This window comes from Puma concolor, chromosome B1 (assembly GCF_028749965.1).
Source record: "Puma concolor isolate L17-30 chromosome B1, mPumCon1.1.hap2, whole genome shotgun sequence".
Taxonomy (NCBI): domain Eukaryota; kingdom Metazoa; phylum Chordata; class Mammalia; order Carnivora; family Felidae; genus Puma; species Puma concolor.
In genome coordinates, this window is record NC_141670.1 from 106853068 (window position 1) to 106925156 (window position 72089).

General features: G+C 33.7%; 1 long non-coding RNA gene across 1 annotated transcript; it reads left to right on the forward strand.

Moving 5' to 3' along the window:
• Nucleotides 1-22578: 22578 nt before the first annotated feature.
• LOC147581797 (uncharacterized) lies at nucleotides 22579-56786 on the forward strand. The gene is made up of 3 exons (XR_015249761.1): nucleotides 22579-22717; nucleotides 27298-27349; nucleotides 56674-56786. It is a non-coding gene; the product is annotated as an uncharacterized LOC147581797 (long non-coding RNA).
• The last annotated feature ends 15303 nt before the right edge of the window (nucleotides 56787-72089 follow it).

A 72089-nucleotide genomic window follows, 5' to 3' on the forward strand; every position in this document is an offset into this window, starting at 1 on the left:
TACTTTTACTTGAGCATCTACACAGTGGCTTATGTCTCCTTGCTACAAGTAGCTCTCTTTCCTGGCTAAAGTACCTGTTCTTTACAGCACATGGAGGCAAAGATAACTTTGTCCCTTTTCACTTGTCCCTTTTGTGGGGGTAAAAATTATTTATTTGGTATAATAAATGCTAAAAACAGATCCCCCTTTTTGTTTGCCATGACTCACCCTGATTAATGCAAATTAGTAGTGCAGGGATGATTTATTAACAATTTGAGGGCCTCCACACTGTAATCTACTTGGTCACTCAAGGCAGACAAGAGAATGGATAGGACTGAGTATTGTACAGTTAGAGGGAAGTTAGGGTCCTTGACATCAGTCTTATTAAGTCATTTATGGGATTATTTTAGAAAGTCAAATTCACTGATGTTTCCTCATCTGTAAAATAGAGGATATAATTAATTCTCTTCAAGATACATTAGGATTTGGGGCGCCTGGTCAGTTGAGCGTCTGACTCTTAGTTTCCGCTGGGGTCATAATCTCCCGGTTCATGGGATCAAGCCCAGCATGGTGTCTGCTTGGGTTTCTCTCTCTCTATCCCTCCTCTCTGCCCCTCCTCCCCATCCCCCCCCCTCAGAATAAATGAATAAACTTAAAAATAATAAAAAAAGATACATTAGTTCTGAGAGCTGGAAAGAAAGATAGACTGCAATGAAATAACATGTGCATTTAATACAAGCAATTTCATGAAATTCGGTTATAATTGGGGTGATCATAGATTAAAATTTCAGACACAAATGTAAATCATATGGAAGCAAAACTTTATGGCTATTTCTCTCTATAATGCTCTGTATTTATGACATATGCTTTATTGGTGGAACTGAATGTTACAAAGAATGTTTTTAAATTATAATTAACCAAAAGTAAATACTAATGAAAGGCCAGAATAGATTCTTATGGAGTTCCACTCAAGATTGTGCACAGTGATGCTTTTCCAGTATGTGCAAATGACTTAAATAAAAATATGCATAGACCTTTCTTTATTCCTGATTAGAAGCAATCGTTTAAATTTCTTCTATAGGTTATATCTCTTTGAAGGATATTCTGTTCCAGTTTATTAATATCTTCATTTAACATTGAGCCTTGTACCTAGAAGGTGCTCATAAATATCTTTTGGACAAATTAATTAAATTCAGAAATTAGCACATTTCTAATGGAGATTTTGTGGGTACAAATTTCTCTTCAAAGTGTTTCTATCTAGTTATTGTGTAACAAAATGAAAAGTGCTTCTTGAAGAAGATGGTTTCTCTCACAGATTTCCTCAAAGGTGGAGGCACATGAGGGCCATCTTTCATCAAGCATCCAATACTCAGTGAAGTGTTAACTTATTTATACTCTCTCTCACGTCATAAGCACCAAAGGCTTCTTATATCACTTTCTGAGGAATGTAATATTGTTTGGATATCTTATATTACATTTGGACTCACCCTGGAAAAGGAAAGATGCTTCTCTAATTATAGGCCCTAAGTGAATTCTATTATTTAATAGCCTCTTTGAATCAAATAAAAATTAAAGAATCAGGGAGGTTTATTTAGCACTCCATGTTTTTGAAAAAAGCCTAAATTGTTTTGTTTTCATATTGGGGGAGAAAATGTCAGAGGCAAGAGAACTGCAGAAAATGCTATTTGATTTTTGTCTGCATTGGTAAGGGGGGGCATAATAGTCCGGACAGTTGTCATTAAATATAAGCATAGTGGAGAGGAGATTTAGCATGGGAACTCTGGGGTCAGTCAGCTGCTGTTCACGTTCTGATGGACTAATTCACTGACTGTGAGCAAGTTATTCATTTGTTTGTTCCTCAGTTTTCTCATATGTAAAATGGGGGTAATGGAAATAATATCTACCTCATAGGACTTTTCTTTACTTGGAAAATGCTTAACTCGGACAGGTAGATAGTAAGTACCTGTCAGATATTAGCTGCCATTATTTTCTGAGTGAAAATCCATTAGTTTTTAGTTGAATTTTTCTCCAAATGGGATTTGAATATAAAGTCTTCACTTTTTGGGTTATGGGCTTTATACCACTGGTTCTCAAACACTGGGCTTCTCATTGGATGGAAACTCCTGGGCAGTTTAAAAGAATGTATTTATATCTGGGTCCCACCCCCCAGGGATTCTGATATAATTGGAATGGGGAGGGGCCTAATCACTGCAAGTATTCAGAAACTCCTCAGTGATTGTAATGTGCATCAAAGTGTGAGAACGGTTCTATAGAATATCTTTCTTCAGTCACAGGGAACAAAAGCCAAGCCAGTGATTTAAAAAAAAAAAAAAAAAAAAAAAAAAGTTTGTTCTTGGTATCTGGAATAACACCATAGAAAAAGTCAACTGCAGGAACTCAGTTACATCTGCTTCTATATTCTGCCTTATTTATGTCATCTGCTCGCAAATTGCCAAATTGAAATATCATGTTTGCAGAAGGTTTAAGTCTTAATAAGATACCCCTTTTACTCCTGAAGTACGATGCCAGCCTGAGTGGCCTTTCTATTCTTTATAGTTGCTTCTTAATGTCTCACCATCACTTTCCTAACTATATTAGTGTCTATTGCTTTGTAATACATTATCAAAAATGTAGCAGCTTAGAACAACACCTATTTAATTTATTAGCTCCACAATTCTGTAAGTTAAAAGTCTGGACACAGAGTTGCTGGGTTATCTGCCTAGGTTCTCATGCTGCTGAAATCAAGTTCTCACACGGCTACGTTTTTATCTCTAGGCTCTGGAGAGAAATTCATTGCCAAGCTCATTCTTGCTGTTGGCAGAGTTCAGTTCCTCGTGGTTGTAGAATTGAGGTTCCCCTTTTCTTTCTGGCTGTCAGCTGGGGTCCTCTCTTAGCTCCTAGAGACTACCTAAAGTTGACACTGTGAATGTTTTCTTTCTTCCAGGCCAGCAAGAATGTTTTTCTGACTTCCAATCATAATTCTCTGTGACTCAAGCAAAAGACCTTTGGATTTAAAGGACTCCATCCAGCCCCTATTCCAGATGTCTGTTCTCTGAGTCTTGCCTTGTGATACTCTCAGTTGCCCGAGGGTTGTGCCGTTGTCCTGGATCCCATCTCCCAACTTTTAACTCATACTCTATGGTTCCAATTACCTATTTCCCCAAGGCAACAATTAGCTAATTTGATAAAAGAAACTGCTTGGCCCACTGATGGACTGAGAATAGAAGAAAGTCTTAATAGACTTTCTTTATACCTTCTCCATGGGATAAGTTTCCTTATTTCGAATGTCCACTTACAGTCTACTTTGATTGTTGGATTGTAGTGGGCCCTCTGAGAAAACGTTTTATTACCAGAGGGAAGACTATGTCTTGTTATAGGAAATATGTTGAAAAAGCCTCATTTTTTTTAAACAGCATTTTGAAAGCATTCCAAGTGAAACAGATTATGAACATTCTGCTTCCCAAGGTAGAAGCTGTAAATAAAGATGAAAATTTCTTATGCTGGAAAATGACACTGATTAAACATGGAATAAGGGAGTTTATGTGAGTATTTTGGCCCAGTTATAAGCATTTTTCCTTGCCCTAGCATAGGTCCAGCTATTAATTTTCTCTGCAGGCTGATAGTCTTAGTGTTGCACAGTGTTAACAATACAGGTGAAAAGTAGAGTTTGTGAGAGTTTACTACTCTGGGCCCAGTGGTCATTTATTTCACACTTGATTTCTGATATTTGGTCCTTATATATTTGCAGCTAAAGAAGATCATGTTAAATGCTTTTGACTTCTCTAAATCCTATAGCTATTTTGTAGAAATTTGCTGTAATTAATACCACATCTTACTGCACAAATATATTCTCCTATGGCATACATAGATAAAATAGAATAAGTAACTTTCTTCTTCATATAGTCAGTACCTGTCAAGTGCCAACTGCTAGTGTCTGGTAAGCTGTATATCTCTAGATATATCTTTCATCTTTGTGATCATTCAATTCTTAGAATCAATTTTAGGTCAGTGATCCACAAAATGTCTTACCTTTTCTTCTTAGACATTGAAGCAGAATCTTAAGCAATATATACATCACTAATATCCCCATAAAAAATTAACTAATCATTCTTCCTTGTTTGTTTTGCCTCAGGGTATGCAGTCTTCAAGACATCTGAGCTCAGGGTTTAGGTACGAAAGGAAGAGCTTTCTAGGCATGTTGGCATTTCTACCTCTTAGATTCCTTTTGTAGATCCCAATATTTCTTCCTCTACACATCTCCAAAAGAAATTGCTTCCTATCTGTCTTTAAAGCTTAATAAATATTTTAACTTACAACCCATTCAGTTTTGCTATTTGAATTACTTGGATTAATGATTTCTGCTGAAAACTTGTTCATAGCAAATAAAGGTAAAGAAATATATTGTATGTCTTCTACATCCACTTAATTTTATCTATTTGTATGTCTAATGATTTATAGCTCTTCCTACAAGAGAAACTCTCTTATAACCAGAATTAATTGAGATTAAGAAAAATTTCAGTTTACCTTATAGATTTATTATAACAAATAATTAAAAAAGAAAGGAAGAAAGAAGGAAAGGAAGGAAGGAAGGAAGAAAGAAAGAAAGAAAGAAAGAAAGAAAGAAAGAAAGAAAGAAAGAAAAAGAAAATGCTTCAAGGCCAGTAGCATAGTATTAAGATTGTCAGCTTCTTCATTGGAATATTTTCAGGAAGATAATATAAAAGGCTGGGAGAGAGCTGGGTACAAAGATTAAAGTATAGAAACAATGGATATGGTATGTGGAGGATCATAGTCAAAAGATGAGGAAGAATGGAACTCTGTGAGACTTGTTAAAAGAATATCATGTTTGCCAGCAATTATAAAACTCTCTTACCCAAATACCAATTATTTTCATTTAAGATACACACTTGGAATTTGAAGACCTAAATTAAATTAAATTTCTCTTAGATTTAGTTTTCCTTATTTAAGAGAAATGAGAATCATTTGGTTCTCAATACAATAGTTCTGAAGTACTATCATAATACCTTATCATTTGAAGGGCATTGACCTATGGAAATACTGGCCACATGACCACAATTGGGTTGTAAGAAATATAGGGCATTGGTCTGGTGAGGAACTAGTGGTATTGGTGGTGGGGAGATGTTTGGGAGTGCTGGAAATGCAAAAGCTAAACACTGGACCTTTTGGGCAAAGCTGATGTTCAAATACTAGAAGGACTAAGTCTAAACAAGAAAGTCAGAGGTCAAAGGTAGAAAAAGCCCTCTGGGAGAATCTGGGCAGGGATGGGGCCAGAACTGGAACTGATAGCAGTGAAGAAAGGGAGAGAGTTTAAACAAACAGCACAAATATCAAAGGATGTTTCAAGTTTGCCTTTACTAGCCGGATGGAGACCTGGAACCAGACTGCCTAGATTGAAATCGGGCTCTCCTATACACTATAGCTGTGACACTGGTCAGATTAATTAACCTTTTTAAGGATTTGATCCCTTATATATAAAATGGGAAAATTATTTTAATAATCAACTAGTGGTATTGTGAGAATTCAATGAGTCAATAAATGTAAAGCACATAAAAGTATGTACCTAATAGATGTTACTTTTGTGTTATTGTTATTTTTGTTTTTATTAAAGTGAATGAAATTAAATCAAACAATTAATGTTCTAGGCACTATACCTTTTTTAATCTTTCCAACGTCCCTGTGATATATTTTTGACAGATGAAGAAACTAAATTTTAGATGATAAATGACCTCGCCAATATTTCATAGTTAAAAAGAAAAAAAAAGATATGGGGTTGAATTAAGATACCTCTGATTTTCCAGATGGCATACTGTTTTATTTCATTATTTCACAACTATGTATAACATAAAAAGTCTCACTAAAGGCTGTGTAATTTTAGATGAAAAGTAAAGTGATTGTGCTGAGTAAAGAAAGAAGAGATGAGCAGGTTTTGCTCTGAAAGAGTTTGGTGCATTTTCATTGTGTCTTAACTCTGCATGCATGTTAGCTAGGACTAGAAGAAAGGTATAAAAAAGTAAAAATTTAAAAGCAAAGAATAATTTTTAAAATCACATTGTGTTTCTTGCAAATAGTCCCAGATGTATGGTGATGACTGATAAAGTAACTTAATTACTTTGTGTGACAGAACATAGAATGAATGAAGGCAGTAATTGGAAGAGCATCTACGCAGGTATTTGGGGCTATGTTACAAATGGTCTTGAATTGAGGTGCCTGGCTGGTTTAGTTGTAGAGCATGTGACTCTTGATATTGGGGTCATGAGGTAGAGCCCCACATTGTGTGTGGAAGCCTATTTAAAATAAAATAAAGTAAAAATCAAATGGCCTTGAATTCTATAGTGATGATTTTCATCTATGTACTGTAGGTAGTGGAGAAATGTGTAAGATTTTTTTCAATAGAAGATGAAAATAAAAAATTTACTGAAAGAACCCGATAGCAAGGTGAAGGGTATTTTTACTTTGAGAGAAAATGGGCAAAGGATATCATCAGACTCGAAAAATCGTTGTGATAATGGGTTTTTTTTTTTTTTAATTTGGATAATGGAAATAGGATGAAATACTTAAGGAAGTAATTAAGGAAAATAAGACTCAAAAGATTTATTTAATATTAGAAGCTTAGAAAGAATTGTGAATTGTAGATTTTTGGCTATGGTAACTGAGTAAATGAGGATTCATTGTTATATGGGAAGACAGGTGGAAAAGTAGGCTTTGGAGGGAAAATGAGGAACTCAGTTTTGAATGGACTAAGTTGGAGGGATAGTGAGATAAGTTTGATAAAGCAGTCATTTGGAAACATGTCTCTGATATTCAGAAGACTGGCCAGGACCAAAGATGTAGACTTCAGACTGTATAATTAATAGTTGAATTCATGTGAATCATTAGATTACTCTGCATGAGAAGATAGATGGAAGAGAATATGGATAGCAATAGAACCTTGAGAAATATAAGTATTTAAGTAGCAATAAAGGGCAACTTGCTGTTAAAGAAGATGAAGCATAATCAGAGATTTAGTGAAGCTATACAAAGGTGAAATAGAAGATAAAAGATCAGGAAATTTTACAGATAGGATCGTCAGTTTTAGAACATTGGGACTGTGGGATCAAGAAAGATGAGGACTTTTAAGAAGTCATTGGACTTGACCACTGTGAGACAATAGCAGATTTTTTTCAAGAACATTTTTAGTGGAGTCATCAGAGAAAAAGTAGGTTAGAATAAATAGAAGAATGAGTGCAAGTGAGAAAGAGGAGGCTGCTAATACAGATGACTCTGCCAAGAAGAGTTGAGTAGGCAGACAATAATTGGTAGATAATTAATTATTGGGGAAAAGCATGATTTTCTTGGAGAAAAGAGCAAATAGAATTGATAATAAGTGATTTTTTAAAGTAAATTTTGAGGTGGAGAGGATGTTTGAAAATATTTGCTCCTGATGGTTTCTATTTCCTTACAGAATGAAACAAGGACATCTGCTGGGCTTACAAACTGGGATTTGGAATCTACTAGTGGTTGATTAAAGAATTGGGACAACAAGTGGATTGGGACAATAAGTGTAAAATGTATTTCTAAAAACAGAGCGAGAAAGTTGCATAACGATATTGATTTCAATGTAATATATTCTTAGCAGCCTGGGAAACGGAACAAAGGAAATGAGCAGATGGGCTGACCCAGGGTTGGAAATTGGCAAGATAAATGTACAATGTCAAAGAGTAAAAGGAAATTGATCTAGGAAGATTCAGATAGATAAGGAAAACTGGGATCAGAGAACTTGCTATATTCAGTATCATGGCCAATGATCTGATGTTTTAAGAGAGAAAGTAGGACTAAGAAGAGGGATAAATGTTTGTTAGTTACCTCTTACCTTTCATGTTTTGCATGTATATTGTAATGAGGGATGAGTTTTTAAAATATAATTCCCAAGTTGCTGATATATGACTATTTTTTTTGTAAAGATGTGACAAAATTGGCACAATCTAAATGAATAAAATAGCAGCTTAGACTTCTATATGGACTTCATAAAACATTGAAAGTGAAATGTGTGTATTTTGTTCCACTTGTCTACCCAGTGACTTTAGGCAAGTCTTACTTTTTTGAGCCTTAGTTTCCTCATTCGTATAATACATGGAATACCAACCTCAAAGGTTCTTTGAATTGTCAAGTTTACTTAAAGTTTACTTAAAGTAAAATACTCGAAGAGTACTGCTTCATGCCAGAAAAAGGGAGATGGTGATTTCAAGATCAAACAAATTTGGGAAACTCTAGTGTGTTTTCCTCTTAAAATGTACCAGAATTCTGAGGAACATATTTGAGAAATCTTTTATTACATATATTTGATTTATTAAGGTCACAAGAAAACCTTGTGAGGAAACCTACATCAGGAAATATATTGCATATTATGGCCAGAATATTAACCATATTTGCTCACATTTTATTTTGAGAGTTTCTATTACTTAATTTATAAATGTAAATCATCATATTATACTTGAAATATACTTTGGATTGTGATCAACCATAATTAAAAAAATATCATTCTTCCTATATCTTTAGTGGCTATCAATTGCTCAGTCATAGAAAACTCTCTGTAAGTATAAAATTTTAATTCATTTTGTATGGTTGGCTTTGATTTGCTAATGTTTTTGCTCAGGGTTTCTTCCTCATCCTTATTCATGAAGATATTTGTCTGTATATTATCTTTCTTACAATATCTTTATCAGGTTTTTGTAGCAAGGTTATGCTGACTCCATAAAATGATTTGGGAATTACTCCTTTTTCTATTTTCTGGAAGACTTTGTGTAGGATTTTACTTAAATATTTGGAAAAAAATTCTGGGTAAGTTAATTTGGGGCAGGAGATTTCCTTATAAAAAGATGACAAATAAAGATATAACAGTAATAGGAATACTTAAATTTTAAAACTTCTTTTGTAAAATTTTGATAAAATATTTTCCTAGAAATTTTTCCAGATCATGTAAATTTTAAAATTTATTGGTATATACTTGTATGTATATTTTTTCTTATATTTTTAAAGTTTGTAGCCTCTGTAATTATGTCCTCATTTTGATTTCCAATGTTGATAAGTTCTGCCTTCTCTTCCTTTTTTTTTCCTTTCTCAGTCTTGCCATATATTTGTCAACATTTTTTGTCTTTTTAAAGAATAAATTTGTGGTTTTACTGACTTTTACCTACTGTAAATTTACCTACCTACGTTTGTTTTCTTCTGCTTTTACTATATTTACTTTGTTATTTTCTTTTAGTTTAATTTGCTATCTATTTTCTAATTTCTAAAGACAAATACATAGATAATTGATTTTCATTTTTTGTGTGTACAATATATATGTTTAAGGTTATAAATTTTCCTCTAAGCACAAATTTAACTGTATTCCTAGGCTTTTGCATATCGTTTTGTCATTATCAATTAGTGAAAAACATTTCATACTTTTCATTCTGATTTCTTCTTTGACTGTTTTTTTTAGAAGTTGGGAATTTTCTTATATTGTATTTCTGCTATGGTCAGAGATTGTACTGTAAATAATTTAAATCTTTTGCAATTTGTTAAGCCTTCCTTTATGACTTAACATATGGTTCCTTTTGATAAATGTTTATTTGAAAAGAAAATGCATTCGTTCATTATGGTGTGTGGTAATCTATACCAATCACTTGGGTCAGATTTGTTCATTGTCATTCTTTTATGCGGTTACTGATTTTTTATCAGTTTATTTGATCACTTAGAGAAATGTTATTTCTTACTATAATTAGGGATTAATCAATTTTTCCTTTTAGTTTGTTAACCTTTGATGAATATGTTTTGAAACAAAACCATTAGATCGATAACGATTTTGCATTTGCTCTTTCAAGTGGACTTACCAGCTTATCAACATTTTGAAGTACCAGTTATTCTGTAATAATATGTATTGCCTTAAAGTCTATAACTATAAAAAATTTCTTTTTGTTTGGATTTTTACTTTTACTTTCAAACTTCTTGTAGCTTTATATTTAATATATACCTTTCATAAGTAGCTTATTTTTTTAATAATGTCTCACATTCTTTTGGAATACTTAGTCCATTTTTCATTAATAAAATTGCTGATTTATATATTTCTAGTTAAATTTCTAAATAACTGTTTTCCTACTTGTCCCATATGTCATCTGTTATTCTTTTTTTTTCTTGTTTTCTTTGAATTAACCAAATGCAAGCCTTAGATTATTTAGTCTTCCTCCTCCCCCTTACCTCTACACCCAAATTAGCTTGTTAGTCATACATTTCTTACTATTCTTTTAGTGATTATTTTAGAGGTTACAACAAGTATTCTTGGCTTAATACTATCTACTTTAAATTATTATTATCTCTTTCCGATACTAGGATCTTAAAACCCTCTAATTTTACTTATCGCTTTACCACCTGCAATGACAGTATAGAATTGTCTACTTTCTTACTGATTTTCCACCTTTCCTTCAGAGTAGATCTATAATTTGAGTCATATATGGATTGGATGAACAGAAACATAGTAAAGACACGTATAAATTCATATTATATACAAGTGTAAACTCTTTAAGTACACATTAATGCTGTACTGCACATCTATTACTGTATTTTTCTATACTTCAGTGAGATTTGAGTTATCAGAGATGTTTGAGAAAAGAGGAATCTCTGAGGAAAAACACAATGGGAAAATTCAAAACAATAGTTTTGAATATTTTGCAATAGTATTTAGTTATGTAAACCAGGGCCAAAGAGAGAATAACTATATTCCTTTTAGAGAAGGTTTAAAAAGTTCTGATTTTTCATTCACATAAGGATAAGGTTTAAAATAAGCCACCCTGTGAGTTAATCCCAGAATGAAAGCTTTGAGAACACGTAACAATTTATAGTAAGTCAAGCGAACTTTAGGAAACCCTAAATTTCACATACCATTATTTACTAAAAGTTGTGAATGCTTTTGAAAATAAATGTTAGGTTTATAATTGGAAGAATATTCTATAATGAAAATTCCCAGTTTTTTAAATTGTGAATGGGAAGGGAAGTACTATAAACTTTTCCAAAGACTGTGTGCATGTGTCTCAGTGACAGCAAAAAATGGGTAGTTTGGACTGAATCAAGAAAGCAAAAACCGGGCAGTAGGAGTTTGACTTTTAGAATCTGTATTGCTGTTGTTAGTGTAGCCACTGTGTACCATCTGCTTTCCCTTCTATCTAGGCAGGCCTCTCACTGATTTGGCTAATTCCATGAAGCAGTCTTTTCTCTTCACTTCCTCTACCACGCCTGACATTTTGTCCCTTCTGCATAAGCCACTTGCCCAGCTCAGTCATATACACGTACACACTTGCTTAGGACACTGCTTGCTTTAATTTTGAGCCATTAAGCTTTACCATTTTCATTTATTTTCTAAATCTTTTGGATTCATTATATTTGTTTGCTTATAATACACAGTTCAATTTATTTAAAGCACATTCTTTATTATATCACAGTTAACATAACTAATGTGTTGTAGCTTGGACACAGTCCAGGCCTGGATCTCAAAGGGTGACTGTCAGATGGAAAGGATAAAGTCAGTGAGACAAAACGCTGCACTGAGTCCCAGGAGGCTCTTGTGTTTCAAACGTGTTAATGGAACTGTCCAGGTGGAAACCAGAGGCGTCATATCTGGGTCTCCTCCCTAGGGTTCCATAAATTCTCTTTTCTAGGATTCTGAATTGCTTTTTGAAGTTGTATTAAAAAATTGAGTGTATTTAAAGTGTCTTGCTGTAAGGTTCTCTTTATAGTAGTAAACTGTTTTTATTCTTCTGGACCACATCTAAAATTATTTTAAATAATCAATTACTCATGGTAATATTTTCCATTACTCTACTTGGACGTTACATAAAAGTAATTTAATACAGAAGCAGTTATGTAGATCCTAAAACGTCCATTTTGTGTCAAATTTCTGATACAATATTTTCCTAGTAATCAAGGTAGTTACATCAGGCAGAAAGACAATTCTTGTGGATTATAAAATGAACTATTTCTGAACCAAAGAGAACCCTTTGACTCTCCTTACATTTTAGTAAAAATTGAAGGCAGCATGTTTTGGGTAGGTTTTTGGTTATCTCTTCCTGGAGGGACTAAAAATGACACATTTAAGTCTGCGAATGAGTATAGGTTGTACAAAATCTCAAATGTTTTATTTGCATCTAGACAGCTGCAAGGCTGAAGAGAATTATTTTTATATCCACTAGTTAAGATCGCAGTAATATATAGTCATCTCACATAGTGGCAGAAGTGTCCTTAAATTGTAGATAATTGTCTTTAACTTACATTTATGCAAGTCAAATGGGTCAATAGTTTGGTTAAAAAAAATAAGTATAAACAAAGTGAACAGAGTCAGCAAGAGGAACTCTTTGTATTGTTAGGTGACATACATATATATATACATATTGACTATTTTTCCATTGTTGAACCTACAATATAATTGAAGCCATGGCTATCTATCACAATATTATAAATTTGGTGACAGGAGTATGATCAGATATTTCAAACCAGAAATGCCTTTAGTGAAAGGTTTGTTGTTGTTGGTTTTTTAAAATATATTTCTTTTTTTTTTAAATTTTTTAAATGTTTATTTATTTTTGAGACAGAGAGAGACAGAGCATGAATGGGGGAGGGTGAGAGAGAGAGGGAGACACAGAATCCGAAGCAGAATCCAGGTTCTGAGCTGTCAGCACAGAGCCCGACGCAGGGCTCGAACTCACGGACCGCGAGATCATGACCTGAGCCGAAGTCGGATTCTCAACCGACTGAGCCACCCAGGTGCCCCTAAAATATATTTTCAAGATGCCACAGGCTCTCTCAAATTTTCAATAAGATACCCATTTATACCTTATTATTAATACCACTTTACAGCTCATACTCTTAAGGCATTAATAAGTTGTCCAGTTAGTAAATAATTAAGCATAGACAAATCTATGCTGTATAATGAATGAACTAGCATTCCTAATGGCCACACTACATTTCTTTAAGCTTCTCAACAATATAGACTATTTTAATTTATTTTCAGTGAGGAAACATGCTCAGAAATATTGAGATTTGTACATCAAAAAGCTATGAAACCAGAAATGGGGTTTGGATTAGTTCTACCTGAATCTAGAGTTTGCCCCCATAACTCCTATTAGTCGCTCTGTATCTTCATTCCATACCTCTCTATTTCTTATATAAGCAAGAAAATCGAGTATGGCAAAATAATAATTATAGTTGTCTCCGATCTGGCTAGATCAATTAAAAGAATATTTTCACCTTAAGCATTTAAAGCCTTTGTTACAAATATTTTTATTGAAACAAAAATACTAACTCTGAATGAATAGTTCTATATTGACAGATTATTTGGATTGCTCTAGGAAAATAAATTATTGACCACTGTGCATATAATATCTATTAACTCTTTTAGTGATAATTAATAATGATGATCAAATAGCACATTGTTATTTTATTTAATAGTGACAGGACATGGTTCCAGCCCAAATATATTTCATTCCAGCTGTGTAGCAATATAGCCAAATTATCAGAGTAAAACTGGTCATTCTTACATTAGGATAAATGGGTTTTTAGAAGCATGAAATAAGTAAATGGGAAAATAATTAGTTATTAACAAAACAAGTAGTGGAGTAGAAAGTTTGAAAAACTAACAGGTATGCTAGATATTATAAGAAATATATTGAAAGAAGAAATTGTATGTCTTATTTGAATCCTGATTTGAACAAGCCAATTATTAAAACAATTATGAGACAATTGGGGAAATTTGAAACTTATTAGATATGTATTAGATGATAAGAAATTATTTTTATTTTTATTTTTATGTGTGATAATATTTTGGGGGTATTTAGAGTGGAATGTTATAGTGTCTGGGATTTACTTTAAAATAAATCAGTGGAGAGAGGGAAAGAGGTTGGTGATGGTTGCATATACATATCTCTCTGTTTTTATGTGCTTTGTTTGGTGATTCTAATAAAAAAGTTAAGAAAAAAAGGACAAAGACAAAGATAGTGACTTAACTGATAGTGAACTTGTATGATGGTGAAGACTTTACATTCATAGTAAGAACATAGATATACTAAAGATTTGTCCTGGATTGTTTGGGTGACTCTTTACTGCTAAGTAACTACTCCTTAGTACACAGTACATTTGAAAGTATTAAATGAGATAATTGCATTGAAGAACATAGAGCAATCCCTACATATAAAACAAATTCCAGACTTAATAGCTATTCATTTTATTTTCATAAAGTTTGGGCTAAAATCAATACTGCCTATAACCGTGTCTGTATATTAAAGAAATTTTAGTAGTTTGGTGAAAATTCTGATTTTACCTATAAGTTTAGTTAGGTTGAAAGAATTTGAATTGAACTCTTACTACATTTTACTAAGCTACAGGAAAACTAAGGACAATAAGACACACTACCAGTGTCCCTATAATGATGAACTTATGCAAAGGCAGGGAGCTATGAAGAAAAACACATGACAAGCAAATAAGGAAACAAAGACACAAAGTTAAGTGACTCTCCTAAATTATAACTGCTGAATAGTTTCAGGGATGAGTCCTAATTTCCTAAATCCAAGTTTCCCAGATTTTAAGCCTATGCCCTTCTCATAGATTACATCTTTGTTTCAGAAGAACAGGTTAGAATAGACAAAGAAAGTATAGACTACTTGCAGACACTTATGTATATTCAACAAGCTGACTCAGATCTGTGGCTCTAGTTGTATTTTCTCATTTACTTTTGGGGTCTTCAGGCTAGCACTGGACCTGACTTTAGCTAAATGTGCAACAAATATTTGTTAAATAGACATGCATCTGTATTTGATTACCTTTTATGTAGGTGATTTATTATTCTTAAAACAAGTCCTCTGTGCTTTTATAATTTTAGTTTGCAAGGCAAAAATAACAAGCACTTAAAGGTAAACAGCAATAGAAAACAACAAAAAAAGAGTAGTAATTTCTTTCCTTCCTTCCTTCCTTCCTTCCTTCCTTCCTTCCTTCCTTCCTTCTTTCTGTTTCTTTCTTTCTTTCTTTCTTTCTTTCTTTCTTTCTTTCTTTCTTTCTTTCTTTCTTTCTTTCTTTCTTTCTTTCTTTCTTTCTTTCTTTCTTTCTTTCTTTCTTTCTTTCTTTCTTTCTTTCTTTCTTTCTTTCTTTCTTTCTTTCTTTCTTTCTTTCTTTCTTTCTTTCTTTCTTTCTTTCGTCTTTCTTGTAAGCTCTACACCCAGTGTTGGGCTTGAACTCACAACTCTGAGATCAAGAGTTGCATGCTCTACTGACTGAGCCAGTCGGGCATCCCAGTAACTGATAAGTTTCTAATATTTTTTCTCTGAACAACTGAACTAGTCAAGTCCAAGGAGAGGATCCGAAAACCACCTAGTTTGAAACCAAAATTACATGTAAGTTTTAAATCATGTGCACAAATGAGACTATTTTGTGTTTATATTATCAAATATTTGTATTCCTGTCTCAGAGAATGAGGGAAATAATTATAATAGTTGTTATTTAAGAATTCAATGCAATGATTTTTTTGTTTCTGTTAATTCCAAAGCTGGGGTGCCAATTCTTTATAATTACTGAAACCCTTACACAAATATTTTTTTTTTAATTTTTGATTTTGATTTAAAATTAAATGTGATTAGTGTGTTTTCTTGCATTAGATGGGAGATTATGGATGTATAGAGTTCTGAAATGGTGGTGTATTGACTTAGATCAGAAATTACACTGTTAACAAGATCTATGCATGACTTTTGAAAGATTTTTAGATTTTACTACTGTATTATTCCTTTTAACTCACACAAATATTGAACCTTTCTTATACTCATGTATTTTTTATGTTTTTCTCTGAGTCTGGCTTCTAATTGAGCTCCCTGTGAAGGACTATGTCAAACCAATATGATTCTTGCTCACATATATGCACAGAGATTTCTTAGAAAACAAGACTGTAGAACGATAAAGCTTGACATGTGCTTACTGTGAGAAGTGAGAAAGTGACAGATGTGGGCAACATTTCTGAGGAGTCCAACTAGTCCACAAGTGAGCACAACCGTATCTGATTAGGCCGACGGCTCTGACTGTCCATTTGTACAAGAGCCTGCAGGTCTCATTGTTTTTCAGCTCACTTAGCAATTAATGGTGCCATTGTTTTGGGGGCAGCCCATTTGCAGATAGAATCTGGCAGAATCAAAGCTTAAGAGGATATAATGAGAGTAATCAAAGTGACTCATAATATATAAAACCCACAGCAATGATTGTGAGCATCAAAATTCAGGACACCACGATTCTTCCACAAATAAGTACCACTTATATTTTTTCAAAGGGCTGTCAAGAAAACGTGAACTGTACTTAGAATGACCTTTTTGAAAAGTTATTTTTCTTCCATTATAATTATTAAATGTTTGTCTTTTTGTATTCTACTTATTAAAAGTGTATTCTGAGAATTATTAGTTTTGAAACCTTTCGCTTATTCCTTTACCCATCAAAATAATAATATTTTAAAACTTTTCATTTAAACTTATTAAAGCCACATTTTTGCCACTTCATTTAATGTTATAATACTGAGCCACTGAGAATGCGGATAACTCCCCACCCCTAACCCCCTCCATAACTTTGCTCATTCATTGAAAATGTGCTTCAGGCTAGATTTTGATTTGAAACAACCAAGTCAGGTTCTAAATTAAGTAGAAAAATTCAATGTCCCTGGCCACTCTTAGGTTTTATTAATGCAAGACATGATTTTTTAAAAAAATCTATGGATGAGGGTAGAAGGCTTATAACCAGAAAAAATAATATTAAAACCAATGGTTTGTTAAAATATACAGGCCTTAGAAAACTTGAAATCCCAAAGAAAGGGAAAAAAGTACCTTATATACTAGTATTATTATGCCATAATAGTATTTAAGGTTATAATAATGATCAAGAAGAGGAATATTAAAAAATTACCTTGTTATGGAATAATAGTTAACTTGTTTCTGCCAGTTTTGGCAAATCCATCGTGTGATTTTTAGATAGATCTGGACTGAGTACATGGAAGTGATTCAGCTATGATTCTACCATAAAACAACACCCATAGCATCTTCGTCATCTGATGTAGACATCAGATTAATCCAGAGTTAAGCCAGTTAACTCTATTTCATAATTGATTGCAAAGCTAGATTATTAGTAGAGCTGTTGACAATCATCAATGCAGTTATCTTCTATCTTTCTGTTCTTTTTATACAGCTTATCTTCACTTCTGATATTCATGTTCTCCAAATAACTTGGCCATTGATAGTTTGATACAGAAAAAGCAATAAGCTGTGGAGCCAGATGGACCAAGTCTTGAAAATTTTCCAATGTTATCATGCTATTTCTCTAAATACATAGTATATGTTGATGTGCATATTTTGCTGTAAATTTGGTTCAGAGATGTTTACTAAGCAGTAATGTGCTAGAATTTATTTTTAGCAGTTGTAATAAATAGCATTATTATGAAATAGATGTTTTTTAAACTGGTATTTAACCACTTTTAAACTTTGATGGTTAACTGAATTAGGGTAGTAGTATCTTAAAGTTACAATATATTCAGTAGAAGCACATTAGGTATCAGTGACTCTTATCTGAAAACACTATGTTGAAGTATGGCTCCTTTTCCTTTTTTAGTATTTCCATGAGAATTATCCTCAGTTTGCCATTTTATTTCTATTCTTTCCTTATAAATCACCAGTGGCTTCATCATCTATTAATTCATGGATGATTTTTAAATATACATCCCTATTTTCAACCTTTGTTTTGAGCCTTACCATGAACCCCCCCCCCCATTTCCTATCAACATTTTCACTTAATATGTCCTCATACTTCATAATTGACATGCAACAACTTCCAGTATATTAATTGCCAGATTTGATTTGGGTGTTTTGCCTGACCAACCCAGTGTGCCATTTTCTGACCGATACATATGCATTCCTTCCTAGGTTACATGCAAAACCATATATAAGAATAAAATGTATTACAGCTGATTTAATTGGCAAAGGATAACAAGCTTGTTATGCTTCTCTGTTATTTCCTTCTAAAACACTAAACGTTTTTTCTTTTGTAATATCACTAAAATTTTTCAAACTTATTTCCCTGGTATACTTTTGTGTCCATGGTCACGGTCAGTGTCCATGTTCACGCTCAGTGTCTATGTGACTTGCTGTTGGGCACAGAACACAGCTGCTTGCAACTCACAGGTGCTTAATACAATGCTTGGTGATTAATAAAACAATCTGAAAATGCTGTTTAGTAACACTTAAAACAGAATGTTTCTTGGAAATTTTTACCTCCCTCTACCAGCATGAGTGACTAATGACCATTCTAAAAATGCAACATTAGCTATATAGCTAAAACTTAAGCTCCTTGTCTACTATGCTAATTGATAATTCCAATGTTTTTGCTTTTGAATGAACCAATGATATTTATATAGCATCTTAAATTTTCTATTTTTTGCCAAGGCAGTTGTACACTTAAAAAATATTACCAATTAATTCCATACAGAATCATGTGATATCTTCCCTGTATTTGCTAGTATTTTGAGTTTGGGCCTTGTCATTGGCTGCTAGGTAATGACTGAGCTTTGGATTCCAGAAGTGAGGTACGTGTGTCCAGAACTAGATCATCAAGGAGCAAATGTCCTTCTGCCATATTTTTATTTTGGCCCAAGTTCTCAAACTCACAGTTCTCTTTGGAACTTACTTTCAACAAATACCAGTGGACGTTCAGAAAAAGCTGACCTTCTGAGAGAAATGTGACATGAAATATACAGCAGTGTGCCACATGTTCAATTTAAGGCAATGCAGGTTAGTAGCTAATAGGAAATCGTGTGACAGTAACAAGATGGTCCAATTTTTCACTTGGATGATTTCTCTACGAAAGTCTAAATAAAACACCACAGAATGTTTGCTTCACACGATAGATTTTTAAATTTTTCAACTTCAACATATCTAAATAGCATATAAAGTCTGGCATTTGTAAGAAAAGGTGACTGTAATTTATCAATTTTTATCCTTACTTGTCTGTTTGTTAACTTGGTGAATCTATTGAGACCGTCTGCATAAATTTCCTTGTTGATGTTGGCAAAGAGTAATCTGACAAAATGCAGTGAAACATGTGGTTCCAACTCGCTAGAAGCCTTACCCTGTATGCTTCAGTGAGTTATAGAATAATAGGGGGATGAATATTAGTAACAGGCCACCAGGAAAACTCAGAAACTTTCAGGTTTCTAAAGACCATTTATAGCAAAATACAAAAGTACTTTATACTGGTTTCTGTCCTTTAAAGTGTTATATGAAATACTTAAAATTCTTAGAATTATGTGTGAATATTTTATTGAAATACTAAATACATAGGAACTTTGAAAAATATATATATTTAGATTATATTACCATTTCTGCCTTTTAGCAAAACTCAATCACTTTTATCATCAACTTAAGCCCTTGATTTGATGTTTAATAGTTTTGGGTTGAATTACGTAGCTATGGCATAATGGTTATAGAAGTATATGTAAGATTCCATTGTGTATATAAACCACAATTTCTTTATCCATTCATCAGTTGATGGACATTTAGGCTCTTTCCATAATTTGGCTATTGTTGAAAGTGCTGCTATAAACATTGGGGTACAAGTGCCCCTATGCATCAGCACTCCTGTATCCCTTGGGTAAATTCCTAGCTGTGCTATTGCTGGGTCATAGGGTAGATCTATTTTTAATTTTTTGAGGACCCTCCACACTGTTTTCCAGAGCAGCTGCACCAGTTTGCATTCCCACCAACAGTGCAAGAGGGTTCCCATTTCTCCACATCCTCAAATACTATGTGGCAATGAGAAAGAATGAAATATGGCCCTTTGTAGCAATGTGGATGGAACTGAAGAGTGTTATGCTAAGTGAAATAAGCCATACAGAGAAAGACAGATACCATATGTTTTCTGTCTTATGTGGATCCTGAGAAACTTACCAGAAGACCATGGGGGAGGGGAAGGAAAAAAAAAAGAAGTTAGAGAGGGAGGGAGCCAAAACATAAGAGATTCTTAAAAACTGAGAACAAACGGAGGGTTGATGGGAGGTGGAAGGGAGGGGGGGTGGGTGATGGGTATTGAGGAGGGCATCTGTTGGGATGAGCACTGGGTGTTGTATGGAAAACAATTTGACGATAAATTTCATATTAAAAAAAAAGAAGTATATGTAAGAACCTAAGTACACGGATACTGATAATGTCAACATTTTATTTGCCTATAGCTGAAAAAAAAAACCCTGAAAAAACCTCAGGTTTTATAACTAATAAATTTATTAGAACCTCAAAAATTAGTCTTCACTGTGTGGAATTTGAATATTTTCTCAAGCATAATAGATACACCCAGAAAAAGCAAGATTTTGGTAGACCCAGATTAATGCATTATTATTTCTATTACCCTAAAGCTTTAAACACCTACATGCCTGAGGGGCATAACTTTGAACATTGTCAAATCAAATACTATAGAAAAATATTTATAAAATGGAGTTAGCTGCAAAAATTTCAAATAATGATCAAGAATATATCAAGTATAAAGTGTGTACCGTGGAGGCTACAAAGATCCATATGATCTTTGTTAAATGTCTCACTCTGGTTAAGTGACAAACCTGAAGTATTCAGAGACAAAAACTACATGCCAGTGTGTATGAACTTTATTTTAAATACAATAGAAATGAAAATTCTATGTATTTTGTGCAAAATGGATTTTATGTATTATTTTATTAATTTTAATCTTGATAATAATCTTGTAGGATAAGAAGATAGTGAGTCTCAGAAGCCTTAAAAAGATTGCCTGTAGCTATAGAAGTAGTGATTGACAGTATTAAAATTTTACATGTGTCTACTCTTCTCTGAAGCTAATGCTGTTTCCACTGTGTGTGTGTGTGTGTGTGTGTGTGTGTGTGTGTGTGTGTGTGTGTGGCAGGGGGTTGTGTGTAATTATTCATTTATTAGTAAGAGCTGAGAGAAGAAAAATAATGTGGGATATGATAAGTAGCTTAAATTTAATGGACTAAGTGAGCTTTAAGCCTCTTTCTAGAATTGGAATAATTTTGATAGGAGAAGGGCTCTCCAGATTGAGGTAATGGCATAAACTGCAAGATAGGCATGTAAGGCCTTTCTTCTAAATAATGGCTCTTTAGGTAACTTTTGTTCTAGTCCTACACTCAGCGCTCTATTGCACAGCCTCATCATTTTGTTTGGAATGATTGCCAGAGGCCTCACACTAAATCAGAATCTCTCATAGTGTCTTCTTCATCTAATGTAGACATCACATTAATCCTTATAAAATGTGCATTCATTCATTCCTTCATTTTCCATTTATTTCATGTCTACCTACTATGTGCCAGGCACTATGCTAAGTGTTAGAGATACTATGACAAGTCGAAATGTCATCTCTGCCTTTTTGGATGTCTTAGTAGCCATTGAGGAAGTAATTTGATAAATGATTTTAAAGCTTAGATAAGAAGTCTAGGTTACCAATAAAAATTTAAGGATCATCTTCAAAGGGATGATAATAGAAATTGTAGGTGATTCTTAGGAGACAGAGGAAAAAATAAAAGAAATCTGGAGGAAGGGCAAAATTTTTTAAGGGTGATGAATTTAAGAGAGAGAGCAGGGGATAGAGGGGAAAGTATCCAGGAAGCTAAAGAGAACAGACTAGTCAATGGAGGGAATGTTATTCTGTTGTCAGCTGGATTTTGCCTTCCCAGCCACACCAAGCAGCATGATGTAATATCCATGATACATTCTGGGGTGGAGAGTTATCAGTCAGCCAACAAAACTGATACACCATGTCATGCTATACTTCTTTCTTTCCCTTAGGAAATTGACAAAGTGTTTTATTTGTGTTAACTTACAATGCATTTAAGACTAAACAAAGGGAAAACTGGAATTTAACATTGACATTTCATTCCTGTACCTTAAATAATTTGATTAGAATAATCAGTGACTCATTATAATTGATGCATTAGTAAGCACATTTTGGTATTTAAGAAATGAAGTGATATACATATTACTAAATACGATAATGCTAGTAATTTTCTCACTCAATTTGTGTTTAAGGATATGTCACCAACAGTGATATTCAACTTCATCTGAAATTCAAAACATTGAAGTTAATTTTTAAATATTTTTATTGAGTTGAAGCTAGAGAGTTAAAGAACAGTTAAATTACTAGAAGATCGACTATATACACATGCAATGGATGCATTTTAACTAATGCAATCTTAGTGTTTAGCTCACTATAACCTAACCTGAAATTTTAAGTGTTGGTCTAGTTATTTTGAACTTATAACTTTAAAAATGCATGAACTCATTTAACATAAAATGTATAATTTCAAAATTAGATTAATTTCCCATTGCACTGGACTCTTTTCCGTCACCTCTTCCCTGATTACAGTTACTTGTATATTTCTTGACCTTTGACAAATTGAATAGATCATATATATGTATCAGTGTATGTATATATGTACACATGTACAATAATACTGAACATTTAAATTTCTAAAACATTATCAGATGTATTGCATAGTGAGATTCAAATTTCCATATCTTTATTTTATTTCTATTTTATTTTTATTTTACAGATGTAGAAATGGAGGCCCAAAGAAATTAACTAAGTTGTTGGTTATATAATTATTTAATGGGACTCTAGATCTTGATGTCAGGTCTTCTGATTGTTAAAGTAACTTTATTCCCAGGTAAGCCATGCTCACATGTTTACCTTCTTTTCCTTTTTTTCTCATATGCCGTAGAATAAGGATGTTGATTTACAATCTTTTACATTTTAATAAATATTTAAGATGTACATGTATTCATACTCTAGCTATGCAATACATCAAATATATAAAGTACCCATTTAAAACAAGACAACTTACATGCCATTAAACAAACTAAATATTTTGACTCCCAGATAGAAGCTAGTCTAGTTAAACTATTAAGATTCTGTAAGAATATATCCACATGAAACTTTTGCAAATGTGTCTGTGTACAGTTATATACAATATATTTTAACATTCAACTCAAATAATTATATTGAAACATCTTATTTCCTAAAAGGATGAAACGATGTACAGAATGACCCAAAATGTCATAGCGAGGCATGATTTCCTGTACATTTTTAAGGATAGGAAAAGTAAATTAAAAGTAGAAGTGTAAAAAGTAGATTATGTGGTGGCCTTCGGAAAGAAATGATTATAATGTAAACTGAAATGAAACTCCTATCTGGGAAAAAACGTAATCGAGCTTCATGAACAGCTGCACCTCAGAGGGTCAGGCATATGAGCAATTAAAATTAAACAAGTTGATTTTAATATGCCTTAGTAACTGTGATTGATCTTACCGAGCTGTTGTTGACTATACATCAAGAAACAATTTAGGATCCAGTTTAAAACAAAGTTTATAATCCTTGCTTAATGGATTTTGGTACCTCAGGCAATACCTTGCTGTAAAAATGATTACAATGTGCCCTGTCTCTGTGTAATCAATAAAACCTCTCTCTAAAATTAGTTAGGTTCCAGAGACTCCTCAGCGGGCTTGGCAGTGTCACGTCTGTAGAATTCCAAATAAGCCATCTATCATTATTTCCATACACGAGGTTCATTAGACACCTCATTCTTTATCTTATTAGCACTAAAGTCAGCTAAACAATCAAACCAAAAGGTCACCTTTAACAATACCTATTTAAACCAAAACATACATCAGAACATTATTAATACAATACATCAAAATGCAGTGGTAAGAATTCCTAGAAGGCGAATGAAGAGTTATTAAAGTAACTGAAAATATACACATTTGGAAGTTTAAGAAAAAACTTCTAAAGTGACATCTTAAAAAGAGAGATTTATTCTATTATTGAAATCCACAAACACAAAAACTCCTTTAGGTTGTACTATTTTGAAACATTTTTCTTTTGTATATCATGAAATTGAATTTGTAGTTTTTATGAAATGAAGGGACAAAATCAATAACTTTAGAGTTATTTTAAATTCTTTTTAAGATTATGCATTGCCCATAAGCACGTTTCCTGATTGTACTTGGTTTTTTAAATTACATTTTTGTCACTAATATTTTATGACAGGGTTCTTTGTTTTAAAGAAGTTGGTTCATTTCAGTTCTACAACTTATATAGCTAAAGAAATTTGAAGTTTCACTTCCATATACATTAAAGGTCTATTCACCTAGTAGTGAATGTTCTGCCTTTAAGTGAACCTAATATCAGAAATACATATAAGTTCTGGAAATGCGCTCGATATGTCACCCGGTGTATCATGTGAATAAAATGATAAATTAACTTAATACCTCTTTATATATTCATTAATTATAATTTACTTAACTCTCATTTTGTTTTACTTTTATATACTCAGATAAACTTAGTGATCAATAGAATTAATTTCTACATCCATAGTTAGGATGTATGTGGGTAGGTTGCGTGCTTACCTTAATCTAACGTCCTTTAGTTCCTTTATCCAACTGCAAAATGAATGAATATATATTTGTGTTTCTGTTGGATCAGTTGGGCCCCTAAGAATATATTTTGATAATTATTAGTGAGGAATGAAGACAAATATCTCTTGTTGAATATTTGTAGTAACTCCACTGAATGCTTTGTCATTGCTATGTGTATGATGAGTGTGAAATACTTTTTAATGGCACTATGTGCCAGACTCTATTCTGTGAACGTTTCGACTCTTGTAATCCCTCCCAAGTCAGCACTGTAGTTTAATTGCCATCATTATGTTTATTTCAGCTTGGTACTTTCAGATCCAAATGTGTCTCCCTGCCCTCTCCAAATACCCTGTTCTCACTGCCACTGGGATATATCACTTAATTAAGAAACGTAAATCATAACAATGTTAAGAAAGCCTTTGTTTTTCATTCTCTTTTATCACCCTAAGACAACACAGTGGAAGATGAGGGAGGGGGAATGTGACTTGCTATGCTGGTATAAAGGAGGTTTTAAAAGAGCTTAGAGAATGGTCAGAAAAGATGCCGAAGGAGAGGAGAGGCAAAAGGAATTTAAAGAGAAGATATTGTCTTGAAAAGTAATGAAGAGCTTAGGTGGAGGATGACAGGCTTAGCGTTTTTAAAATTGATTCAGAACATTTTAGAGAATCTTAGAAGAAAAGCATTATAGACGTCAATAAGCCTGATAGCCATATTAATTTAAATCAGCTAAAAATATGAAAAGACAGATGATATAGTTCTTTTGGCTTTTGTTGTTTTGTTTCTTTTTTAGGATTTAAGATTTGCTTTAAAGAACAGACTATTCCATGTTAAGATTATAATCATATGGTACCAGGACTAATAAACTACTGGAAGATACCAGATATTTCTAGTTAAGTATTTTAGTTGTTCAAGTGTGTTAAGTGAAAGAATTTTTGAACTTAGTGCTAACCTTAATGATCAATAAATAATTATAACTGATAACACAAAAGGTATTAATTAATAAATGGATGGTTGGGGCGCCTGGGTGGCTCAGTCGGTTGAGCGTCCGACTTCAGCTCAGGTCACGATCTCACGGTTCGTGAGTTCGAGCCCCGCGTCAGGCTCTGGGCTGATGGCTCGGAGCCTGGAGCCTGTTTCCGATTCTGTGTCTCCCTCTCTCTCTGCCCCTCCCCCATTCATGCTCTGTCTCTCTCTGTCTCAAAAATAAATAAACATTAAAAAAAATTAAAAAAAATAAATGGATGGTATTATTGGCAATAAATCTGAGAGGTAACTGAATATTGTAGAGAACAGCATTGGACTTCCTTCAGTTGTTTGCATGGATTTTTTTTTTTTTTTCTTTTAAGGGACATAATCACAGTGCTGGGTTCCAAGGCCTATAGCGCCACCCAGCCCCAACTTTAGAACAACTCCAGTGGTGTAGAAATATTTAACTATAAATCCATGTCCCTCCATCAGTTTGAATGTCTTAGGATCAAAAGGATGCCACAGTGCTATGTTATTTGGTCAAAGCAGTGCCTCTTTTCCGTGATTACTTTTTGTGCCTCCAGCTGCATGTTTAAGTGAATGTATTTTGATGTCAGATAGACCTATTTTGAATACTATGTGACTGCTTCCTCATCTGTAAAAGGTAATAATGCTTATCTCAAAAAACTGCTAGCGGGTTAAGTGTAAACTGCCTAGCAAAATATCTGACACATATTAAGTGCTCAATAAATGTTAATTATTACTATTATGGCTAGCTCTCAAATTGCTCTCTCATGGAGTTTATAGCACTTCAGGATGTTTATTACCTTTTGAATGATGCTTCAAGTTCTGTTTGCTTCACAAACAGTTTTATTGATAGGCAGTAGTATTCAACTTCATTTCAAAGTAAACAACTTTCCTTTTCAAGTTAGGTGGAAAAGAGTAGGAGGTAAGGAATGTCATGAAAGGAAACTGACAATGACAGAAGACCAGCCGCACCCAGCATAGACTAAAAGGGAGATTTCAGAAGCAAATGTGCCCCCCTTTCTGTTTCCACCTTTTTTATATGAGTCCTGCTGACACAGACCTGCCCTGAATGGCAAAATAAGAGAGGAACAGGGGTCAAGGATGGGTCCCAGGCATGCTGTGTTCTGTAGCTATCTAAGGGCCATAGCAAACCCTCACCCTGTAGATGTTTCTATGAGTCATTTAATTAAGGTATCTACTTCAGCCATTCATTTACTTATGTATTTAAAATATTAAATACCTTGTGGATGGTGTAGATAATGAAAAAAAAAGAGATTACTTGTCTTCATGCAATTCACAATCTAACACTACAGACAGCCAACTAAAAGAAGGCCAGAGAGTGATGAAATCATGTGAGGCCGTGATGGAGACAGGGTGGGGAAGATAGACTTATGCTGGAAGGACTTAAGTTAGTGACACTTTCCACTTGAGAAATGCATGCAAAGTCATAAAATATATGATGGTGTAAGCTACAAAGGAATTTTCTCTTCAATCCAGTAGAATCACAATTTGTGTCAGATGAAGCAAGACAGGTGAAAGCTTAAATATTAAAGAACATATTTAAGGATTGAGAGAAAATGAAGGAAATCTGAGGGTATTCATATAGCATGATGTCAGTACAGACAAAACATTTGAACATCCCTTTCTTGGGTCATGGAACTGAAAGGAAAATAAACTCCAATTCTGAAAATTTTAGAGGATTTTCTCTTTCAGATAGTAAATTTCAAGATATGTTTCCATTTTCTCAGTGTTTAAATTCTTTATATTTACAAAATTAAACCAAAGCTACAGGTTTTGCTTAAATTGGGGGTGAAGGTCTATTTTTTTTCCTTTTTGACAGATGACTTTGCCCAATGTTTGGTGTTGAGTTTCCATCAAGAGAATAAAACTCAGTAAGTCCATCTACCCGTGCTTTTAAAATCAGATGCCTTTTACAAAGAAGTAAGGTTAGTGAATTTTTTAAAAAGAGAACTGCACAACAGAATGTTTTTAATGCTTAGGCAACAGCAGGCTAATAGAAAGCACATTATCAGGGTCAGCAAATGCTGTCATTCTTAAGGGTGGATATGCTCAGTCTCATGTTCTTGAGGGAGTAATACCTGGTGGTCTCTAGAGATTTTCCTGAGTGAAAAAATGGTAAAACCTGCTTTCCAGTTGAGTGATTCTCTGTCACCCTACAATGAAAACAGTTAAAATCTGGTTAGGTATCAAAGTATGCATCTTCCAGTACTTTCTTTTCCATTTGAAATGTTAAGGAAGAAACAATGGATAACCCATCATGATTCTTCTGCTTGAAACTGCAGATCTGATCTTACATAAATTCAAGGAAAATTCCAGAGTGAACAAAATTGTTGTATATGATTTTTTTAACTTCCACGTTTTTAAAAATTTTGGCATGACTAATGTTAAAAATATTTAATGAAACAAGAATAGTATGGACATAGAGATCTTAAAATAATCCAGATTTTGCCACTCTTGCTTTATCTAGTTGTTATTGTTTCCTTATTTTTTTAAGGTATTTTATCTGATTCATTAATTTTTTAAAGTAAAGTTTATTTATTTATTTTGAGAGAGAGAGAGAGAGAGAGAGAGAGAGAGAGGGCATGAGCAGGGGAGGGGCAGAAAGAGAGGGGGAAAGAGAGAATCCCAAGCAGGCTCTGCGCTAACAGTGTGGGGATCAAACTCACAAACCATGAAATCACAACCTGAGCTGGAAGTCAGACGCTTAACCAACTGAGCCACCCAGGCACCCCTGCTAAGGTATTTTAAAGGTCATTGATTTTGTTCAATTAAACTATCTAGGTGACAACTACATATCAGTTTATAGAAATATTTTTCATCCTTTTTCTGCTGCAGAGTACTCTTTCATATAGATATACTATAATTTATTCATCTTCTGTGGTTGGGCAGTTTGCTTGTTTATAAATTTTGCTATCAGTAATTAAATTTATACACTTGAAGTATTGTATTTTAGAAGACACATACACACTTTAGGGGAATTTTTAGGTTCCTAGAAGGTTCCTAGAAGGATCCTGGAATTTGGATATGTGGTTCAAATGCAAATGTCATTTATTGAGTGTAGTCAACTTTCTCTGAGTGTTTGAGAAGACTGCCTTGCCAACATGAGTTGCCACTCTGATAGGCAATCAATGATGCTGCAAGCGATTTTCATTCACATTTCTCTTGTTATGAGTGAAGCATTGTGTATTTCATATGTTTAAGGATTGTGTACATATTTTTTTCCCCTGAGGGTTGGCTACTCATGTGTTTTTGCTATTTTTATCTGAATTTTAAGAACAATTTGTCTTAGATATAAATTGCAAATATTGTCTCCTAGTTTGTCATTTGTATTTTGACATTACTTTTGATGTTTCTTGCTGTAACTTTTAAAAATACCATCACATTTATCTTGTTTCTTATTGCTTTTGGATTTGACACCACAAATTATTTATCTATGCTTTGTTGTTAATGTTTGTATAGATATTTCTTTTTCATCTCATCTCTGATTCATTTGGAATTTATTTTGGTCATAATAGGAGTTATAAGTCCATTTTTTAAACAAATGTGACATATAGGTTTTGCTGATGCCTTTTATCAGATTGAGAAATTTCCCTTGTATTTTTAGTTTGCTGAGAGTTATCATGAAATGGGTGTGAATTTTATAAAATGTTTTTCATCATTTAATATGATCATGGGATTGATCTTATTTATGTTGAGAATATAGTAGACTATATGAGTTGATTTTTTAGTATATCATCAGTCTTGACTTCCCAGGAGAAAACCCACTTTATTAGTAGATTTTACCTGGTTTTATATTTTTGAATTAATGTCTATGTTCATGAGGAATATTGTTGTGTAGTGTTTTTTTTTTTCTTTTTCTTTTTTTTTTCTTTGCTTTTTTCTTCTTTGTGTACTGTCTTTTGTCTATTTGGGTACCAGGGAAATATTCCTCTCATAAAATAAATTGGAAAGTGTTCCTCTGTCTTTTCTTTTTAGGAAGAAATAGTTTAGAGTTGGTCATAGTTCCTCTTTCATGTTTGGTGAAATTTTCCATTGAAGTATCATAGCCTGAAGGTATCTTTTTGCCAAGGTCTGTCAGGGGGGAGGTTTTTAATGATTCCTTACTAGTTTTAGTGCTGTTCAGGTTATGTATTTCATCTTGCTGAGATTGGACAGATGATGATTTTCAAGGAATTTCTTCAATACATTTAAGTTGTCAAATTTATGTGTGTAGAACTTCTTCAACCATTTTTGAAAACCAGGAAGCATTATATTTAATAGTTTCCTAACTTTGGTAGCTAAGCAATAACTACCCTCATGATTTCGATTGCACTAGTATAGCTAGGCATTATAATAAGGCAAGAAAAAAAAACCTAGTTGAAATGATGACATTGTTTAGCTCATCTCAGTGCTAGCATCAATATATAAAACAATCTAATTCTAAATTCTAGAGTAAGTGGAAATTGAAAGAAAAAAACTTACAATAGCATCAAAAGTGTGAAATACTTTGGCAACAGATATGCCGGTCTTAGATATCTAAAACTGTAAAAAGATAAACTTAAGAGCTAAATAAGGAAGATAAACTAAATAAGGAAGATAAACTTAAGAGCTAAATAAAGGAAGAAATATACCATGTTTATGGACCAGAAGAAACAATAACATTAACTTGTTTTTGCAAATTTATCTGTAGAATTACAGCAACCCTAGTCAAAATCCCAGCAGACTTTTTGTTGGGAATGATCATCTGATTTTATCTTTTATTTTATTTTATTATTTACTTAGAAGACTCCTCCCCCCCCTTTTAACCTGCTGTGTTTCATGCCACCAGATTCTCAGCCCATATAACATCATTTAGGTGCACTTCTTTAGGAAAGGGAAGGACACTGAGAGAATCCAGGATGCTTTCAAACAAATTTTCTGTCATCTGTCATCTGGCTTGATGAGTAGCACTTTTAATGTGAGATGTCAGAGTGATGTTCTTCAACTTCAGCAGAAGATGATCTCTGGGCCATAGGTATGGAAATGATCATAGACCTAAAACTAAAATGTAGAACTCTAAATTTCCAGAAGAAAACAGAAGGAATTCCTTGAGTTAGACAAAGTTATCTTAGGACACAAAAAGAATGAATCATAAAACAATGAATTTTGCTGCATCAGGATTAAAAAGCTCTCTTCAAAAGACATTTAACAAATGAAACGACTACCTAGAACCTGGAATAAAATAATTGTAAACATATTCCTGTTAAGGATTTTACTTTGGTATATAACAAGAACTCCCCAAATTCAAAAATTAGAAAGCAATCCATTACAGAGTGCTAAAGGACTTGTACAGACATTAAACCCATAGAAGAAAAATGACTGGCAAATAAGCACGGGAAAAGATGCTCAGTAAGGAAGTACACATTAAACTCCAATAAGATACCGCTCCCTACCCATTAGAATAGCTAAAACAAGCGAGCAATAACAGAAAACCCAAACAACAACAACTGAGAATACCAATTGCTGAAAAGTCACAGGACCATTGGATCTTTCATGCTGCCTGTGAAAATGCAGCATTATACAACCATATATATAAACCATACAATCCAAAGATCTCACTCCTAGACTAGAGAAATGAATAAAATGTCCACACAAAGACTATGTTTTATAGTGTTATTCATAATCTACAAAATTTAGTTAATTGTCTAGTGAATTACAGCATTATTCATAATCAGCAAAATTTAGTGGATTATCTATTATCAATTACCTTAAACATCTGATTTAGAACAAAAAATGTTAACCATCTCACTTTTTTGTTGATCAGGAATTCAGGAGTAGCTTGCCCAAGCCATTCTAGTTTAGGATCTTAAGTGTGGTTTCAACTAGGATATTAGTCAGGATGTAGTCACTTATTTGAGGAGGGTGGGCATACCTCCACTGTGGTTTTCTCACATAACTGTTTCACTGATATTGACTGTTGGCAAAAGGCCTCAGTCGTTTACCATGAGACATTCTTTTTTTTTTTTTTAATATATGAAGTTTATTGTCAATTTGGTTTCCATACAATACCCAGTGCTCATTCCAAAAGGTGCCTTCCTCAATACCCATCACCCACCCTCCCCTCCCTCCCACCCCCATCAACTCTCAGTTTGTTCTCAGTTTTTAGGAGTCTCTTATGCTTTGGCTCTCTTCTACTCTAACCTCTTTTTTTTTTTTTTTTTCCTTCCCCTCCCCCATGGGTTTCTGTTAAGTTTCTCAGGATCCACATAAGAGTGAAACCATATGGTATCTGTCTTTCTCTGTATGGCTTATTTCACTTAGCATAACACTCACCATGAGACATTCTTTAGAGGGCTACTTGAACATCCTCATGGTGTGTCACCTGGGGAAGATGGACTACAGTGTGATTAGAAGAAAAAAAAAAGAGAGAGATAGAGAGAAACTATCTTCCCTGCATCTTAACTCCTCTATTACCATGTTAATCTTTGATTTAGAAACATGCATCTGGCACCTACCATGTATCACAATCTGTACTAGGTAGTAGAAAGGGCAAAATAAGTGAGGCAAAGCTCCTGCCTTTAAGCACTTTCTAGTGTGTTCATACAAATGGACAAAAGTAGAGTTCTTGAAATATAGCTTTGTAAATTATTAAATATGTCTGTTTCTGTAAAATTATTTTTCACTGAAATAAGCATATAATGTAGTTCTTTTCTTAAAAATATACATAAAAATATCATTAAAATACCATAAAAAGTTTTAGTTTTTCTATAGATATTTCAAACTCATTTCAAGTACATTTACATTTTTAGAGTAAAACTTTAGAATCCAATATGGAATAAAGATCCATGTTTTGGGGCTCCTGGGTGGCTCAGTTGGTTAAACATTTGACTTCAGCCCAGGTCATTGTCTCACAGTTTGTGAGTTCGAGCCCTGCATCGAGCTCTTTGCTGACAGCTCAGAGCCTTGAGTCTGCTTTGAATTCTGTGTCTCCCCTCTTTCTCTGCCCCTTCCCAGCTGTGCACTCTCTCTCTCTCTCAAAAATAAATAAACATTAAAAAAAAATCCATGTTTTTAGTATTGGAAATTCCCAATACAATAAAGTTGTTTATCCATTTCTATGAAAAATAGGACTATCTTCAGTCACCATCTCTAAACATAAGGAAAGATAATCTGTGAAATTTTGATAGATCCTTTTTATATCTCTGTAATTAAAAAAAACTTTTATTAAACTGTAATATGCACATTGGAAAGAGCATTTATTGTAAGGGTGCTGTCCAAGGAATTTTCTCAAACTGAATAACCTGTGTTACTAGCAACAGAGTAAGAAATAGAATATTATAAATATCCAATAACCCCTTGATCCATTTTTGATTACTTCATCTCCCCAACAGTAACTGTTCTCCTGAAATCTGTTGACATAGTTTTGCTTGTTTTTGATCTTTATGGAAGTTGAGTTATACTGTGTGTACTCTTATTTCTAGTCACTGTCATTTAATGTTATGTCTGTGAAATTCATTCTGTGCTGCATATGATTTTGGATTATTGATTCTCACTGTTGTGTATTGCTGTGAATAACCATAATTTATCAGTTCTACTCTTTCAGGCATTTTAAGTAGTTTCAAGTTTAGAGATCTAGCAAAGAGTATTGCTATAAACATTTGATTGTGTAGTTTCATATATATATATATATATTTCTGCTAGGCATATACCCAAGAGTGGAATAGCTGGGTTGAGGATAGGCATATGCTTAGATTTATAAAATCCTGCTAAAGAGTTTTGAAAGTGGGTATATATAGTTTGTCTTAAAATTTTCTCTTGCTTGCTTCTCATACCTTTCCAGTAAAATGCCAGTCATGGCATGGTAGAACAAATATAGGCATTGCCCAAAGTAATCCAGAAGAATAGAATTCCTTTGAAATCCTGAAAATTTACATCAGCTTTATTTTTTATTTTCTCTCTTGTCTGAGTTTAACCAAGGTACAGTTATTGATCACTTAAATTATGTAATACCCACCTAAATTGTGAGTAAAATTGAAGCACCCAGAGCATCACTGTCAACTCTACATCATCTAGTGTACCACTTCCTACCCGTAGAGATAACCCAGTTTGAGAAGTAGACTAATACTAGGCTATAACAAGGGCAGAATGGACCTAATGTCTATTGAGTGTCTATTATATGACAGTCATTGTCTGGGACTAGCATGTGCATAATAATCTCATTATCCCTCATCATACAAATCCTCATGAGGGGGATATTGTTATCCTTATTTGTATAAATTAAAAAAAAAAAGAAGTAGAGGATATGTAGGATGTATCTGGTCTATTTCACTGAGTTTGTGTGGTTTGTGAAGTTTTAGAAAGGGAACTTTTTACTATATTTTGTCAGTTTGTATGGGAAAGATGGTGAGTGGGGTAGAGGACAGAAGATATGTTTGAAAATGCTGTGAACTAGATTTAAAAGACCAGGGTTTAGATCATGTTCTGCTCCTGGCTATGTTACATAAGGCGAGATTTTTAATTCTTCTGAGTTTCAGTTATCACTACATGTAAATGTGAGATAATATTCTCTTCCTACTTGCATGGGTTTCTGTAAGAACTACACATAGTGAAAAAAAAAAAAAAGAAATAACAAAAGGTAATGTCAGAATGTTACACAAATTAAAGTACTTAGTCTACTCATCATTTCTGTGCACATTTTTTTCTGTAATATTTCCCCCCAGTTGTATGATTGCCCATAACACAGTGCTTATTTTTTTTGGAAGTCAAGTTTATTGAGGAATAATTTACACACCGTAAAATTCTGCCTTTTTTTTTTTTTTTCCAACTTTTTTTTTTTTTTTTTTTTTATTTATTTTTGGGACAGAGAGAGACAGAGCATGAACGGGGGAGGGGCAGAGAGAGAGGGAGACACAGAATCGGAAACAGGCTCCAGGCTCCGAGCCATCAGCCCAGAGCCCGACGTGGGGCTCGAACTCACGGACCGCGAGATCGTGACCTGGCTGAAGTCGGAAGCTTAACCGACTGCGCCACCCAGGCGCCCCAAATTCTGCCTTTTTAAGAAGGCTTGCATTCTAGGGCAAAGCTATAAGACTTGGGGAAGTTGTCTTCTTTTGGTCTCAGTTTCCGGATCTTTATTTTTTTTTTAAGTTTATTTATTTATTTTGAAAGAGAGGGAGAGAGTGAGTGAGCATGCCAGGGCAGGGGAGGGGCAGAGAGAAGAGAAGGAGAGAGAGAGAGAGAGGAATCCCAAGCAAGTGGTCACCACAGAGCCTGAGGCGAGGCTCAATCTCAAGAACCATGAGATCATTACCATGAGATCAAGAGCTGGATTCCTAACCAACTGAGCCACCCAGGCATCCCACCAGATCTTTAAAGAAAGGGAAGGTAGCTAGAAAATTACAAAGTTCTGTATTTTCCTTTTTTTAATGTTTATTTATTTTTGAGAGAGAGAGAGAGAGAGAGAGAATGAATCCCAAGCAGGCTCCAGGTTCTGAGCTGTCAGCACAGAGCCCCACATGGGGCTTAAACTCATGAACTGTGAGATCATGACCTGAACAGAAGTTGGATGCTCAACTGACTGAGTCACCCAGGCACCCCCTCTATTTTCCTTTGATGCAATTTAGATTTCTGGTCATTATGTTTAGTAAGGGGCAGGTGAAGTGGGAATGACTTTGGGAGTGCTAACTATTCTAATTTTAAAGATAAGTGCATACATTTACATGTCAGTTTACATTGCAGATGTAATAATTGAGAAACACAGGAAGAGGCAGAATTAGCAGTTTTTTTTTAAAGAGGAATAATTGATTCGCTTATAAAAAGAAATACCTTAAATTGATAACTTACTTGTGTACATAGGTAAGAGTTTCCTCAAGCCTAGAAATCTCCAGAATATAAAATTCTTTCTAAAAATATTCAACGCAATTCCAGTTTCTATCTATAATGTTCGAACAATTTTGCAGAGCATGTAAGGCTCTTAGTCAGTTTTCCATCCATGGTTTCCAGAGTTCTCTTCTAAAGCTCACCCAAGTCCTTCTTCATGACATCTCTGAAACAGCTGTGAGATTTTGCCTTGGGAGTCATGTTTTGGTGCATCCTTTGCCTTGAAGCACTTACTTCTCAAAAGCTCACTTTAGACCATCTCTCCTCTGGGAAGGCATTCTTATTATTTCCAGCTATAGATTGTGAGCACTGAGGTTTGCTCCATTAACTTTGACTCACCGGTGCATCATATAGTGCTTGGGCACATAGTTGACATATGTAGTATATCCTTCATGAATAAATGAATATCTTCATTAAATAACATTTGCATATTTTAGGCAATTCTTTAAATAATTTCACATTACTTTGTGAATTTCCTAGAAGTGACATTGCTTCATCGCCAGTTATGTGCTATATCCATTTATATTTAAGTTTCACCTTGTTAAAGAATAATATGTAATATAAATACTAAATTTCAGTAATTTTTACATTAGGTGAACATACTTTTACAAATACCAGTGTTAAAACAAAAGAAATACAATCCTTTATTATGTACCAAATGGTTGTGAATGAAGTTTTATTTTTGGTATGACTGAATGAAAACACTAGATTTGCTAAGATTTGCCAGTTATTATCAATTTCTTCCTCAGCTGTTTGATTGTTTTACTTTAACAATTAACAGAAGCTAATGTGGATTTCTAAATTGAAGACATTCAGTTTGATCATGAACATCTGGAAGCATAATATACAATTTTTGTTATGTGCTTTAGGAAAGAGTAAAAAGGGAGTGATTATGAAAAAAAATATTTTAAAGGGTAAAGGAATATTTAGAAAAACAGAAGCTGTCTTCAATCCTTTGATCCTTGATTTAATATAAAGTTATCTTACTTAATTTACTCTTGTGCTTACTTAAATAGTTCAACTTATTCATATATACTGTTGAAAAAAATCAAATATTTAAGTATATTACTATTAATATCTGAAAGTATCTGAGAAAGATGTGTTCTCACTTATTAAGAAAGGTAGTATTTAAACATTATGCTACAGGGGCGCCTGGGTGGCGCAGTCGGTTAAGCGTCCGACTTCAGCCAGGTCACGATCTCGCGGTCCGTGAGTTCGAGCCCCGCATCAGGCTCTGGGCTGATGGCTCAGAGCCTGGAGCCTGTTTCACATTCTGTGTCTCCCTCTCTCTCTGCCCCTCCCCCGTTCATGCTCTGTCTCTCTCTGTCCCAAAAATAAATAAACGTTGAAAAAAAAATTAAAAAAAAAAAAAAAACATTATGCTACAGTTTGATGATGCCATCCCTTGACAGAGAACAAAAACAATAAACGCATGCTCTATAGATTTTAGTATTTATGTCAACCTCACCCAGTATCTTCAATTCCTATGACAAATTTCTCCAAAGTACTATTTGCAAAAGATTTGCATAGGAAATAATACATGTGCAACTCATGTATTATATAGGAAATAATACAAAGGAACTTATCATGCTAAATGCTTTTGGAACTTATTATTGTATTTCCTATTCTTATTTTCCATGGGTGATTACAAACTGATATCCCCTAGAACTCTTTAAGAGACCTCTGTAAAATGCTGACACAGAGGAAAGAAAACATGCACTTGGATACATTCACAATATGTTCAGAAACTTGTCTTAAACTCTCAACCAGGCAGTATGCTTGAGAATTGAAGTTACCTTAAGTGTTTGTTCTGATGAGGACTGAGAATTTTAGACAGAAATTTACAAATTATTTCAGATTTTAGAAAATGAGGTTAAGTGAATTTGAAGAACAGAAAGCAGATGTAGGTGCTGAGCATATTCATGATTGAGAAGTTGCTCGTAGAGAAGACAGAACAGAAAGGAAAACATTTATATCCTACTTTGCAAATTTAATAGCAGGGCTTTTCAATTCTTACTTCGTATTTTACACAAGCATAGCCCTATCCCTACTGGGTATAAAACTGATAATTATAATGCAGAAGTATGGGAGTACTGACTGAAGTCTTAGAGTTAGATATAATTATTTTAACCTTTAGCAAAGTAATAAAGTATATGCACATGGTAAAGCATCAAATATTTCGGGAAGTCTTATTGTGAAACAAGAAACCTCTCATCCCTCCCTTCCTTAGTAAAAACCTGACTCCCTGGAGGTATCTGCAAGCATTTTCCATAATTAATTATTTTAGTGCTTTTATAGCTCTAATTATTATGTTTAATTAGTGATTTGTTTATTTAACTATAGATTATTACAGGTATTGTTGTTTTAATGATTTTTTCCAGCATGCTCCTATCTTGTTTTTTTTAACTTGTTCATTTCTCTTGGAATTTTTCTCTAAAACATTCTGTGTTTGCTTCACTTCACTCAGATCTCTTCATGTGTCACCTCCATTGAGCAGCTGTTTGTCTAAACTAGCTATTCTCCCCTCCCCCAATTTACTTTTCCTGATTCTATTTACCATTGCATGATATTATATATTTGTTGTGTAATTGATTTCCTGCTTCTCTCCCTTGTTAGTGAGTTATGTAACAGAGGGCATTTTTCTTTTGCTTTATTAGTGTATGTATTGTTTAGAACAATATTAGGCAAATTGTAGGAATTTGTCAAATATTTGTTAAATACATCAGTGGATAAAGTGCTTAGAATAATGCCAGATATGCAGGGTTACTGGTTAATTATTATTATTATAAAATTTAAAAATCTCATAAACTCAAGAAATGTTTATCTTGTTTATAATATTAACATGGGCATACCAGTTTCAGTTAAATTTAAGATGGATTTTAGATAATCAAAACTATTCCTGTGCACAAATGTTATTTATTTTTACTATCCAGTAGATGTGATATGTGTGTAAGATAAAGGGTACTTAGAAATGTGTCACAAAGGTAGCCACTTAATGTGTAATTGGGTTATATGTATTTAACAAATTTTTATTTTGGAATAATTTCAGATCTACAGAAAGTTGCAAGAGAGTATACCCTTCACCTAGCTTTCCTGAACGGTAGTATTTTATATAATCATTTGTCAAAACTAGAAAATTAACATTGGTACAGTGCTGTTAATTAAAGTATAGGCTTTATTTGTGCTTTTTCAGTTATGATATTTTTCTGTTCCAAGACCTAATCCAGGATATTACATTGCATTTAATCACAATGTCTCCTCCTTATCTCTTCCAATCTTTACAGTTTCTCAGCCTTTTTGTTTCTCATGACCTTGAGAATTTTGAAGAGTACTGGTCAGGTATATTTTGAGAATTTGTATTTGATATTTTCTCATGGTTAATCTGGGGTTATGGATTTTTTTTTTTAGAGATAAGAGAGAGAGAATAAGTGGGGTAGGGACAGAGAGAGAGAGGAAGAGAGGGAATCCCAAGCAGGCTCAATGCTCAGTGTGGAACCCAATGCGGGGCTTGATCCCACAACCCAGAGACCATGACCTGAGCCTAAAATCTAGAGTCATACGTTCAACTGACTGAGCTATCCAGATGCTGCTAGGGTTATGAGTTTCTGGTAGGTAAAATATTTGGTACAGAACATGTTAAAGAAGTTATTTAGATAAAAGTCCAAGTATAATTATAAGCTTACTAGAAGGCCAATTACATTTTTAAAAATTTTCATTTCTTAAGAGTCTATGGACTCTTTTCATGTCAATCAGTGGCACACCAGAATTGGGATTATATTTTTATTTAAAATATGGATCTGAATTTGAGATACTTAACAGAAGACCATGGAGGAAAGGAAGGGGAAAAATAGTTTCAAAGAGAGAGGGAGGCAAACCCATTAGAGACTCTTAAATACAGAGAACAAATAGAGGGTTGTGGAGGTGGTGGGGGGGGAGGGGAAAACAGGTGGTGGACATTGAGGAGGGCACTTGTTGGGATGAGCACTGGGTGTTGTATGTAAGTGATGAATTATGGGAATCTACTCCCGAAGCTAAGAGCACACTATATACACTGTATGTTAGCTAACTTGACAATGAATATATCTAAAAAATAAAATAAAATATGGACCTGTTTTATGTCAAGGTGTAAACAGTGGGTCAAGGTGTGTGTCGGGGCTTGTGTCAAGGTGTAAACAATGGGTAATATTTTTAAATTGGCATTGATACTTTCCAATGGTCCTTTGAAGGACAAAGTTGCTGCTCTTGCTGCTGATGCTGCCGTTCTTCTGCTTCTTTTCTTCCTCTTCCTGTTCTTTTCATCTTCCTCGCTTCCTCCTCCACCTTCTTTATATTAGGCAATTGCTGTATTTTTTATAAACTTTACACAGTCTTAAGATTTAGTGAAACATTTTCCTTTATAACCTCCCACATACTTTCTATTTTTGAACAAAGCCTTCACTGTAATAATAAGCATTGATAAAGATAATTCTCATGGCAATTTATTTGTTCATTTCCACTCTGGGTGGGTTTTTGAGATTCTATTTTTTAGCATGTCATGTTCTTGAAAATGCATCTTCTTATTCAGGTTATATATTAGAGCTTCTCCTATTTCCAGGTTAAAGCAGACGACAGTAGCTATTTGACCTATGAGATATCTTCCAATGTGTGTATTGCCCTTAACTCCTGATGATACTGTTATGGATACTAAGAGTACTTGTGTCTTCATTACAACAATTGCTTGTCAAATGATCATTACTAATCTTGTGATAAATTATAATTCACAAGCAGAATGTGTTTTAGATAGTAAGAGTATCAATCTGTCAACTGGATTTGTAAGAAAAATCAAAATAATTAAAGTCAAAGAAAATTTCAGGTGATTTTTAAGAGATTAGGGATAGAAATTCATATTATACAGACACAAACACTCAGTCAAAACGATGCAGAGGGTAAAAAATGGACAATTGTGAAAAGTTGGTCAGTAAATCTAAAATATAACTCATATATTATTATGTTTTGATTATTACATGTGAGTATATATGTTTTATATAGGTACATTTTATTATATTATGGGGTTTTGATATGGATGGACCTTTTATTCAAGAGTATCTTCTTGGCTATGACGAAAGACAATTCCTCTGAATTTGTCTTCATACAATATCAAATAATAATTTACCATTAACATAACATAAAAATACAGTGAATACTTATATAGCACATACCACGTATGTCCTAAAGTTGAGGGGACAAGAAGAACAAATTTTCCAAAGAGGATAATGCGAGTTTATAGTAAGAATGGAATGCCAATATCTATCCTATGGTTCCCTGTTTCATGTATTATACCTGCTGGGGACACAGCGACATATAAGTTGTTGATATAGTGTGATATAGGGATCATTGAGGATGGGCCCCAACCTCTCAGGGTATTGTTTCCAAACTGGTGCCTCAGATGTACCTTCAAAAGGCCTTTTGACTGTTCTATCAGGCTGGCAGTTTCTGAGTGGTGCAGCATGTGATAAGGGCAGTGAGTCTAATGGGAATGTGCCCACCGTTAGGACTCCTTTGCTCTAAAGTGAGTGCCTTGTTCCCATGCAATATTATGTAGAATTTTCCATCTAGGGTCAATAGTTACCGAATACTGAATGCATTTGGAGAGTGGTGCTGGCTGACTGTGCTGGCAGCTATGCACATAATGTGATCACATGTTGCATCCAAAATTTCTGAAACAGTAGCTTTTCCAGCATCTGGTATACCCTACGGCTAGAAAGGGGCAATGTCTGCATCTTTGAAAAAAGTAATGAAATTGATCATCAGTTAGCCTATCTTAAAAATGATATGAAATATAATCTATGTATATTTACATGTAAATTAAGAAAAGACTATGGAGAAATATCAAAGAAAATTAAAACTTCCTGTCATGATTACTCTCAGATCCGTTCCCTGGATTTCCTTGTTCTGCTCCATATCAGTGGGAACTATATTTTCCCACCTCCCTGGCTCTCTGTCTTCTGCGAATAGGTTAGGGAAAGCACCAGGGAAAATCCAGGGTATTTTTTGACTCCCACATTAGATAATGCCTTAGAAGCCATCTACATTTTGTCTGGGATTCTAGCTTTCACTGGACAGTCCCTCCCTGTCATGGTCCCAGCTTCCTTCAGGCCTCTCCTGCTGGGTTCTTGTTCTCACTTGACAGCCTGGTTTCTGAGCTGTGGTTACATTACCTGTTTCCTCTGTCCATCTAGGGTAACACCTTCTTGCTATTGCTTCCTTTAGGGTTCCTTACTGTTTTCTGTTTAGCCATCCAGCTTTTCCATCACTTATACAACCAATTCCCTGCATTAAATGTCCTCTATTTGAATACCTAGAGTGGCTTCTGTTTTCCTGACCAGGAACTACCATGAATAATTTACTCCTCTCTATTGAAACTTGAAAACTGGGTGAAAGAAATCATTTTCAAAGAAAATATAATTTAATCAAATTAATTTTAGGAGAGATGAACTCAATACAGCAATTTAGAAGAATCAGACTCATTAAAGATTTAGCATCACCTCCTCTTCCCAACCAAGCAAAAACAAGAGTGAGGCTGCAAGTTCTATTTATGCCATAATGTGTAGATAATTCCAATGCTATTTAAGCTTTTCATCATGTTTCAAAAATAAAATTTGCAAGTTACTTTTATGGAAAATTTTATACATGGATACCAAACCTAACAATTAAAACATCAAAAAGAAAAATACAGGCAGTCTCATTTGTGTTGTCAGTAAGTATCAATGAAAACATTCTAAATAAAATAACTAAAAATTACAGGATGATATAACAAACTAAAACCTATGAATGAAAATGGGAAACACTCTTACATACATTTCATTAATATGAGAAATCCAGCAGAGCCATTTATATTCCCCTTTATTCACAAAAGGGAACTAGGCAAATGAAATTTTTAAGATTCACTGAGAAAAAAAAGCACTCAATATTTATGTCTTCATCAACCAGAGATTCCAATTTGAATATTATTACACAAAATAACCAGTTGACAACAAGGCCATTTGATATTAAAGATTATGTTCTATAAGCTCTAACAATCAGCATTAAAATGTCAGGGTCATGGGAAAATTTATTTATTTTGCAAATAAATTACAAATACATTTGTTATGATAACAGAAAATAGACAAGAATGGCTCAAGTTTAAAAATGTAAACATTTTTATTCTATGTTTAGTATCAGAAAGGAATACATTGATACTCTTGTCACTATTCTTAATTTGGTATCTTATCAATGCAGATTCTCTTGTCTCATGTTATAATCCTAACTGGCATTCTTTCTGCAACAGCAAGAAAGCATTTTTTTCCCTTCTGAATTATCTGAAGTTCTTTTTCTAAAAGTTATTAGTAAAGGGTACTTGCATTTGTAAATTCAAATACAAAACAATCCATTTGTTAAATACTAGATGGCAAAATTGAGAGCCTAAGTAAAACTAAATACTAAAATATATACTACAGTAAATAGAGATCATTAATGATGATATCCATAACTGTAATGTGACTTCAACAGACATTGGAGAGAAAGTGGTGAGTGAGCACCATCAATTCAAAGAATAGTTATATTGGTCAATACACAAGTCAAATTGAATACATACTACAATATTACAGTCCATATAGCAAAGAAATTTGGGAGCATCTGGGTGGCTCAGTTGGTTTAGCATCTGACTTGGGCTCAGGTTATGATCTCATGGTTTGTGAGTTTGAGCCCTGCAGTGGGGTCTTTGCAACAGCCTAGAGCCTGGAGCCTGCTTCAGATTCTGTGTCTCCCTCTCTCTCCACCCCTCCCCTGCTCATGCTCTGTCTCAAAAATAAATAAACATTAAAAATATTAAATAAGAAAAAGAAATTTGGTAGAAAATTCCCCAAATTGGGCAACTGTAGTAAATTCTTACATGGCATCATCAAGAACAATTTGTTAAATTGAAAGTAATTTTCGGGGCGCCTGGGTGGCTCAGTCGGTTAAGCCTTTGACTCTTGATTTTAGCTCGGGTCATGATTTAACCGAACCCTGTATCAGATGCCTGCGCGGGGCTCCGTGCTGACAGCTTGTTTTCACAGGCATTCTCTTTCTCTCAAGTAAATAAACTTAAAAGAGCAAGAAAGTAACTTTTCTAAATTTTCAAAAATAAAAACCAAATTTTAATCCCTTGTGATAGGAGAAGGATTTGTTTTCCCTACAGAAAAGTTATTACACAACTGTTGTCATAAAGAAAGTAAAAAATTATATAGCTAAAATTATGATAAAAGTATAATAAAATTGTTTCAATTAATAAAAATATTTTTTCTGGACATTGCAGTGTTTGTGGAATTTTTCAGCTTTAAAAGTATGCACCGTTGATTGTGATTTCTTCTTTGCTCTCAAGTGAATATTAATATTAATTTTTATGCCTTATGTATTTGTACTTTTATACTATTTTTTCTTAGAAATTGCTTACAAAATTAAATAAACTTCAGGACTAAAACTTTTCCTTTCTTCAACCTGTCTCAAATCCTTCAGGGAGTTTGCAAAAATTCAGTAGTAGGCAAAATACTTTCAAAATCCAAAGAATGAGAGTTCAAATTTTATGGCAATGTCACCTAGGAATTGAAGGACAAGAAGATTCTAGCAGATGTATGAGTTAGCTTCTATATTGGAACAGCCACAGGCAGTAATGTCCCCCTGGAGATTCGTGTTGCTCATTAGCATATTAGTATGTCTGAGGATCCTTATGCCAAACACATGGGTTTAGTGTGTTTATTTCAGCATTTGTCACAGGTATTTAATCACAGAACCCTTAGTCTTGGTATATATGTAGGCATTTTGAAACATTTGGTAAATATTAGAATAAAATGGTTATCAATAACAAAAATTGAACACCAGGAAGAGATTTTCTGCAGCCAGATTGCATAAGACTTCCAAAATTCCAGTTGAGAGCATTTCCATTAATCTATGTTTTACTGCAAGCATAGTCAATGTGATATTTCATGCTATTTTCCTTTAGGAGAAAAAGGATCCAGCACATGCCAGTGCTTTTCCACAGGTGGCCTTTAGCTAAATAACTGCCTGAAAGACATTTCATGTGGGAGTTTGGGGGGGATTAAAAAAATCAGCTTTCACTGTTGTTTTTTTAAACCAAAAACATTGCTACTGAACATTGCTAGTACCATTCTTGGGCTATTGTGAAATCTTATCATTTATTGATAATAAATAATGTTAGATATAAAGAGGAGACAATTGAAAAATTAACCTTTCTTCGGTCAAATTATGCTTTTCTTGATTCCTTCCTACTTTGTTTCCTGAGTGTTTGGTCAATTCATTTTTATTTTCAAGAAAAAATAGCCTATTACAATTGGGAATGTTTTGATTGTCTTGTTCATATGACAGTTTAGAAAGTTTTGTTTTCACAGGCAAGCTAAATTTCTACCTTTGGCCACAGTATTTCTAGTAATCATCTAATATGCTCTTACATCCAAAAGTATGTGGGAGGGCTTTTAAAGTTGAAGGCAAACATTTCGAAACCAAACATTGTAAAGAAACTAAGATTTTGTGTGTGTGTGGATAGTTATTTTGATTTTCAAATTGCGAATGTTATTGAAAACTACTTAAAATTTTTTCCTTTCCTTTTCTTTACTGACTGTGTTGTTTGAAACTATTGGCTCATGCACTTGGCATGAATATAAACAACATAAGGACAACCAAAAGGAAATTAATCCATCACAGTTCTAATTTCAATTTGCCTATTTTTATCATTCACATTTTTACCATCTGGAAATTTTTCTATCACTAGCTAAAAATATAATATTTTTTTCAAATACTTTGGGATTTTAAAGACATACATAATGAAATTTTATTCTCATTTTTTTGTGACATTATTTACCATACTTAAAAAGATCTGTTATTTTAATGATGCTTTACATGAATACACAAAACATACTATAGACTTATATGTATATGTAAATATTGATATTTGTATTTATGTAAAGTCAAATAATCAGGAAAATGAATTATATCTAAATACCAAGATACTTGCTTGAGTTATGTTCATTTTTTCATCAATGTCTTTGCAAAATAAAAAGATCAATTTCATATAACAATGTTTTCAGTATTATGGCAAAAAATTATAGCTATGAACATGCATGTAGCTTTAAAATCTAAGGCAATCAAATAAGTAGATATTTACAAAATAGAAACATTTTAATACCATAATAAATTTTAACTAGGTTAGAATGTTGAAGTTTAATATTTTTTTGAAACAAATTTTAAGCTAATAACCATAGGAGAATTTGAGTTTTCTCTATCCTCTTATGAAAAATGTATACTGCTGTAGGTGAAAATTTATGTTTTTGGCTTGTATGTATATACAAGGTATGTATTTTATAAATAATTACATAGATAGCAGATTTTATTGAGATATTAACTTGCATTGACTTTAGGACTGTTAAAGTCTTGGATTTGGGGGAAAGTGTCTCTTTTTTATCACAACAATTCTGATGTCGCTCTGCCATATCAAAGATTTTTTAGACAATGAGTTGCTTTTACACACTATAAAATTAGTGTGGGATTTTACTAGCATATCTATGGAGAGGCACCCATGTCATTCATTAGTGAGGCTCAGAGTAATTTCTGAAGTTAGAGGGCGTTTCCCTCTTTCTTTCTCTGTCAGTCTGTCTCTCTCTCTCATATCATATACATGCCTTTAAGATACCTGTTTCTCAGCTTCAGTGTCCATACTAAATGCTTTATGAAAACAAAAAGTTATCATTTCACAGGGTAGTTTTCCTCACTGCCTTCCTTTCTTCTTCTCATTCTTCTTGAATATATTTTCTTTGTTGATACTTCCCTAAATATCTTTGATATCATAGGATCAAACATTTTGTGTGTGTGCATAACATGTTCAATTCTAATCCCACAGATTTTATTTTTCCATTCATTTCCATTACTGCTTCTATCTTTTTAATATCCATTGTTTATTACTGTTTTTCTCCTGTGTATGTTCTAACCTTTTGGAAAAACTTATGTTTGTTATATATTTATATTTCTATAATATTAAGCTTTCTATAGATTGAATAAGGATAGTTATATAATTTCAATTAAAGTGAAAAAGTGACAGATTTTATTAAGGAACAACGTGTGCAAGTTATATTATATTTAATTAAAATGTAAGTAATGTTTATTTAATAAAAAAATGACACATCATTATTATATGCAAACTTGTGGATAATGAATATCAAGTTCATGATGATAATAAATTAACTTTGAAAACCAAGAAATTTTTTATCTGAAAAGTGTAACCCATATAGCCTTTGTACATATACGTGTACTGATGTATGTAGGTGGATGCATTCATGTATGGCATATGTTTGTGGATATAAATGTTTTAATTGTCCTAAATTATATTTCCTTAAAGAGTCAAATCAGCTTTTTTTTAGCAGACTACTTTTATAAATATTTCACATATTATTCTTGGTTTAATAATCAATATATCTCAAAATTTTAACGTATCTCATTAAAAAATCTATTGGTCCATAAATCTTTCATGTTAATTTTCTAATGCATTTTCTAATGCTTTTCTACATCAGAATTCTATAAACAGGAGCAGGCTTACCATGTGCTTCTTTACCAGAATTTTTTAAAAGTACTACAATAGAGTGTCTGTTTCCATAAAGCTCATAATGGGAATGAAATGCCTGAGGCAAACATGTCTTCTTTGCCTTCAAAAATGAAACATCAAAGAAATACTATTTGTATATAAATATATGAAAATGTTCATAAATAAAATCTTTGTGCATTGAGATAAAATGAAAAAGCATTCTTAAAAGTTTCTTTCAGAAGTAGTTTCCTAAAATCACAATATAGGGACTATGGGTATTAAATAGTTGACAGTGAAGTCTTGTGATCCTTTTTCAAAGTCCATGAAGTTTATTTGGTGACTAGTAGATAAAGAAGAAACTTCTGGGAAATGAGATTTCATATTCTATGCTTTAGGTATCATCAAAGGTAGCACATTTTTGGTCAAAGGTTAAAATTAGAGGCATAATTTAGTGAATTATGAACATAGTATTTTTTCTATAAAGTATGTATTAAAGAATAGATAAAAAAATTACAGATGAAATAGATCCAAAGAATTTTACGAGACAATAGCAAATCAAAAGACTGAATGATGACATATCTAATGACTGCCCTAGTGGATGCAGGCATGTAGTATGAAATAGACTCATGGCACTGACTACATAATTGCAAGTGGATAACATTATTATTTGAAATCATTGAGTTTTGAGTTAGTTTTTTTTTTTTTTCAACGTTTATTTATTTTTGGGACAGAGAGAGAGAGACAGAGCATGAACGGGGGAGGGGCAGAGAGAGAGGGAGACACAGAATCGAAAACAGGCTCCAGGCTCTGAGCCATCAGCCCAGAGCCCGACGCGGGGCTCGAACTCACGGACCGCGAGATCGTGACCTGGCTGAAGTCGGACGCTTAACCGACTGCGCCACCCAGGCGCCCCTGAGTTAGTTTTTGTGGCAACTGTTAGCTGAATCAGAGTTTTGGGGATACAGGAATGAAAAAATGGGTAACACTCTACCCACATGTTTTAATAAACAAAACACCTATCTATAATAAATAGCTTGGTTAGATGGTATTAAGGACAAAAACAAGTAGAGGAGAGGAATGGAAAGTATTGGAGGTATTGCTTTAAATATAGTAGTCAGGAAAGCCTCACTGAGAAGGGGATTGTAGCAGGCCAGTTTCCCAGCAAAGCAAACTCTGAGAAAAAGACTTGAGTGAAGAATCAATTACACCTCTTATGATGGGCAACTGGGTGGCAGTTCTAGTTTAAAATTGAATAATAGGGGCGCCTGGGTGGCGCAGTCGGTTAAGCGTCTGACTTCAGCCAGGTCACGATCTCGCGGTCCGGGAGTTCGAGCCCCGCGTCAGGCTCTGGGCTGATGGCTCAGAGCCTGGAGCCTGTTTCCGATTCTGTGTCTCCCTCTCTCTCTGCCCCTCCCCTGTTCATGCTCTGTCTCTGTCCCAAAAATAAATAAACGTTGAAAAAAAAATTGAATAATATATTAACATATCATCTAGTAGAAGTATTCTCTCCTTTCTGTGATCCAAGACTTCTAAATCTTCAGAATCAAGAGTCACAACCAGAGGAAGTACAAATTCACAGAAATGGGTAATTTAGAGTGATATTAAATAAGACCACTCCTACTGTCGCCTCTTGGTTCCCAGACTCTTGCATTATACCACTTAGTGATATAGTGTTGGGTCAAACACGAACTCTGCTGGATGAGATGCTATGAATAAGAAAGGCAAAAATATATGTCAATTCCAGTGAATATGAATTGTTGCTCCTTCCAAGTTTGAAGGGGTCCAATGTAGTCAATTTTCCACAGAGCACCTCTCAGGAATTTGCAAGGTTTGGTGTGTCATATTGGAGCTTTTTGTTTTGTTTTGTTTTAAGTTTATTTATTTATTTTGAGAGAGAGAGAGAGAGAGAGAGAGAAAGAGAGAGAGAGAGAATGAGAGAGTGAGCAGAGGAGGGGCAGAGAGAGAAGGAGAAAGAATCCCAAGCAGACTCTGCACCATCAGTGTGGAGCTTGACGTAGGGCTTAGACTCATGAACTGTGGGATCATGACCTGAGCCAAAATTAAGAGTGGAACACTTAACCGACTGAGCTACCCTGGCACCCCTGGAGGCTCAGCTTTAATATTTCTTGCTGGCACCTTGAACATTCGGTGTTAATAGTAGCTAGATCAGCCTTGGTGAATGAGACACCATAGTGACAGACCTATGTCTACTCATTTGATGTATCCATTTGCCAGTACTCTGAAGTCTGATGGTAGTGGCTGACTAAAGTCAATTAGCAAGTTATTCTCTCTACTTGATTGTTGAATCAGGCCTTTTCTGGGTGCAAACTTTCCTGGAGGATGTCAACATGTAATTCAAAGATCTCATTGATGTCCAGTCCCATATATTCATCCATAAGCCTTTTGCCCAGACTTTCTTAACCTCATTCTTCAAATGCTTCTAGGCCTTTGTCCAACCAGCCAAGCCATTTCCCATTACCCATATGCCTTTATATATCCTAATGTTGGCATTCTTCCCTTTTCACACAAAGTAGATGAGCAGATACAGAGCACACTGAAAAGATTTCTCTTAATATTTTTCGGGACATTGGTAGGCTTGAACTCATGTACACACATCCTAAGCTGACTTATTCACAAATCAAATTCAGATTTTTCTACATTTGTCAGCTGATCATAAAGAACCACAATTTGTGAGGCTATAAATGTGCCCTGAGGGAGCAGTGCTGGTAAAACAGTGATAGAATAAATGGACCATGAAACAATGTAGTCTATTTCTATTCTGTTGTCTTTCTTGTGCTCAGTAATAGATATACCATTTCCAATTTATAATGACTTATTCCTGGACATGCCCAAGTTTCTGAGTTGGTGGGTCTGTCAGATCCCAGCCCATACTGCACACTTCATATGCTGCGTTAGAGCTGCCCATGATTAAGTGTTCTGTCAGGTCCCAGTAGGATATCAGGAGCTGTTAATTATCAATAACAAATATATTGCAAAGAATATATGCAAATATACCAAGTTATTCTTTCCGAATCTGAAAAAGATCTCTTTGATTCAGATGTAGCATTTAACAAATATTTCCCCCTCAGGAAGAAGAGTAGCAACGTATACATGGACAGAGACTGCAGCCAATAGTGCAATTTGATTGTGCCCTTCTGAGATGTAACAGTATCCTGAAGGACAATTTTCAGTGTTACCATCTTTTTATTATTTGTTTTCAGAGATGAACATCTTCTCCAGTGATTGTGCATCTCTGAAAGCAAAATCAGTTTATAATCAAAAGAGTTCAAATAAATTCAATAATAGATAATACATAACCTTAAATAAAGAGGTGACCTTGATGGTTTTCTTTGTTGTTTACTTAAAAAGAATAATAATTGATTATTTCCCATTATTTTATCTCCTAATTTCATGTAATTTACCTCCACGTTTTCTAAAACAGATTGAGTTTTTCTATGTGGTTTACAAAGAAACACTCAGCTGAGTGGCCCGTATTAAAAGCTCAGTAAGCGGTTACTCTATGCTTGCATTTCCCTTTTCTTTTACTCAGCAGCAACTTTAGTGTGATTCCTTCTCTGTGGTTGAAATGGATTCAGAAATAGCTTTGCAGGAAATATTTGAAGGGAAAGAATTCTTAGTATAATGATCAGGCAGAGGACTGTAATAGATTTAAGTAGAGCCTGGGTTAACTATAAAAGAAGGAAACTAAAACATCATTTTTTTAAAAGCACATTTTTATCATAAGAAATCAAAATCCTTTACTTGGCTTTTTTTTTTCTAAGACCATAGTTGAATTCTCCTTATCCATAGTTGAATTATGCTCAGCAGAGAATGTTGAACTCAATTGTCCAAAGTCGGTCTAGTTGATCTTGATAGTAGAAATAGAATAAGTTCTGAAGCAATAAACTGATACAGATTTTTACTCAAATTATGGTAGAGTTTATTTTTACAAAGGAAAAGATAGGAAGATAGTGCCCATAAGTTTCTGAAAGTATACTTAACCAACATTTTATTGATGGAAATTAGAAATTTTGTTATCTGAAACATAAATCTCAAAATGGGAAGTAATGTTTACTATGGGATTTTAATTTCATTTTATTTTTCAATGAAAAAATGATTAAAAAATAAGTTAGTAGAAAGTCACCATGATGAGAAGTCAATAAAAAGTTATATTCGAATCTACCTGGAAGCAGGGCAAATAGGTTGACCTTGATATATATCTGCCATCCTAAGATATTCATGAAAAAATTTGACATAGTTTAAATTTATTAATAGTCACTTAAATGACAAATTGTTACCAAAGAAAAGTCAGTAGGCTAGTATATATCTTGGTTGGATTTTTTTTAACTGCTATTAAAATCATACAAAGTTCTTAAAGTTCCTAATTTGAAAATGTTGCTGATACTGTCAGTAATGATCAGTTTCCTGCTGTGTCTCTGTGTGCATTGCAATATTTTGGCTCTAGGAGAATGTTTCAAAACATGCAGATAAATTACTTCAGGATTCCTGTATCTTTCAAACTATTATTCTGGAATTTTCATAGCCATGCACCTGGTTCACTTTTTTTTTTTAATAGGAAAAGAAGGAAAGAAACACAACTGTAATTTTCTATATTCCCGAGAATGAGAGATATTTCACGGGTCCTTTTAATGACTTGACTACTGAAGCTTTTTTTTTTTTTTTTTTTTTTTTCTGAAACTGCGTGTCAGGTATGACTGTGCTGCTAGCACCATGTTGGTCTGATGGTAGTAGGGAGGGTGCGCTGAGGTAGTGTGGATATGTGTGGAAAGCACAGAGGAGTCCTCCTTGTGAAGCATTTTCTTGCCCATTTGCTCTTCTCGACAGACCCTCTGTCAGGTTCCTGCCAGACACTGCCTTCCAGAGACACGCAATGGCTTAGCCCGTGGTCTTGCTGTCACTGAAGAAAAATCACTGTCCTCACATCTGACCAATCTGTGAGGATTTGATTCTGGTGGATAGCTTGTTTCCAAGTGTTGCTTTTGCTCCTCAGTTTAAATGTTGCAAGTTTTCTTTTAAAAAAACCCTGAAAAATAGATGAAAATGCGCTTAAATAATTGATACATAAGAGATGTATGGTTACCTATTAGTAGATTTTTTTAAGAAATTAAGTTTATTTATTTTCAAAGAGGGAAAAAGACAGAGAGAGAGGCAGAGAAAAAGGGAGAGAGAAAATCTCAAGCAGACTCTGTGCTGTCAGTGCGGAGCCCGACATGGGGCTCAAACCCACAAACCATGTGATTATGACCTGAACCGAAGTCAAGAGTCATACACTCAACCAACTGAGCCACCCAGGGGCCCCTATTAGTAGATTCTTTCACATAGATGGGAAATTAAGGCTATAAAATGTCAAATGACAACTGAGGATCAAATGAGAAATTGGTTATAGGTGAACTAATTATGTTGAAGCTGGCTAGAATCTTATGCCACTGTGCCATATATTTTAATGTTATTATCTTAACATGTACTTCTCACAAGTTCACTGTGACTAACTCATTTCTATTTGTTTTTTTAATGCTTCCTTTCAGTGTCTGAACCTAAATATTTAACTTTTTACCTACTTATTGATATCCCATTTTACAGGTGAGGAAATTGAGGCATAGGGAGATAAAAATTACTTGCCCAAGGTCATACACTTGGTAAATGGAGGGGCCAGGACTTTATTCCTAACTGCAGCTTCAGATACCATGCTCTTAACTACTGTGATACCCTGCCCTCCTTTAGCCCGATATTTTATAGAACACCATACTTGGATTCATTTCCTCATTTATTTATTCAGTAGCCGATAGTTAACTGTGCATTACTGTGTATAATAGTCTGTATCAGGTGATAAGGATAAGTTGCCAATAAAAAGAAACAGGTCCTTGAATGACCGTTTCCACATTGACTGCACAGTAAATGTCATCTCTTGGTGAGTAGATTCTCAATATTATCTAGAAGTCACAGTCAAAAGAAAGAAATGATTGAGATGAGGGATCCAGTTGTAACTCATAAAAAGAACCCTCTGCAAAGGCCAGCCCAATCCCTTCAATAGTTGCATTTCCAACTTAAAATGTTCATGCTACATTTTGAGCCCACTTCATTTGGTCTTGTCCTCAGGTAGAGATGGGTGTGGTTGTCTAGTATTCCCTGTGTTTAGACAGTTTGTATATTTGAAAATTATTAAATTATCTGTTTCAAATGTCTAATTTGCAGGTTGGCTAAACTCAGTTCCTTTGCCATTTCCCATACGTTTTATTTCCCAGTTCGAAAAACACATTTTAACAAAGGAATACTGGTTAATATTTATGCTGAAATAAAATATCAGCCTGCCATACCATTCCTCTTGTAAAATAAACTGCTTATGTTAGGAGAAATATGTAAAATACTTTTATTGTCCATTTTAATCTTGGGTTCTTTCTATATTAAAAAAATAGTATGTAGGGGGAGAAAAATATTGATATTATTTTATGAACAGAAAAATGAATGAATAATTAGATAGCTATTAGACTGCAATTTTAAAGAAGCAGAACAATGCTACATGGTACATTGAAGCATCTGTTTTATTCTTGTTCAATGTCAAGGAAAGACATTGGCAGTTGTAACTGTCAATGTCTCTGTTGTAGCTCCAATATCTTGCCAAGATGTTTGTTTTTTAAAAAAATCACACTTATTTACACGCCCAACCCAAGGGCTTACTATTACCTTAAGGTAAAGATCATAGCAAAACAAAACAAAACAAAACAAAACAAAACCCAAATATCTTACAAAGAAAATTAACATTCTTTTTCAAATGTATCAGAATCATTTACATTAGGAACAGGACACATTTCCTTTTTTGACATGAATGTGCCAATTATATTACATCCTGTATATTAACAAACAGCCTATTTTAAAATAATGCAGAGCTAAGGTACAAAAAACCAAAGCTTTATCTTAAAATAAATACTATTGATTTTCTGAGGGCTCACTGGAAATAATGAAATAAAAAGAGATGATCGGCTTCTAGCTTCCCAGCATCACAGCCCATATAGTGTTTAAAGTGCTCTAAAAGAAAAGAAGTGATTAGAGATTTGATGGATGAGCCCCTCAATTTATTTCTTAAAAGAGAAGGTCCCTATCTTACAGCTAAAGCCACATGAATTGCTCAAAGTCAGATGACTGGATGAATTCTTTATTGAAATGACAATGAAAATAATTACGTTGTTAGATTGTCAGCTTTTTAAAAAACTCTTTTGGCAATCCAGACACACTGACATTAGTAACAAAGACAGTGAACATTTTTTAAACCAATGTCCCTTAAACTTTCCAAATGCAACACCATTGAATTGCCATTTTGGTGTGATTACTCAAAATAAAGAATGGAGTTTTGGAGACATATCAGGCAGTGAAAGAAGAAACAGACCTTTGGTACTTACAAACTTAAAGTAAGGGAAAACATCTCAATTGTTTAGAGGGCTTTCCCCTTCAATTTCAGCATTCCCTATTTATTTGCAAAAAGACATAGTTAAATCTGGTTAGCTAATTTAATATGTATATACTAGAAAAGAACGAGGTTTATTATTATGGCCTGTTCTGACATACATGACAATAATGGAATTTTAATCAGAATATAAGTAGATTTTTGTGAAAAGAATAATTAACATATGCTAAGAAAGGTATTGAACAAAAGAATAATTATAAAGTCTTCCCTCTTTTCATTTTTATTTCAAATATTAAAAAGGAAATGAAAAAATGGTGTGAAATTTTAAATTATTCCTTTTGTTTAAATACATCTGTCACTCTTCCATGCTTGATATAAATTTTTGTTTAATGTAAGCCTATAGGATATGTTAACCCCATAGTTTAAGAAAAACATTTTCTGGTGAAGAAACTAAGGCAAAGGTACTCTTGTCTCATCTTTCTGGTAGAAATTCAGATTTCCCATTTGAAGTTTTGCCCTTTATTTCTACATCTTGACTTGGTACATATACCTAATACATAAGGTAATTGCTTACGACCAAATTCTGGACTCCATTTATTCCGATAAGTAATTTCTAAACTTGGAACATAGATAATTTTAATTTTATTTAAATAGAAAAATCTTATTTTCAGAGGAAAAAATGTAAAGGAAATCCTGCTTTTATGGAAAGAAAGTATAAACTAGTAATCTCACATTGAAAACCTAAGTTTTGGGGCAAATTTTAGTGTTTTTTATTATTGGTTAAAAAAGACCTAAATATAAAATTGCCCTCTATGTAATCTTCACATTAAAGATCAAAAACTAGATATAATACTGTCTTTATTTCCATGTTATAGAAAGTTAGGGGACAGACTTAGATATCGTTTTATTAAGTATCTAAGTATTTTAAAATGTTTGTTTATTTATTTATTTATTTATTTATTTATTTATTTATTTATTTATTTTGAGAGACAGAGAATGTGAGCAGGTGAGGGGCAGAGAGAGAGGGAGAAAAAGAATCTCAAGCAGGCTTCATGCTGTTAGCACAGATCCTAACGCGGGCTCACTCTCATGAATTGTGAGATCATGACCTGAGCCCACATCAAGAGTCTGATGTTTAATTGACTGAGCCACCCTGGGTGCCCCAATTTTTTTCTGAACTTTTAGTAGGACGGTTGGTTCTGGAAGAGTTCCTAAACTTCTTTCAGTTGCTTCTTTTTTTATTTTCATCCAACACTAAAAGTATAGAAGCTTGTTTTCTAAGACTTCCTGGTTTTGTTTCCTGCTTCATCTTTCTCTGAAAGTTTTTATTTCTTTCATCTCTATTATAATTGTTCTGCTCAATTTTTATCTCACTCCAGGCAGTTTCTCCTTAGCTTAGGAGACCTAACTGGTCACTTTTGAGATTTCCCAGGGGCCAAACTGCTCTGGCCTTTTTAGATTATTTTACTGTGGACCCCTCAACTCATCTCATACAGGTTTTGGCAAGAACACAATCAGTTTCAGCTACTGCTTTCAAATGGCAGGGTGGTTTGGTTATGTTGCATATTTTGAGGTTCTTCTTTTCTTAGTTCCATCAGTCAAAGTATTGCTTTCTTCCGCTTCCTCATGTACAGATGCTGATATAATACGGGTCTTACGGTCATTGAGTGTTGGTTCTCAATCAGTTATATTTTGAAATTTATAGGGATACCTTGCTGCCTTGCTTTGCTGTAGATATTGCTTATGAGGTTTTCCATTTGCATGCTCTCTTGCTCTTCCAAATAAGTAAATTAAACATGAAAAAATAAAAATTCAATTAATGTATCATTAAAAACAGAAAAATGGTCACTGCCATTCCTTTATTATCTTATTATCATACTCTGATTCCCCATTTGTTAGCCTATTAAAGAATAGGATAATTATTCCAGGATATGTTGGGAGAAAATAATAACAATGTTAATATAAAAAACCCCAGCAATATCAGGAGGCTATTACCATTAATATGATGATTATTTTTAATAATAATGATTATAGTGACATTCAAAGATTAAATGATTATGAAGAACTAGGAAGAAACATAAGGATTTTTTTCTATTTTCATAGAAGACTATCAAAGTGACATTTGGAAAAAATACAAAATACTTTTGAAAAGAGACTAGCTTTATAACCATGTGAATTTTAGAAGAAAGAGAGCAAGCCAGTTACTTTAACTCGAACCATAAATGCCTTGTTAGAGAAAAGCATGGCAAATCAATCAGAGTTAGTGTACTGGCTAATATGTTGTCTTTTGATTGGTTTCTCCATTATTGGCCTATCAAGGTTAATTTCGTGTGTGTTTCAACTTACCACAGGTTATTGGTCTGTCTTCTCAGCCACAGCAGAGTTCAAAATGAGCACAGCTTCCCCACAGAGCAGGTGCTATGAGCAGTGTAGCAGATCATCTGCCTCAAGATCTTCTTCCTACTACCAGGTACGTTGCTCGACATGAAGCCAAGGGTGTGAACTATCTGCACTGAGAGAAAATAGCAGTGAAATCTAAAATATTAGCATGTGGTGTGAATACAAGTCAGTCCTCACTGTGGTCACCTCCCGTTCTCTTCTGCGTGATATGCCTTCTTCAAGCTCAGAAGAGAGGGGTCATTCTCTTTCTCTCCCCTTTAAATCCCTGTTGCTCGTTATACTTTCCAAATTCCAAATTTTACAGTTAGGGCCAAGATAAACCTGCTAACTTATGTGGCTTAGAATTGTAGAACATGTGCCCTGGCATAATGTTTAAAGAATAATTAGCATATGTGGTGAAAATCGGCAAGTAATCTCAATTCACAAAAATTGTTAAAATGTTTTCAATTCTCCATGAAGTTCTGGGGAATGTGACACTCCAGCACCAGGCTACATCTGCAAATTCTAATTTTACATTTCAACATCAACCTGCTATCAATATATTATGTGATTGTGTGTGTAGTTTTGACAGGTAATGTTGATGCAATTGTGGCATGGGCATTGCCGATGTGAATAATTCAGTGAATGATAAAAAATTAAATCAATTATTTGCCAAATTTCAAACATCAATATTTTGAAATATCCCTTATTTTTTTAGATATGTTGAACACTTTATATTTCAACGTTTATGGTCATATGACATATGACTTATTTGAATAAGATGCAATGGACTCATAGGCATTTCTTATTGTCACTGCAAATCCAGTCTAATTAAATTTTATGTCCCTCATTGTTAATGTTTGTGACCACTTCTCAGTTTCTGGTTAGAAATTTAACTAAGAACATTTTGATACTAATATTATGATAAGTGATTTTTGTCTAGTTCTAGAAAATATAGCATACATATTATTTTTCTTGTTATTTAATGTCCATTATTTGAATTAAAAAGAACATTTGCATTTCCTTTTGAGCACCAGAAAGGGAATAATGCTTTTATTGTTTTGAATTGAAGGTAATTATTAAATTGCTTTGCTAGCCTTTTCTCTTTATAATAAATTATCAAAAGACAGACTGTTGTATCACTTTTTAAACATGCTTTAGCGGGGCGCCTGGGTGGCTCAGTCGGTTAAGCGTCCGCCTTCAGCTCAGGTCACGATCTCACGGTTCGTGAGTTCCAGCCCCGCGTGGGGCTCTGGGCTGATGGCCCAGAGCCTGGGGCCTGGTTCCGATTCTGTGTCTCCCTCTCTCTCTGCTCCTCCCCTGTTCATGCTCTGTCTCTCTCTGTCTCAAAAATAAATAAACGTTAAAAAAAAAACAAAACATGCTTTAGCAAGGAATATATAATATAAAAGAAAATTATTTGCTTAGAGACTATGTGAGTGTATGTATCTGCTTATATACTCTCATATACAATATACATATTCAGACACGATTTCAAAGGGCAAATAACTACATATTTGATAGAAAGTTATAATTCATATCATCATAAATAATAAAACAAATGGTACTTTAAATGTAAGCTATTAGATATTCAGTTAAATTTCTTTTGTGCAACAAAATAACGTTAGGAATATTTTGGTATAAAGCTGACATATGATTGATGGGGAGTTGGTAGATAGGGAGTTGGTTCACATAATTCATTAGAGTTTTGAAATGGTAAGACACAAGTGCCATACTACTTCTAGGGAAAATTTTAAAGAAGGTAAAATTTTTGTAATTTCCCTATACCAGCATCCACTTATTACTGTCTGTACCCCTTTTTATATATGTTTTAAAAGTTATTATTTTTAATTTCTTTTTTTTTTTTTTTTGGCAATTGACCCAGGCCTCACTTTATCTGGAACTGCCCTTGCTGTTTCAGGGCAGAGATAAAGTCTTCTCAGTCTACGATCCAATAAATCAGAATTTAATAATTAGTTCACTCCCTTTTAGCTCACTTACCTAGACACTACAATGACCACTTACTCAACATTCAAAACTTATTACAATATTAGTGTCTTTCCCCATTGAAATTACACGTACTACAGGGACAGTGTAGGTCAGCATTCCTGGCAACTTAAACACTGTGGTAAACACAGTGCTATTAGCTTTACATAATCTATTTCTCAAGACTCTTTCAAATGCAAATTTAACTTAGGCAAAAATGAAGGGAACTTATTGGCCTTCTAAGCAGCAGAGTGCATCTATGGATTCAGGCACGGCTGGATTCAGGGGCTCAAACAATGATATTGGCACCACCTTTTAGTTTTTATTCTATCTTTGTTTTGGTTTCATTCTACAGATCTTTTACATGGCTAGGAAAATGGATGTCTGCAGCCACAGATTCAGATTCTCCCGGTGACTACATGTAAATAAATATAATTATACATATAAAGGTAAATATAAATGTATAACATAACTTATGATATGTCTTAATTCATTTGATATTCATAATAACCCATGAAGGGTAGATACTATTTTTTTAATCTCAGTTTTAGATGTGAGGAAAATGTAACAAAGAGAAGTTTATGTAACTTTCAGAAGGTCACATAACTCTGTGGTGGCAGGTCCAGGTTCCCAACCCAAAGGGATCTCAATCAGAATCCATTTTCTTTACTACTTCACTCTAGTAGACCCGTGTCTAACAAGATGCACAGAAGTCTGTGATTACCCAGCAGTATTTTTGTCCCTGCTCTCAAACTGATCTTTGTATGTCTTGAGATGGAGGAATACTTCACCAGGAAAAACAGATACTGAATGCACAAAAACAAGGGTGTTGTTTTGATATTGTTCATGGGCCTCTGGATCACATGCTTGTGCTCTGGGTTAGGGAGGGACTGGAGGGCTGGTTGGGGGGCTGACACTCCCACCGTATTTAGCTGATGAGTGAAAGATAATTTCTTAAAAGCAAAGTAGTTTTCTTTTGACAAAAATGGATACCTTGAATTCTGTGTGATAAAAATAATATTTATTATTTTCGCTTGCTTAACATACCACATACCTATGGTCTTTAAACTTGTCCCCAAATTCTTTGACACTCCTCCTTTAAAACCTTCTCTTCATCTGGAGTGTGGACTTTGTGACTCACATCCAATGACTCGAAGGTGCTAAAAGTGAAGGTATACATGACTTTTGGAGGTCATAAGAGGCATTACAGCTCCCTCTTCTCATTACCTCTTGGATCACTCACTCTGAGGGAAATGGGCTGTCATGTTGTGAGGACAGTCAAGCAATCTCCCAGACAGATCCATGTGGAAAGATACTAGGACCTCCTGCCAACTACTAAAATGACTTGATGGTCAGTTCTCTTTAAAGAGATTAAAAAAAAGAAAAACTTTGATTTATATTTACCAACATGTTTATCATTTTTTAAATTAAGTTTTTAATTTCAATTCCAGTATAGCTAACGAATAGTGTTATATTACTTTACGGTGTACAATACAGTGATTCAGCAATTTGATACATCATTACTCAGTGCTCCTGGTGAAAAGTATATTCTTAATCCCCTTCACTTATTTCACCCATCCTCCCCACCTTCCCTCTGATATGTTTTATTTTAAATGGGTACCCTCAGGGCACCTGGATGGCTCAGATGGTTGAGTGTTCGATTTCGGCTCAGGTCATGTTCTTACTATTCTTGAGTTTGAGCCCCACATCAGTCTTGCTGCTGTCAGCTCAGAGCCCACTTTGAATCTGCTGCCCCACTCTCTCTCTGCCCCTCCCCCCACTCATGCTCTCTCACAAAAATAAATCAAAACAAAAAAAATAAATGAGTACCCTCAGTTAAAGTTTTTTTTTAATTTTTTAAAATGTTTTTATTCATTTTTGAGAGAGGGAGAGAAAGACAGAGTGTGAGCAGGGGAGGGGCAGAGAGAGGAAGACACAGAACCAGAAGAAGGCTCCAGGCTCTGAGGTGTCAGCACAGAGCCTGATGCAGGACTTGAACTCACAAACTGTGAGATCATGACCTGACCTGAGGTCAGAGGTTTAACCTACTGAGCCACCCAGGTGCCCTTCAGTTAAATTTATTTTATCTTCAACAAGAACATTTTTTTTTTTTACTTGAAGCACACTTCACAGTACATAGTTCTAAAAGATAAATATAAAACATTCCATTTAAGAAAAATGGAATTCACTTTTTCTTCAAGAACACACAGAAGAATCCCCTTGGTTAACTGACATAATAAGGGGCATAACAAATATTACAAATTTAAGAAGACTGGTGCCAGGTCTCATTTCATAAGCAGACCAGAGCACACTAATTAAAACTCTTGCCACGTTCAGGCCAGGGACCAAACACTGCCCACAGCAGTCAAGGAGGGCCTCGGTAGATGACTGCCTGAAGGACAAAGCAGCCAGAACACAATAGCATAGCGCACATAGCACACACTGGAGACGCTTCCTGAAGTGCCAGTCCCTGGGCACTTCGTGACCTCTTCTTCATAAGGCCATTACTTTTAGCAATTGGAGACTTAACTGGCTTTTCTTAAACACAGAAGAAGGCAGAGAGTTAGACAAAATGCCAAGATGGAGTAATTTATCCCAAATCAAAGAGCAAGATAAGGTCATAGACAGAGATCTAAGTGAAACAGATATAAGTAATATGCCTGATGGAGAATTTAAAGCAACAGTCATAAGGATACTCACTGCGTTTGACAAAAGAATAGAGGACATCAGTGAGACCCTTACCACAGAGATAAAAGAGTTAAAAAAGGATCAGAGATGAAGAGTACAATAAATGAGATTAGAAATAGACTTGATATAATGAGGAGGCTGGAAGAAGCAGAGGAACAAATTAGTGACTTAGAAGACAAAATAATGGAAAATAGTGAAGCTGAACAACGGAGAGAAAGAAGAAAATTTATTTAAAGAAATAATAGCTGAAAACTACCCTAATCCGGGGAAGGAAACAGACATCCAGATCGAAGAGACACAGAGAACTGCCATCAAAATCAACAAACGCAGGCCAACACCTAGATATGTTGTAATTAAATTTGAAAAATATTGTGATAAAGAAAAAATATCTTAAAAGCAGAAAGACAAAAGAAATCATTAACTGGGGCACCTAGGTGGCTCAGTCAGTTAAGCGTCCAACTCTTGGTTTCAGTTCAGGTCTTGATCTTGCAGTTTGAATTTGAGCCCTGCATTGGGGTTTGTGCTAATAGTATGGAGCCTGCTTGGGATTCTCTCTCCCTCTCCCTCTGCCCTTCCCCTTCCCCTGCTCATGCTCTCTCTCTCTCAAAATAAATAAATTAATTTTAAAAAAGTCATTGACTTACAAGGGAAAGCCCATAAGGCTAGTTGAAGATTTCTCACCAGAAGCTTGGCAAAACAGAAGAGACTGGCATGATATAATCAAAGTGCTAAATGGCAAAAATCTGCAGCCAAGAATACGCTGTCCAGCAAGACTATCATTCAGAATAGAAGGAGAGATAAAACATTTCTTAGACAAATATAAACTAAAGGAGTTCATGACCACTAATCAAGCCCTGCAAGAATATTAAAGGGAACTGTAAAGGAGAGACCAAAAGTGACAAAGACAAGAAAGGATCAGAGAAAATTTCCAGAAACAAATGACAAAATAAGTAATAAAATGGCAATAAATATGTATCTATTAATAGTTACTTTGAATATAAATGGACTAAATACTCCAATCAAAAGACATAAGGTGTCAAGATGGACAAAACAATATAACCCATCTATATGCTGCCTACAAGAGACTCATTTTACACCTAAATATACCTGCAGATTGAAAGTGAGGGGGTGGAGAAACACTTATCAAGCCAATGGATGTCGAAAGAATGTTGGAGTAACAATACTTATATTGGACTTTTTTGTCTTGTATTGTTTTTATCCTGCTTTGGTATCAGGGTAGTACTAGCCTCATTGAATAATTTTGAATGTGTTCCCACTATTCCATTATTTGTAAGATTTTGATAAAGATTGTTATTAATTATTATTATTTTTTTAATGTTTGGTAGAATTTACCAATGAAGCTGTGTGGTCTTGGGCTTTTCTCTGCTGGGATATTTTTAATTCCCAATTCAGCTATTCTTGTTATTGATTTAAGAAGATTTCTTACTTCTTGGATATATGATTTTAGCATTAAATCTTGGTAACTTGCGTGTGTGTGTTTAGGAGTTATCTGTTTTTTTTTTTTTTTTTTTCTAGATTGTCTGACTTGTTATTATATAATTGTTTATAGTAATCTGCTATCACACTGTGTAGTTCTGTGGTTATCTGTTTTATTGTTTTCTCCTCCATTTCTCATTCCATTTTGAATCCTCTCTCTTTTTTTCCTAGTTAATATAGTTAGAGCATTGCCATTTTTTAAAAAAAAAACTGTTCATTACTTTCAATGTTATGTTATTGTTTATTCTGGTCTCTATTTTATTTCTAATTTTTCTTTGTTAGTTCTTTCTTCTACTAAATTTAAGCTAAGTTTCTTCTTTTTCTAGTCCCTTCTGTTATAATGTTGTTTATTTGAACTTTTGTTTCTTAATACAAGCATTTATAGCATGAATTTCATTCTGACGTCTGCTTTGCTGCATCTCATAGGTTTTGGAATTTTGTATTTTCTTTTTCTTTTGTTTTGAGACATATTTTGATTTGCCATTTGATTTCTTATTTGGTCCATTGCTTATGCAGAAGTGTGTTGTTTAATATTTACATATTAAATATTTAATATTTACATTGTAGATTTTCCAGCTTTGTTTTATTATTGATCATTAGCTTTGCACCATTGTTGTTGGAAAATATACATATTTATCATTCCTGGTGCTCTTCATTCCTATGTGTAGCTCCCAGTTTCCATCTGGTATCAATTTCCTTCTGGTCACTTTTAGTATTTCTTGTATTTTAGTTCTGATAGAGATAAAATGTGTAATTTTTTTTACTTGAGAAATTCTTTTTCCTTCATTATTGAAATATATTTTCACTAAAGAAAGTTCTAGGTTGACAAATCTTTTTCTTCAATTGCTTTGAAGATGTCTCTCCATTGTTGTCAGGCTTACATTGTTTCTGACAATAAGGCTGTTGTGTTTGTGTTCGTTCTTTTGCACTTAATGCATCCATTTTTATTTGTCTTTAACAATTTGATTATAATATGCCTTGGCATTTTTATTATTATCCTGATTGGTGTTTGTTGAGCTTATTAATTATATTTTTGATCAAATTAGAAAAATTTTCAGCTCTAAAGTCTTAGCATTTTTTTTCATCCTTCCCACTCCTCTCTTCTGAGACTATAATAAAATTATTCCAGTAGCTATTAGATCAGTAGTTATTTTCCAAATGCTCTGTTCATTAAAAAAAATGGTTTTTATTTTAGTGCTCCAATTTGGATATTTTTAATTATTATATCTTCAAGTTCAAACATTTTCTTCTGCACCGTTTGATCTGCTGCTAATCCCATTTAACGTACTACATTGTATTTTTATCTCTAGAAGTACTATTTTTTGTATCATTTATCACTTCATCATGATCTTGTTTTCCTTACTTCCTTTATCAGAATGAGAGTATTTATATTATGTATTTAACATCCTTATCTTCAAATTTAATTATCTATGTATTTCTGGCTTTGTTTGTATTGATTAATTTTTCATATTTCCTTTATTTGCATGCCCAGTAATTTTTTATTGTTGATGGAGATTGTGAACCTTATGTTATTGCTTGCTAGATTTTGTTGGTATTGGCAGAAGAATATATATATATATATATATATATATATATATATATATATACACACACACATATTAAATATACATGTTTCAAAATATATAATTTCTAAATATATAAATATTTCTAAATATTTAGAATGCAAATATTTATAAATAATATTTACAAGTATGAAAAAGTCCAGAATTAGATTAGACTCCTATTATATATATTGTCATTGATTTATAACAAATAAGACTGTTCAGTGAGAACACTATTCTTTGGGAAATAGTACTGGAACAATAGGATATCACTATGGAAATAATAAAGATCAATCTTACTTCACACTGCCATAAAATAATTAACTTAAAATGGATCACATGTTTAAATGTAAAAGGCAAAGATACAAAACTTCCAGAAGAAAACATGAGAGAATACCTGTGTGACCTTGGGATAGGCAAAGATTCCTTAGCTAGAATACGAAAAGATAATTTATGAAAGAAAAAAATATATATAAACTGGACTTCATCCAAATTAAAACAATTTTTCTTTGAAAGAAATGATTAAAAAATAAAAAGTGAGCCACAGGCTGGATAAAGATATTCACAACACTTCTCTTAGAGAAAGAACTTTTATCCACAATATATAAAGAATGTTTACAACTCAACAGTAAGAAAATAATAAACCCAATTAAAAATGAGAAAGGATTTGAGAAAACACTTCAAGAAGATTTATGAATGGCCATTGTACTCAAATCATTAATCATTGTGGAAATTCAAAATAAACCACAATTAGATACATACCCATTAGATGGCCAAAATTAAGAAGATTGATAATACTCAGAGATGGTAAGAATGTAGAAACCTGAAATTCTCATACATTGTTGATTGGGTTGTAAATGGTACAACTATTTTGAAGAACAATTTAATAGTGTCTAGTCAAATTCAACATATACCTACAATATAACTCACTTCATTCTACTTCAAAGCATTTATCAAAACAAAACAAAATATGTATCTGCATAAGCATTTATACACCAATATTTATAGCAGCTTTATTTATAATATTCCAAACTGGGAGCAACCCAAATATTTACAACTGGTACATATATAAAGATATGGTAAATCCTTATAACAAAGTACTACTCAGTCATAAAATGCAACCAACTGCTGATATACATAATAACATGAATGAATCTTAAAATCACGTAAATCAGAAGACATCAGGTAAAAAGAGGTTATATAGTATAAACTTCACATAAAGTTCTACAAAATGGAAATCAATCTAGATGTACATGTGTGTAAGAAATCAACAAATAAGCAGTAGAAAATTGAGAAGAATAATGTGAGGGAAAAAAAAAAAAAACAGAAAAAGGAAAAAGGGATTAGCCATAGAGAACAGAACAAAGAAGGGAATCTGGGTGGCTCAGTCAGTTAAGCAGCTGACTCTGGCTCAGGTCACCATCTCCTGGCTTCTGAGTTTGAGCCCCACTTTGGGCTTTCTGCTGTCAGCGTGGAGCCCACTTCAGATCCTCTGTCTTCCTCTCTCTGCTCCTCTCTTCCTCGTGCACACGCTCCGTATCTCAAAAACAAATAAACATTTAAAAAAAGAACAAAGCAAACAAAACAACAATTTGGAAATGGAAAACATTTTCTTCATACATCATATAGATTTGTAAAACTTATACAGAGATCTTGCATTGTCAATAATTTATAGGCATCTTTTTCTTTTACATTAGCTTAAATATTAATTTCCTTTTTCTGACAAAATTATAAACCAATTTGAAAAATTTCTTACTTACCATTCAAGACACCAACATGGTAATGAACTATTAGAATTATTTCATAATATATGGTTATACTCCCTTGGCCTAGTGTAATCATTTTCTAGTTAATATTGAAAAGAATAAATTTGTACCATAGATAAGACCATGAATCCAGCAGAGAACACAGTGTTTCTAGTTTATAAATTTGTACACACATAAGACAGTGTTATAGTTGTAAAATATGTATAGTGGATCCACCTTTTCTCAGATCATGACATATTTACAAATCGTAATTTCCTCTGGAGATGTACTGTGGCTAAATTACTGTCTGCTTTTGCTCCAGTGCCTAGAGGAAAAAAAATGCATCTAATTCACCTTGGTTTAGATTTTAGTAGTGAAATACGTAAACTTAGTTCTTCTGTGAATTTTATTCTCTGTGAGCATCAAAGCAAATATGGAGAATTTACTTTCACCAGTATAGAATGCATAATCTGCAAACTTAAAAATGATATTAAATAAAAAACTGAATAAGGAAAATCTTTTCAGTGAGGTTACATTGTCCATTCACCAGCAATTAAGACTTTTGATAAAAATTCCTATAAATTGGTGGGTATTGAAATTGATACAGGAAATTATGCATATATAATTATACCTATGACTATCTTTTTATTTACCAAAGCCTAAGACAGTTTGCAAATTTAGTCACTCAGTTACACCTTGGGCATAGATTAGATATATGTGGAATATAACTTTATGGAAAAGAATGTATTTGATTTGGTAGAGAACTTCCATATGATTCCCTACATCACAGTGATTTACAGAAATTTACAAATGAACTCAGGAGATTGCTTATTAAAAATCCTACTCTCCCCCAATCCCTGCATTTCTAGAATGTTTTCTACAACATGACAAACATATTAATTCATCATCTGGATTAACACTCTGATATTGGAGAGCTAATGTAGTTAACATTTATTGAGTGCCTTTCATGTGTCAGACAATAATAAATTTTTATGGTCATTAACACTGATAAATCTCTTACAGCAAATCACTTTACAACGTACTAACTTATCTATTCCTCCAAATACCCTGTAGGATGGGTGGTATTATTAACACATTTCACAAATGGTGAAACAGCTAGAAGTTGGTATGACAGTGATGTAAATTGAGGCAATTTGTGTCTAATGTCTCTGTTTCTATTTTAAAGTTTTTAAATTTATATTTGAGAGACAGGGAAGGAGAGAGACTGAGCAGGGGAGGCACAGAGAGAGGGGGAGAGAGGGAGAGAATCCCAAGCAGGCTTCATGCTGTTAGCACAGAGCCCAATGTGGTCCTTGAACCCACGAACCATGAGATCATGACCTGAGTTGAAATCAAGAGTCGGATGCTTAACCGATTGAGCCGCCCAGGTGCCCCAGTGTCTCTGTTTCAATCCACTATACTGTCTCATATCATGCTATGTATCATTTAATTCACACAATAATATCACACAAGAGACTACTGTGTCTCATGTATAGAATACAAAATTATAAAGAGAATGTCAATATTTGAGACACGGACTACCACTCACTGTGTGATTTTATACAAACTACTCAATCCCTCTTAGCTTGATTTCCTTATCTAGAATAGGGGAACAACTGCTGCTTTGTCTCTCTCTTAGGGAAGTTGTAGAAGTGAAAGAAAACAGTTGATGTTAAAACACATTGCAGCTTAAGAACTATACTAATATAAGATAGATTTTTAATTAATTAATTTGCTTATTTACAACATAACCCACTCAAATAACTAACTGTTCAAATGTTTTTCTGAACAGAAACTTTCCCTCAGGGGCCAAGATGAAACTTTATTACTTCTTTTGAAGGGTTAAGAACTCTGGAGCCATCAAAGGTTTACTATAAAGGTTTCATCCTCTTCTTTATACCTACTGATTTGAAAAGCTGTCCAGTACTAAGTACAATATTCCAGATATGGCATGACCAATACAGAGTATTATTGATTTGTTAAATTATTTATTTACATTTTACATTATTTATAATCCGCACCTATCATGTTTCTGTTAATAAATCAAGTCTACATTCTTAAAATTTTTGGCAGTATCATCTCAGGGATAATGGATTTTGAACATGTTGCCGGCTGAAAAATAAAGTTTTCTTTCATATGAACTACTTATTTAAAAGCTAGGAATAGTTTTTTCCTCACAGACAATGGTTTGAATGGTAGTAAAGTATAGTTGTGGGAAGGATCTGTGCAGATTCCCAATTTTATTCTGAATAAATTTTTCTCTTCCTTTTTTTTTTTTTTTTCCATGGGCCCAAGTTTGGTCTCAGCAATGTGACTTATAGAAATCTAAATTACCCCGAATATTCTTTGCATAAACAATAAATAGAATGACTACTTCTTATCTAGTCTTCCTTCTCTCTAATAGAGGCAACGGTACATAGGCACAGGATCTTCTACTGCCTTCCAATCAGTGACCCATGGGAAGCAATAAAACATCCTAATTTTATAGGCTGTCCTTTGTGTATTCTTCCATGTATAATGCTTGAACTAGAGTCAAGGGAGGAAGAGAGTAGGTACATTCCATTCCTTACAAGGACAGCAATAAAATTCCCACTGTTTTTTAAATAGCTTGTCTACAAAGACTGTGCTTAGTGATAAACCACTTCATTTTCTTTCCCCTCCTTCAATAATAAACTGTTTTCTTTAATTTTTTTTTCTTTGCAGTTCTAGTGGGAAAATGTTCATTATGCTGTCATATATCTGTGTTGAAAAAACATCTCTAGATCCTACACTTAATTTTTTGGTGAAGTTTATAATAATCACTACCCAAGGTACAGAATTGCTGAATTTTTCATGAGGTCTTTATAATTAACAATAACACCTGACTTCTTTTATGCCATTAAAAACATGCCTCACATGACAAGAAAGAGGTAACTGAAGTGGGGGCTAAGTGTGTGAATTGGCTTCAAAAGAGAAGGAAAAGTCTCAGTTGAACTATTAAGGCGTATTCTCTTGAGAAAGGTTATGATTCACAAAAAAATGTTACACACTTATAAAAACAATGAAAATGGTGCACACAAACAGTGAAGACCATTTTAAAAGTCATGTATCCATTCAAAATAACTATTTCAATTGGATGATGATATTCACTTATATTAACTGGAATGACCAGAAGGAAATAGAACTGTTTGTGAAAAAAAAAAAAAAAACACAGTATCGAAATAGGGCAGATATTAACCTAAAATACAACAGTATGTTCAATGCTATAATTAAAAGGGCTAAGCCTTTTTTTAAAAAAACTTTGATGTGCTGGTAAAAATTGAAAGAAAACTCACTTTTGTTTATGTGGCAAGCAGAATAATGGCTCCATGACCCGGTCGGTAAAATTTGGGAATATGGTACTTTACAGGTAAAAGCACTTTGCAGATGTGATTAAGTGTTTTGAGATAAGGAATTATTTTGGATGATTTAAGTGGGCCCAATGTAATCACAAGAGTCCTTCCAAAGGAAAGAGGGAGGCAGGAAAGTGAGAGAAGTTTTGAAAACAGAGGCCAGATGATGAAATGACTGGCTTTGAAGGTGAAAGAGGCCAGGAACCAAAGAAGCTGAAAGAATAAGGAATGGATTCTCCCCTAATGCCTACAGAAGGAATCAGCCTGCTAACACCTTGATGGAAGCCCTAAAAGACTCATTTTGGACTTCTGACATCCAGAACTGTAAGAGCGAGAATAACTTTGTGTTGTGTTAAGCCACTAAGTTTCTAATAATTTCTTATAGCAACAATGGGGCACTGATACAATGCAACACGTGAGTTTTATTTTAACTGTATAATATAACTTCATTGAATACTAACACAAATTAATTATTTCATAAGCTGTAAATATAATTTTAAGTATTGAAAGCAAATGCCTTTATATTTGGGTATGAGCTATGAGTTTTAGATCTCTTGGAATGTTAAGAACTGTTCTGTTAAAATACTTAATCACTCAGTTAGATGTTAGCTTTATATATGACAGCCTCTAACTCAACTTCTTTAGTAATAGTGATGTCAATTAGCCCTTCCAATGATAAACAACTGTATTAACAATTCTATAGTGAGGAATTTGTATTCATAATACAATGTCAGGGATTCTAAATGTGTAAATTGCTTCTGCCTTAAAAGCTTTTTGTTTGTTTGTTTGCTTTTCCTCATTAAATTACGGTCAGAAGCCAGAAGAAATCAGACATCATAGCAATGGGTTTAAATTATTAGGAATTTTGAATGAAGTGTCTAACTCTGTGAGATTTCACCATAATTGCAAATATTTTACTTTATGTTATGTAGACCCACAGCTTTGAAATGTTTTAAAACTATATTACAGTATAGTACTGCCGAGAGGCTTATGAGATATTTAATAAACATCTTGAAACCCATTTACACTAGCACATTTCAATGAAACTGTTTCCAGTAAAATAGAATGTGATAGAATTGATTGTACTGCTGAATGTAAATAGCATTTCAGATTGGAGTTAAACCTCCCATGAAAGATTAAAAACAAGCACCTTGTCAAACTTTGTTATTAGGGATCATATTTAAAAATGTGTTGTGCATGATTTATTTTACAAGAAAGTAAATGTTAGCGTATTGTAGGGCAATAAATGGTATTTGTGTATACAGTAAAAAAAAGTCCTTGACTATAAAGCCTCCTGAAATATTAGATATGCATCTAAAACATTTTCTTGTCAATAAATTTTGACATGCAAGATATTGGTATTAACTAGACATCTTGTTCATTAATTTAAGTTTTTACAAGATAAGAAACATGCTATAGAAAACTTCAAAATTCTTAGTTGACCACGGCTATATTTTTAAATAAAATAAATTGCCTTAAATATAACTATGTATAGGTTTTTTAGAACTAAATTACATATATACTATATGTAAATTATATACTATAATTACATATATAGAATTTTTAGAAAAAAATTCCTGAACATCCCAATGGTCTTCAAAACAATTTTGTTACATATTTCGTTTACCTGCCATGCTTAGATCTAAAGAAATAAGTAAATGGATGGTACCTGACTTGTATTCCATATTTTTAAACTTATAAAACTAGACGATCAAAATTTTGAGATTTCGATATCAGATCAAAGTCTATTTAATTCAAAAGGTATTTAAAAATATGTTTTGATGAATTGAAGCAACATAAAATTTAATAGATATGCACAATGACAAAGCGGTCTTTTCTTGACGTACCTATGAATACTAATACCTCCACAATTAAAGCTTCATCATGGGTATGGAGGATGACTTGCAAACCTTAGGAAAGATGCATATTGCTACATTCAACAATTTGTCAGATACTGACATTTGGCTTCCCAGCATGTATGAAAGATCTGTAATGAGGAGGAATATTGGTTGTTATGCAACAGATATCTCCATACATACTGTTTCCATGATTTTTGTTTGTTATGTGCTGTTTAAAATTTCTAGAGAGCACAACACAAATGCTAGTCTATGACAAAATAAGGATAAATGCCAGAAGGAGCAATTTGGAATTCTTAATTTCACTGTGTAAAAAACATGGAGTCAGAAGGTAACTAGAAAGATTTTTCGGATCACATAAGAACTTCTCCTAGTTCTAGATATATATCTTATATATGATATATATCATATATAAGATATATATCTAGATATATATCATCTCCTATGATCTAGATATATTTATAAAAAGTCTTCATATCACCTCAGACATTCTTTTAAATATTCCTTCAACAAATATTTATGAAGCAGGCACTGCTTTTTTTTTTTTTTTTTTAAATTTTTTTTTCAACGTTTTTATTTATTTTTGGGACAGAGAGAGACAGAGCATGAACGGGGGAGGGGCAGAGAGAGAGGGAGACACAGAATCGGAAACAGGCTCCAGGCCCTGAGCCATCAGCCCAGAG